A 72,089-nucleotide genomic window follows, 5' to 3' on the forward strand; every position below is an offset into this window, starting at 1 on the left:
GAAGATTCGGAACACACAGTAATTTGTGCATTGATGGTCTGGGTTCAGAGCATCAAAGCTGAATCAATTGAAGCTCAAGATGATCCACCTCATGAGGCAAATCAATGAACTTGGATAGTGAAGCAGAACACAAAATTGTGGAAAAGAGGAAGACACAGGTGAGCTTCAATGTTTCTTATTTTACAGAAAGAAGGTAAAAACATTCCATGGCTGATCCTGGGTCTGATTGAATGGCAATCAGAGCAGGATACATCGAGTGCACGGTGTAAGCATTTGACTGATGAAAATGAATGAAGTAGTCAGATGTCAGTCTTTACGGTGACCACTGAAAGGTTAGGGCCTCACTGAATGACACAGGAATGGCAGCGGGTTGGGTGTTCATTCCAGCAGAGAGTGAACATCATGAGATAAAAAATAAAGTGTCTGAATCAGTCCCACAAACACACACGTTCTCGTTCATCCTGGATTCAGATACCACATTCAGCAATTCGTGGTAACAAATTTATACTGAAATGAAGGGGGAGGAGTTTTCCTGAAACTGGAAAGACATAATTCTCCTTGTAAATGCTGCTGTAATCTCCCCTTTCATGACTGTGACCTGTGTCTGCAGGAAGAAGATAAAAATCACAACACCAAGTTATAGTCCAACAGATTTATTTGGAAGCACCAGCTTTTGAAATGCTGCTCCTTTATCACAACCACCTGATGAAGGAGCTGGGCTTCGAAAGCTAGTACTTCCAAATAAACCTGTTGGATATAAACTGGTGTTGTGTGGTTTTTAATTTTGTCCACTCCAGTCCAATATGGGCACTTCCAAGTCATGTCTGCAGGATGAGTTACAAGAGAGCGTGCGGATTTCCAAATCCACGGTCACCTCCATCCAAGTAAATAACAAATCTCAAGATTGAAAGGAAAGATATTTTTTAAAAGCTAATGAGAAATATTGGGTACTATGGCTCCATGCTGAGAATGGTTAGCATCTCCACAAGTTCTTGAGATTGACACCCTTGGTAATGTTGATGGAATTGAGGACAATGATGATGTGAAGCAGGGCATTATCTCTCCACAATGCCCTCCCCTCTAATCCTCACCATCAGACTCCTCTCCCACCCTAATCTCTCACAGGGAGCTCCACTTCAATCAATTCCTCTCCAACTCAATTTCTGACCCGTCTTTCTCCAAGTGACACGTATTGTCTCTGGGTTCTCCTCAAATTGTTGGCAGACCAGTTCTCTACTGAACAATTTTTACCACCCTTTGCAAAAGGACAAACATAGGTATTGGCCTAGGTCAGAGGAAAAGAGTGACATCTGAGACAGTTTCTGTCCATCATTAAGAATCAGTTCTGTGTATCTCACCGGTTTCAATAAGCCACAATCTTTCTCAGAATAAATCTCTAGAGCATTATTCCCCAATGTGGTTTTTACAAATACATTAAGGACAAAAGGGTTACGAGGGAGAGAATAGGGCCCCTGAAATAATCGCAAGGTGGCCTTTGTGTCGAACCACAGAAAATGGGGGAGATACTAAATGAATATTTTGCATCAGTATGTACTGTGGAAAAGGATATGGAAGATATAGACTATAGGGAAATAGATGGTGGCATTTTGCAAAATGCCCAGATTACAGAGAAGGAAGTGTTGGATGTCTTGAAATGGTCAAAGGTGGATAACTCCCCAGGACCTGATCGGGTGTACCCAAGAACTCTATGGGAAGCTGAAGAAGTGATTGTGGGCCTCTTGTTGAGATATTTGTATCATCGATAGTCACAGGTGAGGGGCCGGAAAGAAGACGGTAAAGACAAGCCAGGGAATGATAGACCAGTGGACATGACCTCAGTGGTGGGCATGTTGTTGGAGGGAATCTTGAGGGACAGGATGTACATGTATTTGGAAAGGCATGGACTGATTAGGGATAGTCAACATGGCTTTGTGCGTGGGAAATCATGTCTCATAAACTGGATTGAGTTTTTTGAAGAAGTAACAAAGAAGATTGATGAGGGCAGAGCAGTAGATGTGATCTATATGGACTTTAGTAAGGCGTTCGACAAGGTTCCCCATGGGAGACTGATTAGCCAGGTTAGATCTCATGGAATAAAGGGAGAACTAGCTATTTGGATACAGAACTGGCTCAAAGGTAGAAGACAGAGGGTGATGGTGGAGGGTTGTTTTTCAGACTGGAGGCCTGCGACCAGTGGAGTGCCACAAGGATCGGTGCTGGGCCCTCTACTTTTTGTCATTTACATAAATGATTTGGATATGAGCATAAGAGGTACAGTTAGTAAGTTTGCAGATGACACCAAAATTGGAGGTGTAGTGGGCAGCGAAGAGGGTTACCTCAGATTACAACAGGATCTTGACCAGCTGGGCCAATGGGCTGAGAAGTGGCAGATGGAGTTTAATTCAGATAAATGCGAGGTGCTGCATTTTGGGAAAGCAAATCCTAGCAAGAAATATACACTTAAGGGTAAGGTCCTCGGGAGTGTTGCTGAATAAAGAGACCCTGGAGTGCAGGTTGATAGCTCCTTGAAAGTGGAGTCGCAGATAGATAGGATAGTGAAGAAGGCATTTGGCATGCTTTCGTTTATTGGTCAGAGTTTTGAATACAGGAGTTGGGGGGGGTCATGTTGTGGCTGTACAGGACATTGGTTAGGCCACTGTTGGAATATTGCGTGCAATTCTGGTCTCCTTCCTATTGGAAAGATGTTGTGAAACTTGAAAGGATTCAGAAAAGATTTACAAGAATGTTGCCAGGGTTGGAGGATCTGAGCTATAGGGAGAGGCTGAACAGGCTGGGGCTGTTTTCCCTGGAGCGTCGGAGGCTGAGGGGTGACATTATAGAGGCTTACAAAATTATGCGGGGCATGGATGAGATAAATAGGCAAAGTCTTTTTCCTGGGATTCGGGAGTTCAGACCTAGAGGGCATAGGTTTAGGGTGAGAGGGGAAAGATATAAAACAGACCTAAGGGGCAACTTTTTCACGCAGAGGGTGGTACATGTATGGAATGAGCTGCCAGAGGATGTGGTGATGGCTGGTACAAATGCAACATTTAAGAGGCATTTGGATGGGTATGTGAATAGGAAGGATTTGGAGGGAAATGGGCCGGGTGCTGGCAGGTGGGACGAGATTGGGTTGGGATATCTGATCAGTGTGGACAGGTTGGACCAAAGGGTCTGTTTCCATGTTGTACATCTCTATAACTCTATGACTCTATAATTACCCCCAAATCCTTAGTCAGTGCAAGATGAAGAATTTTACACTAACCTTTCAAACCTCCCCATTTTCTGCCTGATCAGATTGCTGATGGTGTTTTCAAAGCTTTGTTTTCTCTTTGTAAAGTCCAGCTGTTTTGATCATCTCTCTGATCACATTCACTCCCAAACAGATCAGCCAGAGACACAGTCAGTGCAGTGACCTAGCCTTCCCTGTGTTTACTGACACAGCCTCATGTCTCAGTTGAAGCCAGTTTACAGACCAGTTGTGATGTCTGAACTCTCTGTGATGTATTCAGTGAGGTCACATTGTTCTGTGAGGTCACACTTTGACCTGTTCAGTTCAAGTGGCCTCACTGCGATCAAACAGGGAGTAAGCCGGGGAGGACCGAAACCCTCACCTTCCTCAGGTTACAATGTGTTCATATTCCAGAATATACAAAGCAGTCCCATACATAAACATTAGGGTGTACGGGTGATGCTCAATGACACGGAGTCAGAGACACACAGATACAGATTGAGACTGCCCAGGAGATGTCTCAGAGCTGACTCTGAGACACACATGATCTGTACAACAGCAGCTGGGGATGAATCATTCTTTGTTCCCTACAGTGTACTGGGCATGCTCAGTGAAGAAACCCAAAATAGTTGACTGATGATGGAGCAGTTTGAAGGGAGATGGAGGGGTGAGGCCAGGGAGGGTATGGGTTGGGACCACTCTATGGAGAGGTGTGGGTTTCACTCCTTGTGTGTCATATTCTCTTGCTTCACTGTCTACATCAGTCTGCAGCCTTGTCCACTGTGGCATTTCAAAATATCATTCATATAATTCCAAATTGTCTTCAGGGTTCACACCTCTACCACTCATTTAGGCTGCGCTTTCCAGCTCTTTCTCTTATCTTACAGCCATTTCATTGTTGTCACTCTACTCCTCCCTCAACTGAAGGGTTCAGTTTCCTTCACTTAAATCTATGCCCCTGTCCTTAATCCCTCCATCCATGGGAAATGTTCTCTTCCTGTATACCCTATGCCATCATAGTTTTATACATCTCAGTCATGTCTCCTCTCCATCGCCTCGGCTTTAATGAAAACAATCCCAGTCTGTCCAAACTCTCTTCAGAACTAAAACTCTCCAAGCCCAGGGAACAGCCTGGTCAATCTCCTCTGTTCCCTCTCCAATGCACTCACATCCCTTCTAGAACGTACAGAACTCTGTCAGCCAATATTTCAAGTGAGTTTGAGAACGGTCATGTCGAACCTTAGACATCACTTGTAGCATCATGGACAGTTCTAGAGTGTTCTGTTCTGGATGAAATTCAATTGGTCAGACTGCTAAGCTTTACACAAAACAGACAATTTTTACATCCCAATTAAAATGCAAACAATGAAAATTGGCACAACTTGAACCTGTTGGAGTACATAACAAAATAATATATTACTTAATTCTACCCATCAACTGTTCCAATACAGCTACATCCTATAAACAGACCCTTAGTAAAGGCAAATTCAGCAAAACAGATTTCCCACACTTACTATCTCCTCCAATCCAAAAGATGGGAACACCAAAACAAACAATCTTACAGCAGAGGGAGAGTTCAAGCTTTTTTTCCTACAGCAGAGAGAGGTGACAGCTGTGACTAACAGCTTCAACACCAAATAATGCACCTTCAGTAACTGAAAGCAGTGCTGAGCCCCTGGATCGGTGAGAGCCGGACTCCACTTCCTCATGCTGCTTTGGTCGTAATTTAAGAAAACCCAAAGTTATTTACTCTGCTTTCCATGGAACATACACCTGGGCACCAGGTTGATAACATCCCTCATCAAGAGAAACAGAACACATCCTCCTTAAAGGGGCAAGGTATCAGTCTGCTCTCCTTGGAGTCAGTGATACCGACACAGTGGGGTCAGCCTTCCTTCTCTGGATCAGTGACACAGACACAGTGGAGTGACACAGCGGGGTCAGTGACACAGTAACTATCAGATGAGAAATGCACAGTCCCATCCCAGCAGTTTCAGCAGAGTGAACCCTGTCTTAGATTAGATTCCCCTACAGTGCGGAAATAGGCCCTTTCGCCCAACCAGTCCACACTGACCCTCCAAAAAGTAACCCACTCAGACCCATTTCCCTCTGACTAATGTACCTAATATTATGGGCACTTTAGCATGGCCAATCCACCTGATCCGCACATCTTTGGACTGTGGGAGGAAACTGGAGCACGCAGAGGAAACCCACGCAGATACAGTGAGAACGTGCGAACTCCACACACACAGTCACCTGAGGCTGGAATCGAACCTGGGCCCTGGTGCTGTGAGGCAGCAGTGCTAATCACTGAGCCACTGTGTGCTGCCCTGGGGCACAAGTTTATCCATCCTTATTAATTTACCACCTTCCAATTTTACTGAAGAGCTCTGATAAATTTGTAAGCAAGTTTCACAGGAACAGGAGGAGGTCATTCAGCCCCTAGATCCTGTTCCAATCCCTCAATAAGATCGGGGTTGATCTGTGGCCTCACTCCATTTGTCTGCCTTGACCCCATACACCGATTAATAAAAATCATTGCTTATGTCAAATATAAATTTAACAATTGTGTTGGTATAGACTACAGATTGAGGTACAGAGTCCCAAACCCCTCCAACTCTTCCCATCTCCAAGTTCGCTTTCTTTCCTCGGTTCCCGGGCATCCTCCTGCATCTGGAGCTTGTCCCAGTAGCAAAATAAAACGGTGTGGTCCCCGCCATCGCGGTGGTCAACCACCCCTCTTCCTTCACCAGCATCAGCACCCCACTGTCAGATAATATCCTCCCGTGTAAATAAAAACCCTTGGAGCTAGGTGAGGGAAGTGGGGGGGGGAGCGAGGGTGGAATATAAAATAAAATTGGTAACAGTCACCCGGCCCCGCTTAACAGCAAGATGTCTCACTGTGGGGAGGGGACCAGGCTCAATCCTCTCCCCCTCAGCCCCCAATGTCCACCATCATTACCTTGGGAACAGGGACTTTACTGACACAGTCCGCTCTCCCTCCATCCCCCAATAACCACCATTGTTACCTATATTCATGGGAATGGCCAGGTATAACCACCATCATTACCTTCAGGAACAGGACTTTACTGACACAGTCCACTCTCCCTCCATTCCCCAATGTCCACCATCAACCTTAGCTCAGTTACACATCAAATGTGCCAGTCTGTTCTGTAGGATCTGTACTTGTAATGATGTTGGTCACAGGTAAAGGGCATTCATTTGCCAGCAGGTAGTTTTGAGTATTACCTAAAATCGAATGGCATTCAGCATGTAGTGACAGGGGTATCTATTATCTGATTGTCTGGTGGAAAGAACAGTCCAAATATTGAGGGCAAAGTTAAGGAAACAGCTGACAACGTCGCTGGATACCAAACTGTCCCACTTTCTCATTGATTATAGAAACACCGCTCACACAACTGCAGTGACAACTCCACTAGATTTGCTGATGCGAAGAAGACTTCAAGGTAAATTTGATCTTTTTGGATGCTGTGGGGAGAGTGAAACGCCATCAGGAAGGCCAATGCTGGCCACAAAACCCCTCTTTGTGGGTGAGGCAGTTTACTTCATGGGACAAAATGTGCTGTTGAAACTGTGGGAATGGCCCCGAATAGGTACAGGATATGTTCAAACTGAGGACAGGTCGCAAGATGTACAATGCTTAGGTCACACAAGAGGTCCTGAACAATTGTGAGGATCACATGATTGCTGCAACCTCAGGACGTGGTCAGGAGCAAAACATACCCAGCTCCACACAACATTCAGCAAGGCTGTCCGAACCTGTCCTTCACCCAGTGTGGAAGAATCCTCTGAGGGTGAGATGGACATGGCAGATGTTACAGCACTGGCACCATTGCCACCTACAAAAGAAGATAATTTCTTTCTGAGACGCAAGAGGAAGGCCACAGTCCAGCACGTGGCGGCAGATTGCAGCGCGGAGTCCGAGGAAGTGGACCGAGTGGGAAAGTGACTCAAGAGATGGTGCAAGAAAGAGGAATTAGATGGGGACGGAATTGATGATTGGAACGCAGTCAGCAAGTGAACCTCATTGAATATAATTTTCCAGGTTGAGGCTGTTCACCTCAGCCTATCAGAGAGATCTGACTGACAGATTCGAGGAGCAGTCTCTATGAAGGCTAGGTCAGTGTCGCGTAGTTTGCACGTGGAAAATTTTGGAGTGCATGCCACAGCATATTACATGCACTGAGTTTAGGAATACTTAAGCCTTGGTTGACACAGAGGAGGCGGTCCTTCAGCTGAAGAACAAGGCTGCAGTTGCAAATGGTAGTCCCCCTCAAGCATTGAACTGCAGAGGCACTATGCTTCCAGTGCAGCTGAATATCCTTGTCTGCCTTCTCTGGAAGGAGGAGAGCATCCCAGAAGAGCTGCCATATACCAAAGTCAGGAAAATTTTCAAACAATGGAACGTGTCAAACTGTGGTACGTACAGAAGAGTGTCCCTGATGTTGACCCCTGGACAATTCATCACCAAGGTCCTTTTCAACTGTCTCCTCCTTATGGCTGATGAACTATGTACAGAGTTTGAGTGTGACCTTCAGCCGCAGAGATGCATATTATGCATGTTTTTCACGATTGTAAATGGCCTACTTGTGTCTTACAAAGGCCTTTGGTACCATCAATCAGAAAGCACTTGGGCAGCATTCTTCACTGCTTTTGATGCAGCATGAACTTTGTCAACCGTCCGTCACCTGATCCACAGCAAGATGCAAATCATCGTAATAACAAACGGCCTCAACACCTGTCCATTCCCTCTTTTACCTGGCGTCGAGCATGGCTGTGTCATCACCACAATACTTCTCTGAATCTATCTTGCTACAGGACCTCACCACTGATGAGGTGCCCACTGTTAGGCCAAGGGGGCTTGTATTGAAGTCCTGCCATGTCGCTGTCCCAGAAACTCTTGATGGGGGTCAGTGTGAGTGGTAATTTATTTTCAGTTGAAATGAGCATTTGTCTTTTCTCTGGATTTCAAACCATTGTTGTTCCTTTCCAGAAGTGTTCAATCATGACAGAGCAGAGAGGATTTATTCACCTAGTTAAATGCTGGAGATCACAGCGGGTCAGAGAGAGCAAGCTAAGGTTTTGCATTGAGATGACGCCGCATCTGAGCTGTTCATTTGTTGTTTGTTTTCTTTGACTGCCTTGAGTTTATTTTTATTTTGGCACTGTCTGGAACAAGTCCATGAGTGGTTGGTGGGCACTGAGTCCAGGAGTGCCAATGTTTGATTGTTTATTTCCTTCTGTCTTTCCCTGGAAGAACAGAATAGAGAAACAAAAACAGTCTTTTTTGCTTTACAAATTGAAAACGGCATTTGTTTCTGTTTTGGAAGAGCAGAGTGTATGTCCTGGTACTATGCCTATTCGGGGAGTGTCTGTTGGGTGTTGTTTTTCAGACGGGAGGATTGTGACAAATATAGGAATTGGTGGTATGTCCATGCCATTTGTCATTTCTGTAAATAATTTGGATGAGAATATACGGTGCATGGTTTGTGAGGAGTGGCCAGTCGAGTATAATCTTGATACATGCCAAACGTTGCATTTTGGTCCACTTTTGGTAGGGCCTGTGGAGTGTTGTCAAATAGTGAGGCCTAGGAGTTGACAGAACCTCTACAGTGCCATTTGAAGCAACAGGCCCAACAGTATCAGTCCCATTTCCCTTACGTGCAAAAGTAGAGGCACGAATCAAGAGCCTGGAAAGCTAAGCAATGACCAAACCACTACAATGTTCCCTACTTGCAGCTCAATTCTAATCCATTATGAGTCACTTTGCCGATGTGGACATTTTAAAGAATTGATGAGCTAGCTTTTGAAGCCAGGTATGTCACTCATCCATCACATTGAGGCCATATCTGCAAAACTGCAGGTGCCCTGTCCTTTATGAAGCTGGATATGGACAATATGAACTTGGTATTGTGCTTCAATGAGGATTCCCATAAATATGCTGCAATCAGTACCCATAAAGGGTGTAACTAGTGTACTTGACAGCCTTTCTTTGGGATATCATCAGCCGGTAAATCGTTCTAGTGAGTGGCAGAGAACAGTTTACAAGATCTACCCATGGTACCTATCTATCTGAAGATTTGCTAATCACTGGTAAGATCAATAAATATTATTTAATGTTTGAACAAGACCTTAGGAAGGAAAACAAATGTGTTCCAAGGCAGCCCAAGTGACCTTCCTGGGCTACAGAGTGGACAAGAGTGGCTTCCACACATTGAAAGATAAAGCAAGGGCAACCAAGGTTCCCTTGGCACCCATGTCTGCATCGGAGCTTCCGTCTTTCCTTGGGTTGTTGAATTATTATGGAAAATTCTGTCATCACCTGGCCTCCATTTGGCAGCTAGGATGTGATATTCAGAAAGGGCCAGCATTGCAAGTAATCATATCGCCAAGAAGAACTCTTATGAGAATTGAAAAAGCATCTATCCGTGTTTAATGTTTTGACACAGAGTGATCTCCAGTGAGATGTGGCACTGACATGGGAAGCCTCATCATTTGGTATCCTGTTACTGCTGGCTAACCGACAGAGAGAATCACCTCATATTATGTGCATCCCAGAGTTTGGCTGACGCCGAATGAAAATGCGTCCAGACGGAGATGGAATGTTTGTCAGTAACCTTTGTGTGACAAAGTTCAACCAATATGTTTTTGATGTAGAAATGGACCACAAAACCCTGCTAGAGCTTCCTGAAGAAGGCAGGGCTATCCCACTTGCAGATTCAGGTTAAATTCAGAAGTGAGCTCTTCTTCTGAGTGCATGGATTTACAAATTGGAACACCATACCTGCAGTCACCTGGTTACTGCCCGAAGTCACCATGGTGCGTTCCACCAAAGGAAGAGTCCATTTTGGTTTTAAACTTTCTGCTTCCCTTCTAGTCATTTCTGACAATATCACACAGTAGATATAAGAATTTCCCGTCCTTGCTTAGCAAAAACCGCTGGTGGTGTTCAAAACGAAAGGGTCATCACAAGCAGGATGGAATTCTTTCTGGAGCTGGCAAGGGCAGATGACCATTGACGGTGGCAGACTAATATGGGGAGCAAACGTGTTTGTCACAAGCAAAGGTCATGATCAGGTAACAGTTAAATGCTACTAGGCTCATCCTATTATTTCTAAAGTGAAGACGTTGGCAATACATTATGTTTCGTGGCCAGAATTGGATGCCGATGCAGCCATGTTGTTTGGGCAGTATCCACAATGCCAAGAAGGACAGAAATTGTCACCAGCAGTGCACTATATTCATGGCTCTGCTAGGTCTAACCTTAGCTCAGTTACGCATCGAATGTGCCAGTCCGTTTTGTGGGATCTGTACATGTAATGATGTTGATCACAGATAAAGTGCATTCATTTGCCAGCAGGTAGTTTTGAGTATTACTTAAAATCAAATGACATTCGGCATGTAGTGACCCATGCATGTGTTGTCCTATTGTATGGCGGAAAGAACAGTCCAAATATTGAGGGCAAAGTTAAGAAAACAGCTGACAACTTCACTGGATACCAAACTGTCCCACTTTCTCTTTGATTGTAGAAAGGTAACCATTTTCTGAGTTGCAAGAGGTGCATCGCCATCCCTCACCAGGTCTGAAACGATGTGTAGGTCATCTTAATGACAAACAGCTTGAATACTGACCCATTCTGCCTCTGAACCCGTGTCGAGCGGGGCTATGTCATTACAACAAAATCGCTCTGAATCTACCTCACTGCAGGACCTCACCGCAGATAAGCTGCCAATTTTAGGCCAAGGGGGCTTGTATTGAAGTCCTGCAATGTCACTATCCCAGAAACCCTTGATGGGGATCAGTGTGAGCGGTCAGTTATTTAAGGTTGAAATGAACAGGAATCCTTCTTCTGGATTTTTAACCATTCCCAGATTCCTTTCTCAGGAGTGTTCAATGTCAACAAAGCAGAGCCGATTTTTTAAAAAAAATATCATTGAAATGAATAAATGCTGGAGATCACAGTGGGTCAGACATAATCCATGAGAGAGAGCAAACTAAGATTTTGTGACGAGAAGACCCCGCATCCGAGTTGTTCTTTTGTTGTTTGTTTTATTTGATCGCCTTGACTTTATTTTTATTTTGGTGCTGTATGGCCCATGCCCACGAGTGGTTGGTTGGCACAGCGAGAGCCAATTTTTGGTTGTTTATTTCCTTCTGTCTTTCCCTAGAGGAGCAGTGTCTTTTTTTTTGTTTTACAAAGTGAAAGCAGCTTTTGTTTCTGTTTTGGAAGAGCAGAGTGTATGTGCTGGTACGATGTGTATTTGGACAGAATCTGTTGCACATAATGGGTGTTGTTTTTCAGACTGGAGGCTTGTGATAAATACAGGAATCGGTGATGTGTCCAATGCCGTTTGTCATATATGTGAAGGATTTGCATGAGAATATAGGGTGCACGGTTTGTGAGAAGTGGCAGGTAGAGTATAATTTTGATACATGCAAAATGTTGCATTTTGGTAAGAAGAAGAAGCCAAGGCTACTTTTGGAACGGCCTGTGGAGTGTTGTCGAACAGAGAGTCCTAGGAGTTGACAGAACCTCTACAGTGCAGAAGTGGGCCATTTGGCACGACAGGCGCACACTATCAGTCCCATTTCCCTAACGTGCAAAAGTAGAGCCACAAATCAAGAGCTTGGAAAGCTAAGCGATGATCAAACCACTGCAGTGTACCCTATGTGCAGGGCAATTTGATCCCATTATGTGTCAATTTGCCCATGTGGAGGTTTTAAAGAATCAATGAGTGAATTTTTGAAGCCAGGAATATAACCAATATAACCAATCCAACACATTGAGGACTTGTCTGGAAAACCACAGATGCCCTGTCCTTTACTAGCTGAATATGAGCCATCCTTCAGTGAGGATTCCCATAAATATGCTACAGTTGATACCCATAAGGGGTGTAACCACTGTTCTTGAATGCCTTTGTTTTGGGATATCATTCCAGTGAATTGTTCCAGTGAATGGTGGAGAACAGTTTACAAGATCTACCCATGGTCCCTATTTATCTGAATATTTGCTAATCACTGGGAAGTTCAATAAAGATCATTTAATGTTTATCCAAGACTTTAGGAGGAAAACAAATGTATTCCAAGGCACCCCAAGTGACATAATTAAGCTACAACATGGACAAGTGGGTAGCACACACTGAAAGATAAGCAAGAGCAACCAAGGGGTCATCAGCTCCCACGTCTGCATCGGAGCTTCTAGTCTTTCCTTGGGTTGGTGAAATATGACAGAAAATTGTGTAATTACCTGGCCTCCATTTTGGCAGCTGAGATTTGGTATTCAGAAAGGGCCAACTTTGCAAATACTCACGTCACCAAGAAGAACCCTTACAAGAATTGAAAAAGCAGCTATCATCATTTAATGTCTTGGCACAGAATGATCTCCAGTGAGATGTGCCGCTGCCGTGCGAAGCCTCACCATATGGTATCCGGTTACTGCTGCTCACTGACAGAGAGGACTGCCTGATAGTATGTGCTTCCCAGAGTTTGTCTGAAACTGAATGGGTCAGCTTTGCAAATAGTCACATTGCCCAGAAGTAGCCTTTTGGGAATTGAACAAGCAGCTCTCGTCATTTAATGTTTCAGCACAGAATAATCCCCAGTGAGCTGTGGTGCTGACATGCAAAGCTTCCACATATGGTATCAAGTTCCTGTCCACTCCAGTGAATCTCATTGAATATAATTTCTCAAGATGTGCCTGGTAACCTGATCCAGTCAGGGAGTCCTGTCTGGCAGGTGTGTCAGGGGTTCTGCTCTCTTGAGGAGCCATCTTTATGAAAGCTAGGTCAGAATCATGTACTGTGCACATGGAAATTCTTTGAATTGCATCCCACAGCAAATTATACTCAAGGAGATCAGCAATACCTAATCTTGGATGAAATAGATAAGTCTGTCCTCCAACTTAAGAAACAGGCTGCAGGTTCAAATGGCATTCCCACTGAGGCATTGAAGTGTAGAGGTACTGAGATCCCAATGTAGCTGCATGCCCTTGTCTGCCTTATCTGGAAGGAGGAGAGCTTCCCAGAAGAGCTCCAAGATGCTGAAGTTGTAAGTATTCTATGAAAAGATGAACATGTCAGACTGTGGTAACTACAGAGGAATATCCCTGATGTCAATCATTGGAAATGTATTACCAAAGTCCTTTTCAACTTTCTCCTCCCCGTGACTGAGGAAGTCCTTTCAGGATCTCAGTGTGGCTTTCAGCCAGAGAGTGATCCATTGAACATGATTTTCACTGCTGTATATGGCCCTCTGGGAACGTTAAAAAGGCCTTTAACATCATCAATCCGGAAGTATTTCTAGAGCGTTCTTCTTTGCTTTACTTGTACCATGATCAGCCTGCTCCACAATGATATGTAATTCATCAAAATGACAAACAGCCTCAACACCTACCCATTCACCCTCTCAAACGGTGTCGAACAGGGCTATGTCATCACTGCAACACTTCCGAATCTACCTCACTGTCAGACTTCATTGCCGGCAAGCTGCCCACTTTTGATCCAAGGGGGCTTTAATTGTAGTCCTGAACCATTGCTGTCCCAGATGTTTTTGGTAGGGATCGTTGTGAGTGATATGTTATTTTTAGTTGAAATGTACAGGTATGCTTTCTCTGAATTTAAACCATAATTGTTCATATCCCAGGAGTTTTCAATTGCAACAGAGCAGAGATTTCTTTTATTGAAAATAGCATTTAGTTGTTTAGTTTTTTATTTGGTTGAAAGGAACAAATGCTGGAGATCACAGCAGGTCAGAGAGTATCCACGAGAGAGGGCAGCTAGTATTTCAAGACCAAATGAGTCCTCATCAGAGCTGTTTGTGTGTTGTCTAATTTGCTTGAGTATATATTTATTTTGGCCCCCAGTAGCTCCTGCTCACAAGTGGTCGGTGGGGCAGGGAAAGCCAGTTTGAGCCTGTTAAACAAAAAAGACACAATTGCTCTGGGGAAAGCTAGAAAGAAGTAAGCAAAGTGAAAGCAGTTTAATTTCAGTTTTGAATGAGTGCACCATTTTTCCTGGTGATGTGTCTGATTCAGGAATGTCTGATGCAGGCAGTATCAGGACATCTTGGTTTTATTTTTCCATTTACATCTTTGGTTTTAAAAGAGTGGAGGCCTGTGACAAATGCAGGGACTGGTACTGGGTGTAATGCCAGTTTTCATTTCTGTCATGGATTGGAATGTGAATGTGAATGTGAATGTTAAATGGCATCAGGAACTTCAATGCTGGCCACAAAACTCCATTTTGCTCTTGAGGCACTTTACTACATTGGACAAAATGTGCTGTTTAAACCATTGGAATGGCATGCATGGGGAAAAGGCATGGTCGAAGTAAAGGACATGACGTCGGAGAAGTGTTCCTGAACAATTGTGAGGATCACATGATAGCTGTAACCCGCAAGTGACCAAGAGCACGGCATAACTAGCTCCTCAGATGGCAAGGATGTCCACACCTGTGGGTTCTCCTCATTCTCCCAGTGTAGAAGAAACCTCAAGGCAGGTGTGACAGCCTTGATGCCATTACGAACTGCAGAAGAAGATAAATTTCTGCTGGTTGACAGTCCAGCACATGGTGTCAGTAACCAAGCCAGAATCTGAGGAAGTTGACCTAGTGGGAAAATGGTTATGGCTGGTCACCTTGTCCAATTAGGGAGTCCTGATTGGCAGATATGTCAGGGGTCCTGCTCACTCGATGGGCCGTCTCTATTGAAAGCCAGGTCAGTGCTGAGCATGTGGAAATTCTTGAATTGCATCCAGCGGCATATTACACTCAGGGAATTCAGTTATCGCCTAGCCTTGGTGAAAAGGCAGACCTCCAGCTCAAGAACAAGGCTGCAGGTGCAAATGGTATTCCCCCTGAAGCATTGAAGTGTGGAGGCACTGAGCTCCCAGTATAGCTGAATGTCTTTGTGTGCCCTATCTAAAAGGTGGAGAGCATCCCGGGAGGGCTCCCACATGCCAAAGTTAGCATTGTCAACAAAGGGAACATGTCAAACTGTGGTAACTGCAAGGTAAAATCCCTGATGTCGACCATTGGAAAACTCATCGCCAAGGTCCTTTTCAAATGGCTCCTCCCTACGGTTGAGGAACTCCTTCCAGAGTCTCAGTGTGGCTTTGGCCCCAGAAAGTTACAATGGACATGGTTTTCACTGATGTCTTGGACCCTCATGGACCTTACAAAGGCCTTTGACACAATCAATTGAGAAGCATTTGTGAAGTGTTCTTCTCTAATTTAGTTGCAACATGAAGTTAGTCGTGGTCTTTGGCCTGATCCGCAACAAAGTGTAAATCATTATAATGGCAAACAGGGTCAACACCTGCCCATTTCCCCCTCTGAACCAGTATCGAGCAGGGCCAAGTCATCATCTGAACACTGTTCTGAATCTGTGTTGCTGCAGATCTCAATGCCTACAAGCTGACAACTTTTGCCCCAATAGGACTTTAATTGTAGCCCTGCATTGTTGCTGTCCCAGAAGCTCTTGATGGGGATCAGTGTGAGCTGTTAGTTACGTACAACTGTACTTCCTCTTGATTTTATGCATCATTGTTCCTTTCCATGGAGTGTTCAATCATGACAGCGCAGAGAGGATTCATTTATTCAGTTGAAAAGAACAAATGCTGGAGGTCACAACAGGCCAGACAGCATCCATGAGAGAGAGAGCAAGCTAAGACTTTGAGTCTAGCTGACTCCTCATCAGAGCTGTTCATTTATCGTTTGTTTTCTTATATTTGCTTGAGTTTATTTTTATTTTGGCCCCCTTTGGCCACTACCTAAAACTGGTTATTGCAGACATTGTCAAGGGTGATTCTGGATTAGTGGTGCTGGAAGAGCACAGCAGTTCAGGCAGCATCCAAAGTGCAGCGAAATTGACGTTTCGGGCAAAAGCCCTTCATCAGGACTAAAGGCAGTGAGCTTGAAGTGTGGAGAGAAGGGTGAGCCAATGTTTGTGTATATATTTTTATTTTGCCGTTCCCCAGAGTCATAGTGTCTTCATTTTTGGTTGATACACTGATAGTTGCTTTAATTCTTGTTTTGAAATAGCAGAGTTTAAAAAAATCACCAAGTTCATCCAAATGTTTGTTTGGAAATTCTATATTTTGGAACACTGCTGGTAGTTCTTCTAAATGAAGATGATGAGTGATTTTTAACTTTGTCGATCCCACTCCAACACTGGGCCCCACCTAGTCTTGAAAGAGCAGAGTGTTTCACCCGGTGCTGTGCCTGTCTTGGGATTATCTGATGCAGGAAATGTAAGGTGTTCTTGGTTTCTTTCCTTTTACATCTTTGGTTTTAGAAGAATGGAGGATTGTTGATCAAACTGGAGACCTGTGATGAATAAAAGAATTGGTGCTGGGTCCATTGCCATTTGTCATTCATGTAAATGGATTAGTATTGAGAATATAGGAAACATAAGTTGCATGTATGAAACGAGCTGCCAAAGAATGTGGTGGAGGCTGGACAACTCCAATATTTAAAAGGCATCTGGATGGAAATACGAATAGCAAGAGTTTTGATGGATATGAGCCAAGTGCTGGCGAATGGGACTGGATAAATTTAGAATATGTGGTTGGCATATTGAGTTGGACTGAAGAGTCTGTTTGCATATTATACATCTCTGCAACTCTATGCTTAGTGATTTTGCAGATGTCACCAAGCTTGCCGTATAATGGACAGTGAAGTAGGTGATCAAAGATTCCAAATGTATCCTGATCAAGTGGGCCAATGGCTGAGGAGTGGCAGATGGAGTTTAGTTTTGATAAATGTGACATGTTCCATTTTGCTTAGATGGACAAAGCAAGACTTTCACAGTTAATGGTAAGGCCTCTGGAGAATTGCCAAAGAGAAACCTAAGGTTTGGTAGAACCTCTAAAATGCGGAAGCCGGCCATTTGGCCTGTCGAGTCCACATGACCAGTACCACTTGATGTGCGTGCAAATGTAGAGGCAGCATTCATGAGGCTGGAAAGTGAAGCAATATTAAAACCACTATATTTACTGTATCCACTGTAATGGTCGTCGCCATTGTGGGTCAGTTTGCCTTTGTGGAGATTTTGATGAAACAGTGATCTGTATTTTGAAGCCAGATAAATAACCGATCCACCACATTGAGGACTTACATGCAAAACTTTATAGGCTTTGTCCTTCATGAAGCTGGATATGAGCCGTGCAAACCTGCCATTGTGATTTGATGAAGATTCCCATAAATATGCTACAATTACCAATATCCGATACTGCTTTTTGTGTTGGGATATCATCAGCCTGTGAAATTGTCCAGTGAACAATGGAGAACATTTCACAAAGTGTACCCCAGGATGAATGATGTACAAATAACCGGGAAGAGGATTTTGAGAGATTGTGCACAGCAATTAAATGGTTCTCCAGGGTCTTAGAAGGAAAAATGTGTATTCCAAGGCATTCCAAGTGACCTCCTTGAGCTATAGCATCATCAAGACCAGGTTAAACACATTGGAAAATTAAGTGAGGTCAATCAAGGGTGCCCTGGCATCCAGCAGGGCTTCGATCTTACCTTGGTTTGGTGAAATATTATGGATGCTTCTGTAATGTCCTGGCCTCCATCTTGGCAGCTTGGATTTGCTATTCAGAAATGATCAGCATTGCAAATGATCTCATCGCCCAGAAGTAATCTTTAGGGAAGTGAAAAAGCAGGTATTGTAGATGGTGTTGGCACACAATAGTTCCCAGTGAGCTGTAGTGCTGACATGTGATGCCTCCCAATACAGTTTGAGGTAACTGCTGGCTCATTGATGGCTTGGCAGACATGGTATATGTTTCTCAAACTTTGACTAATGTCAAATGAAGACATGTCCAGATAGAAAAGGAAGGTTTGGTGGTAATCCTTTGTGTGAGAAAGTTCCACCAATACCTTTTAGGACATCAATTTGAAATATCAATGGACCACAATACGCTGCCAGGGAGACCTGATGATGTCAGGGCCATCACACCTCAAGCTTCAGGTCAAATTCAGTGGGCTGTCATGCTGAGTGCATAAACCCTCAGAAAACTGTGTGGGCAATTAGGTGTTCAATGCAGTTGTGTGAAGCCTACTCCCTCTGGTAGATACACCATGGTGGGTGCCAGTGGTGAAAAAGTCTGTTCTGTTTTTAAACATTGCGGGCATGTTTCCCATCATCTCTGACCATATCAGAATGTGGGTACAAAAAGATCCCTTCCTGGTGAATCACATACAGCTGGTGGTGTTGGAAATGAAAGGGGCATTACAACCAGAATTGAATCCTTTCAGGACTTGGCAAGACTAGATGTCCATTGAGGATGGCATAGTAATACGGGGAGCAAGTGTGTTTTTCCCAAGATACTGGCTGAACTCCACCAGGATCATCCTGTGATTTCCAAAATGAAGGTGTTGACAAGATGTTTTGTCTGGTGGCCGGGATCAGATGCCGGTGCAGCCATGTTTGTGGGTCAATGGCTAGAGTACCAACAAAGACAAAGATTGCCACCAGCAGCTGCACCACATCCATAGAACTGGTCAGGTAACACCTGGACTCAGTTACACGTCAACTGTGCCAGTGCTTTCATTGTGGTTATCCATTTAATCATTGTGTACACACAATGTGGTTGGATGTGCATGTTTTGCATTTGTCAAATGTGGGGATGACAATTGAAAAGTTGTGAGGATCTTTTACAATACACAGAAACTGGACATGCTGGGCACAAGTAGCAGGCCATCATTTAGCAGGAGGGAGCCTTTTGTCTTTCCTAAAGTGGAATGATATTCAGCATGTAAGGACAGCTGCATCTGTTGTCTGATAGTCTGGGGGAAAGAGCAGTCCCAACATTGAAACAAAGTTTAAAGATACAGCCTGCAACTTTAGTCAATACCCAAGTGTCCCAATTTGTGATTGATTATAGAACCAGCACTCACACAAATACATGAACAGAAGCACTGGTAATGCAGAGAAGACTCCACTCCAGATTAAATCTGATGTTCTTCCACCTTGTGCAGTGTGTGAAAAAGTGTCATGAACGCCAATGCTGGCCGGAAGACATTTCTATACGAAAGAGGCAGGTTAGTCCAGGAGACAAAATTTGCTGTTACAACAATTGGAATTACCATGCATGCGTAAGAGGCATGGTCCAATGATGTACATTTCTCAAGGCAGAGAGGTGATCCTGATTCAGTATTTGTGTCAACTAATAGCTATAACATCAAAAGTGGGGCAGGAAGAAAACATACCCAGCCACTCGGAACATCCAACAGGCTGCCAGAAACTGTGGGTTCTCCCTGTCCTCCCAGTGTCCAAGAAACCTCTGAGAGCAAGATGGACATGGCAGATGTCGCAGCCTTGATGCCATTACCACCAGCAGAAAAAGATGAATTCCTGCTGAGATGCTCAATGGGCAAGAGGTAGGCCGCAGTCCAGTACATGCCAGCAGTAGCTGAGCCAGACTCCGTGGAATCAAATCAGTTCCCATATACTTTACACACACACACACACACACATTTTACATCGGGTCTTTTGTAGCATCTCCTAGTTGAGGTGACCTGCAAATGCATCCAAGCTGTCACTGATGCCTCTTTCTCCAGATTACACTTGTTTTACATCATTCACCCATAACAAGGAGAGCCAAGCAACCTGGGCAGTGGGATTCTCTGCCATCACTTCCTTCCCCCAGCTGTAGGGTGCCATAGCCTGTACCCATATTGCTTTCAGACTGCCCTATCACAAACCTGCAGAGTGGAAAGGTTTTGTCACTTCCACAATGTTTAACTTATCGATGTTTAACCATCGATGCCAGAGTTTGGAGGATTGTTTCAGACTGTCTTGGAGCTGCCATGATGTTGATGAAGACAAGTCCCGAGATCCTGCCTCCTTCCAAAGACCTTGGGCCACAGAAGAAGAACTGCAGGGAATTAAATGAAAAATTCTCTAAATTTGGTTCATAACATGTTTTTCTTTTCTTGTTATTCTTTCCTGAGATGTGGCTTTTTTGGTAAGGCTGCCAGTTGTTTTCCATCTATTATTACCTTTGAACTGAGTGTCTTACTTGACTATTTCAGATGTCAGTTAAGAGCCAACGTAATTGCCATGGTTCTGGAGTTTCACTAATAAACCTGTAATCTGAGAATCAACAATGGTTATATGGTCATCATAGGCTAGTGTTTAAATCCAGATTTTATTGAATTCATATTTCACCATCAATTGTGGTAGTATTCAACACCATGATTTCCAGAACAGTAGGTTAGTGCTCAGGATGACCACATGACAATAATGCCATAAGAAACAGGAACAGGAGTAGGTCCTTAAGCTCTTGATCCTGCTCCACCATTCAATAGATCGTGACTGATCCAACATTCCTCACTTTCACCTTCCTATGCTTTTGTTGGAAGCCTTGATTCCCAGACTGATCAAGAATCTATCCATCTCAGCCTTAAATATACCAAGGACTCTGCCCCCACAGGGGGCACTGTGACAAGGACTTCCAAAGACTCAGAGAAGAAATTCTTCCTCATTTCAGTCTTAAACTGGCACCCCTTGATTCTGAGACCATGCTTTCTGGTCCTAGACTCCCCTATGACGAGAAACCGCCTCTCAGCATTTTCCCTGTAAAATCCCTTAATAATCCCATATTTTTCAGTTAGATCATTCTTCTAAGTTCCAGTGAGTAGAGTCCCAACCTGTTTAGCATTTGCTATTTAGACAATCCCTGCTCACTGGGGATTAGCCTAGTATTCTCTCAACTGCCTCCAATGAAACTTCCCCAAACAAAGGAACCAAAACTGCCCACATTACTCAAGACTGATAGAAGTTTATAAAAGAATGATGGGTATGGATAGAGTTAATGCTAGTTGTCTTTTCCCAAGGGTGGGCATTTCAAGACTAGGGGGCACATTTTTAAACAGAGAGAAAAGAGATTTTAAAAAGATGAGGAACTTTCTTTGTGCATAGGGTGGTTTGCATGTGGAATGAACTTCCTGAGAAAAGGGAGGATGTGGGTACAATTATAAGGTTTAAAAGGCATTTGGATAAGTACATGAGTGGGAAAGGCTTGGAGGGCTATGGGCCAGGAGCGGGCAGGTGGAACTAGTTTAGTTTGGGATAATATTCGGCAAGGCTTTGTTGGACCGGAGGGTCTGTTTCCGTGTTGTATGACTCTATGTGGTCTCACCAGTAAGTCTTCCCCACTCTTACACTCCAATCTCCTTGAAATAAGGGTCTATGAATGTTATCAAGATGCTAGTGCCTCCCTGAGGCAATGGCAAAATGAAGATATAACACTGCCCATGCTTCCACCAGGGCCATAGTTGAACAATCATAACTCAACCACTTCAAGATGAGTTGGAAGCTCCAGTGGGGCATTGGAGTATACATCAGAAATGGGGCACGATGCCTTTCTCAAGTGCAGTTGACAAACAGGGTGTGGACTGTCAGCAGAGGAAATAGGGGACCAGCAGTAATCTTCTGAGAGTGAAGATAAAGACAAGGACATTGAACAGGGTGAACATAGATGAGAGCAGACATACCTACATTAGAGGGTAATGCACTGTCAAAGACAAGAAAACAGAAAGAACTGAATTGCAACACGTGTCTAGGATGAATAAACTGGGTTTAGACTTCCTCATGTATAATTGTTTTTGGTTATATGGTAGCAACCATGGTTCGGGCAAAATATATGTTGACCAAGTTATTTTTGTAATCATCATCCAACATTCCTGTTGTTGAGTAAATGTGTTTTTAATCATATTAATGTATGCTTGGTGAAGGTAAAGGTAAAGTCCACATAGTCTGAGTAGACCGTGGGTTGTTCTCATCACAGAGAGATGTGTATGCTCAGTTTGTACTGTCTAGTATCTCCACGTCATAGACCCTTCAAACTGTTGAGGAGATAGCAGCAGTCAGTGAAAAAGGGACACTAACATAGCTTGCTGCTAAAGTTCGGTGGTTTTATAGCCTGCAGTCAAAATATGTAATTCAGTGTAATGTCATCTCTCACACTAGTAAGTTAAGAGCATTCCTGAGGCATTTTATAAGAATGATCCCAGGAATGAAAGGCTTGTCACTTGTGGAGCGGTTGAGGACTCTGTGTCTGGACGCAATGGAGTTCAGAAGAGTGAGGGAGATCTGATTGAAACTTACAGAATACTGAGACCCCGTGGTAGACTGGATATGGAAAGGTGTTTCCACAAGCAGGAGAGATGAGAACCAGAGGACATAGCCCCAGAATGAAAAGGTGATGTTTTAAAGCTGAGAGAAGCTACAGACCAGTAAGCCTGACATTGGTGGCAGGCAAGTTGTTAGAGGGAATCCTGACGGACAGGATTTACATGTATTTGGAAAGGTGAGGACTGAGTAGGAATAGTCAACATGGCTTTGTGTGTGGGAAATCATGTCTCACTAACTTGACTGTGTTGGTTCAGAGAAGTAACAAAGAGGATTGATGAGGGCAGAGCGGTAGACGCATTCCATGTGGACTTCAGTGTGGCGTTCGACAAGGATCCCCATGGTAGACTGGTTAGCAAGATTAGATCTCATGGAGCACAAGCAGAACTAGCCACTTGGATGCAGAACTGACTTTTAAGGTAAAAGACAGAGGGCGGTGGCGGAGAGTTGCTTTTCAGACTCGAGGCCTGTGACAGTGGTGTGCCACAGGGATCGGTGCTGGGTGCACTGCTTTTCATCATTTATATAATGATTTGGATGTGAACATAGGGGATAAGTTAGTAACTTTACAGATGACACCAAAACTGGAGGTGCAGTGGATGGCAAAGAAGGTTATCTCAGAGTACAACAGGATCTTGATGAGATGGGCCAATGGGCTGAGGAGTGGTGCATGTATGGAATGAGCTGCCAGAGGAAGTGGTGGAGGCTGGTAGAATTATAGCATTCAAAGGGCATTTGGATTGGCATATGACGAGGAAAGGTGCAGAGGGATATGGGTCAAGTGAGGGCAATTGAGTCAAGATGAGGTTAGGAGAACTGGTCAGCACAGTTGGATTGATGGGACTGTTTCTGCATTGTACATCTCTATGACTCTGTAACCCCCTCCACCCAGTACATTCCTCCCTATCTCTGTAACTTCATCCAGCCCTGACACCTTCCCTATTTCCAGAACCTCCTCCACCCCCTACACCCCAACCTATCTCTGAAACCTCCTCCAGTCCCAATAACCCTCTCTTAGCTGTAACATCAATGCTCATTCTCACTCCATGATGTCAGCCCTCCTACGATCCCAGCCTCTTGACCATCCCCTAATTCCATCACTCCACCGGCCTTCAGCTGCTTGGGCCCTCCATGTTATCATCTCATAAGACTTTGAGCAGTTTGCATTTCCCTTCTCTGATGAATCCTGTCCATTTTTTCCTGGAAACAATGTTATACCTGTTGTGGATTTACTAGAGCAATTCAGGAAGGGTCCCTCAACAGCACCTTGTAATCCCAACATCAATTTCACCTTGAAGACAAGGCCAGCAATATGATGCAACACTACTCCTTCTGCAGTTACTCTCCACTTCACCCTTAATCCCAACTTTGAAATTAATCATCCTTCCTTCAGTTTTTCTGGGACAGAATCCTGGGACTCTCTCCCATGTGACTTTGCATTTGTGGTTAGGGTTGTTAAAACACAGTGGGGTTAAAGAGGAGAGTTCCTTATCATTTATGCCGGAGAGATTAGGGGGATGGGTAACAAGGCTGTCCCAGTCAGTGATGCCCACTTCATGTGAATCCACAAACAAGTCTGTCATTGTGATGTTGCCATGGGAATGCACATTACATTCCTATTCTGAGGGATACACAGGAACAGTAGGAAATGAGACTTGGTCGAATCAGTCAAAGAGCCAAGATGTTTCCCATCAGTGTCCCAGCGAGATGTGGACAGTTACAAGGGGAGTCAGGGTGAAACAATACCTGCTGGAGTGTGATGACCTTCATTGTTCAGCTCTCTGAATATTGGAGTTGGGATGGCGTGCTGAGGTTGGTCAGGAAGTTGGTAAGGCCAGTTCTGGAAGACTGTGTCCTGTTCTGCTTACGCTGCTGTAGGAAGGATATTATTAAATTGGAGATGGTTCAGAAAAGATTTACCAGGACGTTGCCAGGAGTGCAGGGTTTGAGATATATAAAAATAGACTGGAGAGGCTGGGGACATTTTACAAAGAACATTACAGCACAGGAACAGGCTCTTCAACACTCCAAGCCTGCACTGACACATTTTGCCTTCCATATTAAAACTGTCTTCACTTACAGGATCCGTATTCCCCTGTTCCCTTCCTATTCATGCCTGCTGCTGGATGCTTCTTGAAAATTACAATTGTATCTGCTTCCATTGTCTGTTCTGGCAGCGTGTTCCATGAACTCGCCACCCTTTCCATGATAAACATGCTTCACTTATCTCTTTTAAACACCCCCTGACCCCTGCACCTTGAACCTGTGTCCCCGAGTAACTGACTCTTCCACCCTGAGAAAAGGCCTCATACTTTCCACCCTATCCATGCCATTCACAATCTTATAAACTTCTATAAGGTCACCCCTCAACCTCCTGCATTCTAGTGAAAACAAACCCAGTCTATCCAATCTTTCTTCACAGGTAAAATCCCCCATTCCAGGCAACGTCCTGGTAAACATTTTCTGTCCCCTCTCTAAAGGATCCATATCAGAACTGTACGTGTTTTTCACTGCAGCATAGGAAATTGAGGGGTGACCTTGTTGAGGTTTATAAAATCATGACAGTGATTGATAAGGTGAATGACAAGGGTCTTTTCCCTAGTGTGAGGGAGTTCAGACTCAGGGCCATGTTTGTAAGGTCAGAGGAAAAAGATTTAAAGATTGAGGAGCAACTCTTTTCCCCAGAGTGGTTTGTGATGGAATGACCTTCCAGATGAAGTAATGTATGTGAGCACAGTTACAATGTTTAAAAGATGCCAGCTCTTGATGCCAGTCGTTTTTTTTTCTTGATTCTGTGCTACTGAATGTCCAAATTTCTGTGACATGCATTTCCAGAGGACTAACATGGCAAGGGAGTACATGTTAAATAGGAGGACCCTGGCAAGCACAGAAGATTAGACGGATCCTGGTTTGTGTGTCCAGCCATCCGTGAAGGCAGTAGGATAGGCAGGTAAGGGAATTAAGAAGGATCAAAGCCACTGAATACATGAGCAGGGAGGTGTCATGTTGGAGTTTTACAGGATTTTGATGAGACCACAGCTGGAGTACTGTGTGCGGTTCTGGTCAGCGCATTATAGGAAGGATGTAATTGTACTGGGGGGGGGCAAAGGAGATCCACCAGGATGTTGCATTACATTGAGCATTGCCTAAACCTGCAGGAGTGTTCTGCTGTCTGCGTGTGTGTGTGGCTATGGTAACCCACCCAGCCTGCACATCCCTGGACATTATGGGCAATTCAGCATGGCCAATCCACCTAACTTGAACATCTTTAAAATCAGAGCACCCGAAGGGTACCCAAGCAGACAACATGCAAAACTACACACAGCCACCCAAGGCTGGAATCAAACTCTGGTCCCTGGCACGATGCTCTATCAATGCTAACCTCTGAGCCACTCTCAGCCAGGGGAATTGTTTTTTTGGATTCATATCAACTTGCTGTGCTCAGATTCACAGCTTTATTATGAATGGTCAAATCACCATCATTCCAATTTCGCATGAGAGAGAGAGAGAGCGAGAGAGAGAGAGAGATGGTGGTGAAGTTTGATTTACTATTGTCACTTTTTTTCAAATAAATTCATGGGATGGGGGCATCGTTGGCTAGGCCAGTATTTATTGGCCATCCCTAATTGCCCAGAGGGCAGTTAAGAGTCACAGGACAAACAGGTAACCACCTTCCAGTCTCCTGACCCTCTCTTCATCCAAGGGATACCCCTCCCACATTGTTGTGGGCTCAATGGAAGGTTCCTTCCTGAAAGAGCATCTCAGTCCAGGCTGGGGCGTGGTTTATTGGGCTTGGCTGGCTCTGTGTTCTCTCTGGTGGTAGGTTCTCCGATCCAGACTGCTCACCATTGCGATCCTCTCGTTTACTTCACCCGGGCAACACCGGTCCAGGAATGGCCGGAGAGAAGCGGAGACCAGGGAAGGAAATGCCTGTAGCCAAGCAAGCAGGCAACGAGAGGAGCCTGGACTCCGACAGAGAAACAACGGAACATTGGCTGGGTTTCATCCAGAGGAGGGCAGGAGGAGTTACCGAGAGAGAGTTACAGAGGGAGAGGGAGAAGTTACAGAGAGAGGCAGAGAGGAGTTACCCAGAGAAAGAGAGAGTTATCGAGAGAGGGAGGAGAGGAGTTACTGAGGGAGAGGGATGAGTTAGTGGAGGAGAGGGATTACAAAGGGAGAGGGGTTATAGAGGGGGAGGGGTTACAAAGAGGTAACGGAAAGAGGGAGAGGTGTTAAAGTGGGAGAGGAATTCCAGAGGGAGAGCAGTTCTGGGGGGAGAGGGAGTGAAAGTCGGAGCCATTCGTTGAATCTTGGGGAAAAGGGAAGACAAGAGTCTCACAAGGAGAGAGGACTGGCTGGGGCGACCTCTCCAGCAAATTGCAATCACTCCTTCCCCAAGGCCTGGTGGAGGCAATGCTGCCCAGCACAGAAGGCATCCATTCTGCATTTACCTATTGCCTATAGGCTGGGGACACTGCTCTCTGGAAAGTGCCATGCCCAAGCTGAGCCAGCATTGTGCCCACTGTTCATGCCTCAGATCAGTGCTGTGTGTGTTCAGGGTGGTCTTGTTGTGCCAATGGCTGCTGGTCCAAAGAGGAGGGGGCAGGCTGACTCTCAGGCTGGTGAAACCAGGCACCAGTCCAATGCAGGAACACCTCCTGTTGGTCGAGGAGAACTCCACCTGTTGGCACATCATCCAGGGGGACAGGCAGGAGTTGGAAAGGGCCCTCTTCAACTCTGTCTCCCTCAAGCACCAAGCCTGAACATGACCCGAAATTGCAGATCGTTTGTGAGGGCCCGCAAGTATATCACTGTCCCCCTGAGCCCTGAGGAGGAACACTTCCCCTTGGCTTACTCCATGGTCATCCACCAGAGCATTGAGATGTTCAAGAGGCTTCTACGGAACATTTACGCCCCACAGAATGTCTACTTTATCCATGTGGACCGCAAATCCCCGAGTCCATTTCATGCGGCCGTTCAGGCCATCGCTTCGTGTTTCCACAATGTCTTTGTCGAGGCCAAGCTGGAGTGGGTCACCTATGCTGGCTGGAGCAGAGTTCAGGCGGATCTCAACTGCATGAAGGAGCTGCTGGAGAGCCCTGTCCCCTGGAGGAACTTCATCAATGTATGTGGCCAAGACGTCCCCCTGAAGACCAACTGGGAGATAGTCCGCGGCCTCAGAGCTCTGAACGGCTCCAATGTGATTGAGTCAGATCCTGCGCCAGGGTTCAAAAAGGTAACCGCCTTCCTGTCTGCTGGGCCTCTCTTCATCCAAGTGTTTTCCATCCTCCCTCTCTCCATCATTTCTCTCTCCCCTCCAGTCCTTCACTCCTGTCTGTACAAAGAGAGACAGGGTTGTTAAAACTGTTCAGTTGCATGGAGGGAGGTTCAGAATGTACAAAGGAATATAGAAGAGTTGGAGAGTTGAGCTGCAAACAGAGCAGAAGGGCAATTGACGTTTCAGGCCCCTATGCGCCTTCTGGCTCTTGACTGCTTTGAGACACCTTCCGACCACCTCTAGGACAGCACATCCAGATTACCCTTTCTCAGGACGACAGCGTTCAGAATGGCCTACCCACCTACTAGCTCTAGGAGCAACTGGCATCAAGGTGGCCTACCCACCCTCTGGTTCTTGGGGTGACAGCTTTCAGGACGATCCATGAACGTCCCAGCTCACAGTAAAGCCTGCCAGACCAAGGGACACACATGACACACAAGACAGGTTTACCCACCATCTAGCTCTCGGGGAGACTGTCATCAGGGTGGTCTACCCGCCTACCCGGGACAGCCTACCAACCTTCAGGTTCACAGGATGGCCTACCTGCCCTCCAGCTCTCGAGGTGACAGCTTTCAGGATGACCTATAAGCCTCCCAGCTCACAGTAAGACCTACCAGACCCAGAGACATGCAAGACAGTGCAGGTGATAAGCCCAACAAACCATATGACAGTTAATTACCAACAAACAGAGTCCTTTCTAGTCCAGAGTCCATTAGTACAGGCATTTCTCTTCAAAATGTAGAGTCCATTTCCAGGCCTGAGGGGTGGAGAAAGTGCCATACAAGGCCTTGAAGAGACCACATCAGAATCAGTCTGTACATTTTTCTCTCATTTAAAACATAAAATAATTATATTGACAGCAAGTTTCACCTGCCTTTTTCATGGGATGAAGGCTTTATCTTATGAAGGAAGGTTGAACAAATTGGCCTTAACACATTTAAGTTTGAAAATCTGAGAAATCTTTTTGAAATGTATAAATTTCTCTGAGGGAACATAAGGTGGTTGATGGGACATTGCTTTCTCTTGTAGGTTTGACAAGATGTTTTGTAGAATAAGATATTGTCAGACTCCTACAGCACTGAAAAATACCCTTTCATCCAACTCATCCATGTCAACCAGGTATCCTAATTGAAACTAGTCCCATTATCCTGTGTTTGGTCCATGTCCCTCTACACTTGTCCAATTTATGTTGTCTGTGAAATCTTGTAATTGTACCCACTACAACAATTCCTTTTGGCAACTTGCTCCGTATTTGCACTACCCTCAGGTCTCACCTTAATCCTATGCCCTCTGAGTTTGGACTCCCCCATCCTGGGGCTATTCACTTTTATTGATTTCCCACACAATTTTATAAACATCCAATACTCCAGTGAGAAAAGTCCTAGCCTATCTAGCCTCTCCTTATAACTAAAACCCTGCAGTCCTGGCAACATCTTTGTAAATTTATTCTGCATCCTTTGTAGTTTAACAACATCCTTCCAATAGCAGGGCGATCACAAATTTACCCAGTACTCCAAAAGTGACCTCACCAAATGCCTTGCAGAATTATTTTCCCCTGAGAGGGCTGTGGCACTGTGTAAATCTCTTCTGTACAAAGTTGCGAAGGCTGAGTTGATGAAGTTGTGAAAGGGTGAGCAAGCTGACCGTTTTTTAAAAAAAGATAAGGACCCCGGGGCAACCGATAGAAATGTGGTATTGAAATTGTAACCAGATGAGCAGTGATCTTCTTGAATGGAGGAGCAGACTTGAAGGGACGAATGGCTGACTTTTGCTATGACATTGGTGGAGACAGGTTATGCCTTAGTTCAAGTAAAGAGTAGGGAGTTTTCTGACCACTCAGCTGAGGAAAGGGCTTTGGTGTCCCTCCTGATAACATGAACCTTGAAGTTAATCTCCCTCTGCACCAGTCACAGAATTAAAGAATTCTTGCCGAAGGATGCCATTCAGCCAATCGTGTCTGTAATTATTCCACATCTAGTACCAATCTCCTGCATTTCCACACACAACTCTGGCAACATTGTTGTAAATCTTTTCTGAACCTTTTCAAGTTTCACAACATCCTTCCCATAGCAGGGAGACTAGAATTCCATGCTGTATTCTAGCAGTTGCCAAATCCAATGTCTTGTTCAGCCACAGCATGACCTCCCAACTCCTACACACAATGCACTGACCAAGAATGGCAAGCGTAGCAAACACCTTCTTCAATACGCTGTCTATCTGCGACTCCCTTTTCAAGAAACTATGAAACTGCATTCCAAGATCTCTTGTTTCATCATCACTCCCCAGACTTCACCATGAAGTGTATTATTCCTGCCCTGATTTGCCTTTCCAAAATGGAACACCTCACATTTATCGACATTAAACTCCATCTGGCATTCCTCAGCTTATTAGCCCATCTGATCAAGACCCCGTTGTACTCTGAGGTTGACTTGAAATATTACTCTGGATGTAGGTTTGCTGGAAGGTTCATTTTAGATGTTTCGTCGCCATACTAGGCAACATCTTCAGTGAACCTTCCAACTCAGCAAACAAACCTACATCGAGAATCTCAACCTGAACTACAAATTATCTCAAACTTTGTTGATATATTACTGTCATGTATCTCAAGTTACAGTAAAAAATGTTGTCTTATGTGCTTTACAGACAGATATCGATAGGTTAAGTTGGCAAAAATGTTGGCAAATGGAGTGCAATGTTGGGAAAATGTGAAGTTGTTCATTTGGAAGGGAAATCAAAAGAATAGAATATTATTTAAATGGAGAAAGCTTCAGAAAGCTGCAACACAAAGGGATTTGGGGGAACTAGTGAATGAAACATGGAAAGCTTGCACATGGGGGGCAGCAGGTAATTGGGAAGACTAATGGAATATTGGATGAAAACAAATTTCTGGAGAGACTCAGCAGGTTGGGTAGCATTCGTGGAGAGAAAACAGAGTCAATGTTTTGAGTCTGGTGATCTTTCTTCAGAACTGAAGTGGAATGTTTGCCCTTATTTGAAGGGGGTTGGAGTATAAAAGTCAGGAAATCTTACTACAACTGTGCAAGGTGCTTGTGAGAGCACATCCGGAGTACTGTCAGCACTTCTGGTCACCTTATTTAAGAAAACATGTTGTTTCATGGGAGGAAGTTAAGAAAATGTTCAGTGGGATGGCCCCCATTATGGATGGATTGTCTTAAAAACAAAAGGCTAAACAGGATTCTACTCACTGGAGTTTAGAAGAACGAGAGGTGACCTCATTGAAATGGACAGGATTAAGAGGCTTGACAGGACAAATGCTGAAAGGATGTTTCTCCTCATGGGAGTGTCCAGGACCAGGGGGTGTATTGTCTCAGAATAAAGGGGCACCAGTTTAAGACTGAGATGAGGTGGAATTTCCTCTCTCAGAAGTCTGTGAATCTTTGGAATTCCTTGCCACAGAGAGCTGTCCTTGTATATATTTAAGGCTCAGATGGATAGATTCTTGGTCAGTGGGGAATTAAGGGTTATGGGGGATAGGGCAAGAACATGGTTGTGAGGAATGTTGAATCAGCCATGATCCTAGTGAAGCTGGCTTGAGGGACCAAATGGCCGACTCCTGTCCCGACTTGTTAATGGTCTTACATTTACTGATGAAACTGTTCAAAGATGTTATCGCACAACTCTGGAGCAGAAGCGACTTGAACCTGGGTCTCCGAGGCTCACACCGCATGGATCCTAGTTTACTTTATATCATGCACTTGACATTGATGCTGGTAGTTATGGCTGCAATTCGCACCAACCTGCCTTAGATCAAATTAATGAAGCAAAGCCACTGCAGGTTTGCAAAAGGTAAGTCTCCAACCTCGCATCATGCATTGATGAAGCAGCTGATAATTTGAATGCAGAGAATGTTGTCTGAACTGGATTCAATGAAGTGTTTCACTAGGCACTAGATAAAAATGGCTGGACAACAAAATTGACAACACAAGCCCTGATTCATGGATGTTGTTTTAGACGAGAGGTTGGTCGGTTGGTAGGTGGGAATAATCCACACAGCTGGGACATATAAACATCAAGACCCGGCGCAGGAGAAGATGATTTGGCCCTACATGACACCCACCATACTGTATGATCATGGCTAATCCTCTATCTCAATGCATCTATCTCCTCTACCACTTTCTCCCCATGCCTTTGATGCTTTTGAAACCTAAATATTTGTTAATCGCATTCTTGGATATATTGGATATATTCAATGACACAGCTTTCTGTGGTACAGAATTCCATAACTTCACTATCCTGTAAGTTAAGAAATGTTTCCGCATCTCAGCCCTAAATAGACGACTGCTTTTATTCAATATGTCAGTGATATCAATCTTGGAGTATGTGGCAAAATGCCCATATTCAGGGCAATGATAAACCTGGAGGATTGGCAAATGGTGAGGATGATGTAAATTGTCCAGAGTCATCACAATGAACAGACAGCATCCAGTCAGAGGTGAATACAGAAGAGTGTAAGGTGATATGTTTTGGGAGAAGGATGTGGAGAGGTAATAGAAATGTAATGGCACAATCGTAAAGAGTGCACAGGGTTAGAGGGATCTGGCAATAAACATTCATCAACATTAGAAGGTGGAGGAGGCCGTAAGAGGGTAGAAAAGCAGAAGTCTTCATAAATAGAGGCATTGATGCCAATAAATGGTTGAGTTATGCTGCATGTCGAATTGATTTAGCCCCAGTTGGATTGTTGTGGTCATTTCCAGTGACTTTAAAACGATGTGAGGGCCCTCAGGACAGGGAGAAGAGGAGATTTCGCAGAATGGTGCCAGGGTTTAAGTTGGATGGCTCAGTTGGAAAGGTCAACGATGCTCCCATTGGAACAAAGGAGATTGGGGTGAGGTTTATTCAATGGGTATAGGGTGAGCACTCGGTAATGAAGTCAAGGAAATATACTTCACTGCTCACCGATTGTACAAATGCAATGGAATGCAGATGTAAGATTTTGGGTTAGAGGCATGGTGAGGATAACTGAGGAATTGAAACGCAAATGAAACCTAAACTACATTTGTATGAGATGATGGCCAGTTCCGATGTAAGTTGGATTTAAAAAAAAAGTTACTTGTATGTATGCTCCCATACATACAAGGAACAAGAGTAGGCCATTGGCCCTTTTGATCCTGTTCCACCATCCACATTCCTGCATACCATCGATAATCTATCCTCCCCTTGGTAACCAAGGATCCATATCTCCCATGCATGATGCCACAAGGACCGAGGATAAAAGATATCTTTTGACACAATGTGAATAAAGTGTCTTGTGTCTTGTGGAAGGGGTGGCATGGTGTCTCAGTGATTAGCACTGTTGCCTCACAGTGCCAGGGACCTGGGTTCGATTCCAGCCTTGGGCGCCTGTCTGTGTTGAGTTTGCACATTCTCCCCACGTATGCATGGCTTTCCTCTGGGTGCTCTGGTTTCCTGCCACAATCCACAAAGATGTGCAGGCCAGGTAGATTTGTCGTGCTAAATTGTTCATCGTGTTTGGGTGCATTAATCAGGGGTAAATATCAGGTCGGGTAATGGGTGTGGATGGTTTGCTATTCAGAAGATTGGTGTGGACTTGTTGGGCCAAATGGCCTGTTTCCATTTTTGTTTTCTTCTTTAACCCCGCATTACCACCTAACTGCGGTAGTCTTATTTTTTTCCCCAGCACCCATGGTGTGTGTGTGCAGGTGTGAGACACAGTGAAAGACACAAAGTGCACAAATCTTTATTTAAATTTCCACCACCAGGAAGAAAGGAAACACCCGTGTGGCCTGTGACAAGCAGTGCCCTTCACATCAAAGGGCAATGCTGTGTGATCAAACCAGTGGAGGGGAGGGCAGGGACTAAATCAAAATAAAGGTGGAGGGGGAGATGCACTCCACTCCCTGCGGTGCCCACCTCTCCCTGAACAACTCCAGGGTGTTGGTGGACACCGCGTGCTCCTTCCCCAAGGACACCCGGGCTCTACCGTAACCGCAGAAGAGGGGCAGGCAGTCGGCCCTAACGACCCCCTCCACGGCCCGCTGCCTGGACCTGTTTATGGCCAGTTTGGCCAGGCCCAGGAGCAGACCCATGAGGAGGTCTTCAGACCTGCCCTCCCTCCTCCGTACCGGCTGCCCGAAGATCAGGAGCGTGGGACTGAAGTGCAACCAAAAGCAGAGGAGGAAGTTTTTGAGGAAATCAAAGAGGGAGTGCGAATGCCCACACCCAGTTTGCACATGGTCCACGGACTGCACAGCACCACAGAACAAGCAGTTGGGCTGGGAGTCCGTGAACCGCTGCATGCAGCACCCTCCACCCCAGATCCCCGAGAGAAAGGGGGAGGACTCCCGCATAGAGAGCCCTCCACTGGGGATCCCCACCGCCCGGTGGCAAATGGACACGCCAAGGCGTGTCCGGACGGTGGATGAGAGAGAAGAGGTGGACGGTGTGCAGCAGCAGTCTAAACAGGGCCTGCCTTTTTACGTCCCTGAAAGGAACAAAATTAAAATTCCGGAGGCGGCTCAGGTTGTGGGGCACAGGCTCCCGCGGGAAGTACGGGACCTTGGGGCCAATGTGAAATTCTGTCCGGGCTGGGGTGAGTGTGGATGGGATCCCACCATACACCTCAGCGTCCTCCAACTCGAGCACTACGTCGGGTCCGAGCACCGCCATTTTAAGGCGTCGGATGGCGGTGGTCACGTACCGGACGTCTACCGCTGCCCTGCTCGCTATGTCTTGCAGCAACGTCCAGCCCAGGCCCCCGGCACCCAGCATGTCCCCGACCCTGTTCGCCCTCACCACCATGGCCTTCCCCTCCAATAGCCACTCGAACCTGCGAGCACGGAGGTGCGGATTCCTGAGCAACGGCTCCCTGACGACAGCCGCTACTCCTGCAGGAGGGTAGGCGCGGTGCGATTCGACCATGTTCCAGACAGTGATCAGGTCCTGGTAAAAGACAGGCAGCACCTTGAGGGCGACCTCCAAACCGTCACGGTCGACGAACAGGAGCTGCATATCGTAGTTGAGGTTACGCACATGGCTGAAAAAAGTTGATAGGGCAGACATTTGAATGAGTCGTCGCTGTCACAAGGACGTGCAAGCTGTCCGAGGTTATCTAGAGTCACCAAAGCTGCCGGGCAAGCCCGGATTGGTTTTGGTCTGATAAATACACGCATCCCCGCTTGGGTCAGCGCTCGTTTGCATGTATTAGCTCTAGAATTACCACAGTTATCCAAGTAACAGTTGGAGCGATCAAAGGAACCATAACTGATTTAATGAGCCATTCGCAGTTTCACTGTACCGTCCTTGAGTACTTAGACATGCATGGCTTAATCTTTGAGACAAGCATATGCTACTGGCAGGATCAACCAGGTAAATGGCCTGTTTCCATACTGTAGAGAACATATTGTGTGGTGTCCTGCACACTGAGGGAGGAGCTTTGGCTTCAAGTCCTACTCCAGGAGCTGAAGGTGTCTTCATTGCTATTGTGAGACACCCAAGGGTATGGGCCAAGTGCTGCAAAATGGGATGAGAATAGCTCGGAGCTTGTCTTTTTGACCAGTGCAGACGCAATGGGCTGAAGGGCAACTTATTATTTTGGTGCTCTAAACCTCAATAACCAGAGAGCATGGAGTCATAGCATCATACAGTATGGAACCGACCCTTCAGTTCAACCTGTCTGCACTGACCAGTCATCCCAATCTGACCTAGTCCCATTTGCCAGCCTTTGGCACATATCTCTCTAACCTATTCCTATTCATGTCCACATCTAGATGCCTTTTAAATATTGTCATTGTACCAGCCGCCTCCACCACCTCTTGGTAGCTCATTCCAGGCACACATCATCCACTGCGTGAAAAAGTAACCTCTCAGGTCTTTCCCCTCTCACCTTAAACCTATGCTTCTAGGTTTGGACTCACCCACCCTTGGGAAAAGACCTTTGGCTATACAGCCGACGTGGAAGGAATCAAAATGGGGCAAGAACAGAAAAGGAGGTCAGCTAAACAATTCTGAGCAGCAACAGAAAAGTGTAGCCAAGCACGTATGCAAGCTAGCTAGCTTACTGAAACTGGCTCCAGTTAAGTGAGAAGACAGGAAGACCAAAACAACACTCAACAGGTTATGTAGAAGTTTAAGGTCAATGATCTAATGCTAAACATCATGTACCTAGATCAGGATCTGATTGATCAGTTGCGTTGCTAAGGCTTGAAATCAAAATGTAATGCATGAAAAGGGAACGCTGATTCGTGTGTAAAAGTGTGATTGCAACTGCCTGTTTCAAACTCTCCAGGCAAGGGTGGGCTTTGACCCGGCTGGTTGAGTCTTCTTGCATGTATGTGGTAAAGAAAGCTGTGTGAGGTGTACTATCATCCGGCTGATCATTTCAACATCTATCCATGCCCCTCCTGATTTTATGAATTTCTGTAAGGATACCCCTCAGTATCCGACACTCCAGGGAAAATAGCCCCAGCCTATTCGACCTCTTACTGGAGCTCAACCGCTCCAATCTCGGCAACATCCTGGTAAATCTTTTCTGCACCCTCTCAAGTTTAACAACATCCTTTCTTTCGAAGGGCAACCAGAATTGTATGCAGTATTTTAAAAGTGGCCTCACCAATGTCCTCTACAGACAGTAGATCACACTTGGTAATGGCAAAGGCATATCAGAGATAGTCAAAGATACTCCTACTTATAGACAATAGGTGCTGGAGTAGGCCATTCGGCCCTTCGAGCCAGCACCACCATTCATTATAATCATGGCTGATCATCCACAATCAGTATCCTGTTCCTGCCTTATCCCCATAACCCTTGATTCCACTATCTTTCAGAGCTCTATTCATCTCTGTTACAGTTGCAACATTACATCCCAACTCCTATACTTATTGCACTGACCAATGAAGGTAAAGGTATCAAACACATACTTCACCACCCTGTCTATTTGCAATGCAACTTTCAAAGAACTATATCCCTGCACACCATGTCCTTCTCTCTAAGGCAAAAGCACTGTGTTCAAGTCCCACTCCAGGAGTTGATGACCACAGGAAAGTGTCTCCATTGCACTGGTGAGACATGAAAGGCGATGTTCCCAGTGCTGGAAAATGAGACTGGAGTAGCAAGGAGCCTGTTTTGCCAGCGCAGACACAATGGGCTGAAGGATCTATTTTTCTGGTGCTCTCAACCTTTATGACCAGAGGGCACAGCTTGAAGTGTATTTTTGGAGCCAGATCCACTGGGAGAGTTTGAGGATGAGTTTTATGTTGGCTCAGCGAATGAGCATTGGGAGATGGTTTGGGAGGCAGGGATATGGGGAAATAGGCAGGTGACTGGCACTAGGCAATATGAGTGCGAAAGGCCTGAGGGGCTGAATGGCCTTGTTCTCCACTGTAAGGTGAGTAACTGAGAGAAGGAGTGTGCATGGATCTTGCTGGAGCTGGAGGCAAGGAGAGTGCAGAGGAATTGGGGAGGGAAAAATCCATAGGCGAAGTTGAAAAGCTATCATTTCTACTTTCTCGTTTTCTCACTCTCTCTTGCGCTTGTCTTTTAGAAACGTTGGCAATACCACCACGATACCCTCGAGCAATTCGTCTTGACGGCGCAACTGAAAGACTAGCCGAACATCAGCACCTCCATTTTGGTGGGCAGTGCCTACTTCATGGCCACCAGAGAGTTTGTCGGCATGTGTTTGCCAGTGCTGAGATCCAGGCCTTCCTCAAGTGGTCGGAGGACACCTACAGCCCGGATGAATGATGTGTGGGATACCCTGCACAGAATGCCCAATGTACCCGGTTCAATCCCGTACACCAAAGGGGCCACCAGAACACTTGGCCGGGCAGTAAAGTGGTCCTTTGAGGCTGGTGACGTTGCGAGGGGTGCCCTGTACCCTCCCTGCACGGGAAGGTATCGCCACTTGGTTTGTGTGTATGGGGCAGGAGATCTACAGTGGGTGGTCCATCAGAGATATTTCCTTGCAAATAAGTTTGACCCCAACATGGACAACACAGCAGTACAGTGCATGGAGAAATATCTCCGAAACAGGACACTTGGTAAAACGTGGGCTGGGTTGGAGGTTGGGACAGAGTAAACCTCGGTGATGGTGGTAGGCGCGGTGGGTGAGACATCGGAAACACTGAGAGACTGAGCACTGTGAGACTGTATACTATACCCCTGGCTGTTGTGGAGGCCAGGCACTGTGAAACTGCATGCTGCAACATTGCCACTGTAGCACTAGGCAGTGTGAGGCTGGGCACTATAGTGTTGGGCACTGTGGAGATTGGATACCTTAATACTATCCACTGTAACACTGGGCACTGTGAGACTTAGCACTGTAACATTAGTTACTGTGAAAGTCAAAATGTGCAGTGCTGGAAAAGCACGGCAGGTCAGGCAGCATCCAAGGAACAGGAGAATCAATGTTTCAGGTATAAGCCCTTCATCAGGAATGTGGGGGAATAAGGGGGTTGAGAGATAGAGCGAGGGTGGGGCTTTTGGGGGAAGGTAGCTGGGAAGGTACTCAGTTATTCCAGCTGTGGAGGGGGGGTGTGTGATTGCGATTAGCCAGTGGGGAAGATTGAACATATAGTTAGGAAGGAAGATGGACAGTTCAAGAGGAGAGAGCCGACTTGGAGGGGTGGATCTGGGATGAGGTGGGTGGAGAAGAGAGATTAGGAAACTAGTGACGTCAATGTTGATGCCCTGTGGTTGAGGGTCCCAAGGCAGAAGATGAGGTGCTCTTCCTCCAGTCGATGGATAGCTTGGATTTGGTGGTGTAGGAAGTGTCATTGTGGAGTGGGAGGGGGAGTTGAAGTAGTTGGCCGCAGGTCGATGGGGTTATTTATGCCCAGTCTCTCAGGGACACATCCACCAATAATACTCAACACTGCCTGCGTGGGCACTGCATTACTGGAACACTGCCCGCGTGGGCACTGCATTACTGGAACAGTGCACAAGTGAGCACAGTACAGCTGGACACTGCAAGACCACTTTGTGACCATCACTTTTTTTTTTATTTTTCTCATTTTGGTTTGGAACTGTGAACTGAACTCTGAACAGTGGCTAGTTCTTCTTTTAAAAAAAAACTGGAGAGACAAAAGACTGGTGTTTGCTGTTAGGATCTGGCCAGGAAAGATAATGCAGGTGAATTACAGCTCTCTGAACACAGCAGACAATTCAGCACTGAGATGTAGTTCTGCTCAGGGACTGACAGCTGGATGGATATTGAATGGGTCAGTCAGTAAGAGGAATGCTGCCTGGCAAGTAACCACAGAGAATGGGGAGAGAGAACGCAAAAACCATGAGTGATCTCGCTCTGACTGGATTTTGGGCTTGGAGGAAGTGCTTCTTTGGAAGTTGCTGGACTGGTCTGGTCTTCTTTTTTGGTTTGACTTCGTCTAGTTATTTCCCCAGTTGTTAACTTGTTAAAAGGTCTGAGATGAGAACGAGAGTCTTCAGGAATGAGTATTAGTCTCCACAGGTCTTCAGAATTTGTTCGCATTGACTGGTGATTTTAAGTTCAAACATGGTGTACAGTTCTTATGCCTGTAATACAACCCAGCATCAAAGGATTTCATGATGGCCTACTATTTATCATTGAAACTGTTATCAACTGGCAAATTAAAATTTTAAACAAGTTTATCTCTTAACTGTCTGCTGGTGTGCGAATTGGGGGGGGGGGTACATGGGTTTATGATCATGGTTAGGAACAATTGAACGATTTTGAGGGTCATTGAATGGTTGAACGTCACTGTGTTGCAAATCCAGTGATTGAGAGGCAGGTTTTGGTTGAGCTTCATTCTCCTGTGGCACTCTGGACACTGTACCTCCAGGTGCAATAACTCTGGACGTTGTCACTCCGGACACCGTACCTCTGGGCACAATAACTCTGGATATTATCACTCCTTGTATGGCACTGTCAGTCCAGACACTCCAACGCTTGACACTGTCACTCCGGTTACAACACTGTCCCTCTGGACACTATCACTAGATACTGTGAGATCAGACTGTGACACTGGACAGTGTAATGCTGGACATTGCGATGTCAGATGTTTTAACTATAGACACTAACACCGGAAATAGTGACACTGGATATCATTTGGATGCAGATAGAAATGAAAACAGTCAAAAAGAAAACAAATGAGATAGAATCTACTTGTAGAAATGGGAACTAAATGGGACTGAGTGAGAATGATTATGGCTGTCTAATGAACAGAAATCAGAACACTGCAATGATGTCCACATCTAATTGAGGATCTCGGGGTGGTTTGTATAAAGAATACCAGATATGCGGGAGTGAGTTTCAGACTGGAATCTAATCGAGGGGTTCAGGGTGGTTTCTGTACAAATGATGGAAGCTGACCTATGTGTGTGAATGGCCCGTGTTAGTCTAACATCCAGGGATTGTTTAATGGACCTTGCTTCATACTTCAAGGACTCAGACATCTCCATTTTATCTGTCTCCCGCCAAAATTGAAGCTATACAAAGAGAAATGTTGCCTCTGTAATGCCATATGTAATGCCATCTGTATACATCCAGGGCAGGTACAATCCTGGGATTGATAAGAGTAAATCTCCCTCCACTTCATCCTCATCAAACACTCCCAGGACAGAGACAGAATGGTGTTAGGTACAGAGGAAGAACTCACCTCGACATTGTTCCCATCATTGTTCCTTTGGCCATGGGTTTGAAATGCCATCCCCACATTGTCATTGACTTTAGATCTGTCTCTGAATTTTGTTTCATCATTTAGGGATGTATTCAGCCCAGTGAGCCCTCACAGCTCGCTCTCCCTCATTGTCAATGCCTATGTGTCTGTCTCTCCTCTTCTGTCTCCCTATTTCTCTCCCTGTGTGTGTCTCTCTCTCTCTCTCTCTCGCTGCCTCTCACTTTTCTGCCACCTTCCTTCATCTCTGCTTTCTGTGGGTTTCTGTGGGTTCGTGACACCATTGCGATGTTAAGAGAGAGTGTACCATGAATGTGGGCAGTAAACAAAGTCATTTCCAGCTTGGTGAGCTAGTACCACCCCAGCCTCAAATTTACCTGGACCATCTCAGACTCCTCCTTCCACTTCCTAGACCTCTCCATTTCTATCTCGGGTGACCAATGCAACACAGACAATTACTACAAACCGACCGACTCCCACAGCTACCTAGATTACACCTCCTCCCACCCTGCCCCCTGTAAAAATGCCATCCCATATTCCCAATTCCTTTGCCTCTGCCGCATCTGCTCCCAGGAGGACCAATTCCACTATCGAACTGCCCAAATGGCCTCCTTCAAAGACCGCAATTTCCCCTCCGACATGGTCGACGATGCTCTCCACCGCATCTCCTCCACTTCCTGCACCTCCATCCTTGAAACCTGCCCCTCCAATTGCCACTAGGACAGAACCCCGCTGGTCCTCACCTTCCACCCTACCAACCTCCGGATACATCGTATCATCCTGCGTCATTTCCCCACCTCCAAACAGACCCCACCACCAGGGATATATTTCCCTCCCCACTCCCTCCGCGACTCCCTCGTCAGGTCCACACCCCCCACCAGCCAAACCTCCACTCCCGGCACCTTCCCCTGCAACCAAAAGAAGTGCAAAACTTGTGCCCACACCTCCCCCCTCACCTCCCTCCCAGGCCACAATGGATCCTTCCATATCCGTTGCAAATTCACCTGCACCTCCACACACATCATTTACTGTATCCACTGCACCCGATGTGGTCTTCTCTACATGGGGGAGACAGGCCGCCTACTTGCGGGATGTTTCATGGAACACCCGCACCAACCAACCTAACCACCCCATGACTGAATGCTTTAACTCCCCCTCCCACATCCAGGTCCTTGGCCTCCTCCATCGCCAGAATTGGCCACATGACTTCTGGAGGAAGAGCGTCTCATCTTCCACCTAGGAACCCTACAACCACAAGGGATGAATGTAGATTTCTCCAGCTTCCTCATTTCCCTCCCTGCACCTTATCTCAGTCGCAACCCCCAGATTCAGCACTGCCCTCTTGACCTACAATCTTCTTCCCGACCTCTCCGCCCCCACCCCCTCTCTGGCCTATCACCCTCACCCTCACCTTCCACCTATCATATTCCCAGCGCCCCTCCCCCAAATTCCCCCCCACCTTTTATCTAAGCCCGCTTGGCACACCAGCCTCATTTTTGAACAAGGGCTTATGCCCGAAACGTCGATTTTTTTTGCTCCTCAGATGTTGCCTGGCCTGCTGCGCTTCCCCATTAAGACATTGTTGTGAAAACCCATCTGATACCTAAAGCTCACTAGTGTAAGGAAATTTGCCATTTGACCTGGTCTGGCTTACATGTGACTCCAGACCCACAGCAATGTGCTTGACCTTTAACTACCCTCTAGACAGTTGGGGATGGACAATAATGCCGGCCCAACCAATGATGCTCCCATTTGTGACCAAATTTAAATAAAGTTCTCCAGCTCTGGAACCCTCCTGGTAATCTTCCTGTGCCAATTATCCAAGATTGATGAATTCTTTGGCAATGCAGTTCAGTTCAGCTCCCAGTTCAATGTTTAGCTCAATTAACAGGGTTTGTGTAGCTCTAATTTTTAATGTTTGCTTTAATGATTAATTGCATTAGGTACTTATCTGTGATCATCATCTCAACTTGTCAAAGATCATAGAATCCCTAATTGCAGAAAGAGACCATTTGGCCCATAAAGTTTGCATCGACCCTCCACAACCCAGGCCCTGGTCATGACACGGGCTGCTTCAGGCACAGCCAACTCCATTTTCACCTGAAGCTCCATGATCAGCTTGTCTTTCTCCCTGCCTCACAATTATTCACCCCTTTGTCTGCCAGACTGCTCTTCTCTCTCTCTTTCTGGGCACCATCTATTGGAGGAGTGGGACACAAGTAAGTTGTTCTCTCTCACTGGTTCCCTTCATGCGAGTTTCAGGTCTAGTCTGGTTGACCATCTCCTCATGAAGTGACGAATTTGGTCCCTCATGTTGCTACTGCGAATCTGATGCTCCCCAGTCAGAATCTGTTCTCAGTCCTTGCCATTTGAAGCACGTCTTTGAGATGGTGTTTAAAGGGCAATCAACATTTAGGAGTGAAGTGATGTAACAATCAGCAAAAACAACCTTGACCATGTCTGTCCTGCTACCAGTTGTTAGCAAGAAGTACTTTACTGTGTTCATTGTGTGTGTTGCCAATTTCAATTTCGAAGCTGAAACCGATTAGCATTCCTGTTTTCGTTCCTCACTCATGTCTGAAACATACTTCTTTAACCATGCATTATATATCAGTCAGAACTATTTCATGTCTTCAGAAAATACTTCTGGGCCAGACCAAGTAAGATTCCCAGATTCCCTTTGGTGAAGGACATGAGTGAAGCAGATGTGAATTTACAGCAATTGGTGTTAGTTTCATAGTTCCATTGCAGGACCTAACTTTCAATTCCAGATGGATTAATTATTTGAGATTAAATTCTGCCAATTGCTGGTATTTGTATCCTGGGTGACTGCATTACAAGTCCAGTGAGGTTCCCCCAGTCCAACTACATCACAAGTTACATTATTCCCCAACGATCAACACCTTAGTTTCCAACAGCACTGTCTGTGTGTGCAGCAGCTCATTTGATTCTCTCTCCCCCACCACTTACACACATTTGTTACTGTGTAGCTGTTACAGTTTGATTTCAAAATGTGTGCATTTCAGTTGGAAAACTACAAATGATTCTGTAATTTTAACTTTATTAATTGGTTGGTTATTAATCATTTATTTCATTCTTAGATTATGGAGTAATCAGTTCATTTCAGATGGAAAGAGGGAGCTCTGATCACTGAGATAATGCAGGGCTGGTGTCTGAGCATTTGTGTGATCAAAGGATCAAGAAATTGCCAACTATTTGGACTCGATATTACAGTGTGGTGTATTTCTCTCACCTTTATAAAAGGATAAAGCAAAACACATGAGACATTACATTGACTCAAGAAAAGCAATTCCTGGAATTCTGAAATAAAAATGGGAGTGATGTAGAGTTTTCATTGTTTCAACAAGATTCAGTGGAAAATTTCAGTAGCAGCTGGTGAGCGTTGGGGTGTGGGTGATAGTCACTGTCAAGCAGAGGGAGATGGAGCTGTGATTTTGAAGGTTTTATAGAGTCCTAGAGGTCTACAGCATGGAAACAGGCTTTTCGGCCCAATTTGACAATGCCACTCAGTTTTCACTGTTAAATAGTCCCATTTGCCTGTGTTTGGCCCATATACCCCCCAGTTGTCCCTCACTCCCAGAGAATATGGATAAAGGGGACTCAGTAATAGCAGTGCAACTGAATTTCATGTTAAAATGGTGAAACTTAACAATAAGTCTCGAAACAGAAAGTAATCCTTGATGTCGAGGAAACAGCAGTAATGAGGTGAGGTGAAGTAATGCACATGGGCAGGACAAACAAGACAAGGAAATACACGATGAACAACAGGACCCTGGGAAGCATTGACAATTAGAGAGATTTGGGTGAATGTATACCAGTCTCTGAAGGTAGATAAAGAATGGAGATAATATACTTGCTTTTATTAGCCTGACATCTTGTTTCTGTCCTTGGGATTTTCACTTGCGATCTCTTCCTCCCTTGAACTCTCTTTCTCTCATTCCCTCCCTCTGACTGTCACTATCTCATTCTCTGTCTGTTTGCTCTTCTCTTTTTCTCTCAATGCATTTTCTCTCCCTTTTTCTTCCTGGCCCCTCTGCTCTGTCCCAGTGGCAGAGAAAGGGGTTTGGGAAGATTTGGACTTAGTGCCACAAGTTGCTGTACAGTTAATGCAGTAGGATACACATTTCCCCGTCTCTCCTGGGTTTTAACCTCACTGTTGTCTAAACCGGGCCAGGGAGTGGAGGGATGAGTGGAAGGGGCATAAAGTACCTTTCTCATTGAGTGTGTGATTGGTTGGCTGCAGACTGAAATCTTGCTGTGCATTATGGCAGTCAGTTAAAAGACCAGTTAGTCTCTGAACATACTCACCATGTCCTTCAGCCCAGGGGTTGAGAGTCTGAGAGAGGAGCCGGAGTAGCCATGCCCCTGAGTTCTTGAGTGGAGGAATGGGAAGCAAGGAGTTGGTGAGAGATAGCCAGGGAGAGGGGGAGTGTTTCATGTGGCTTGAGGGGGGAAGGGACTGTTGTAGGAGAGAGAGAGAGATGGAGGAGTGAGAGAACAAAGAGGCAGAGTATGAGACAGGGCGGAAGAGCGGTCTCCCCAGATTGGGGAGTAACAATGCCATTCAGGGCAAGGTCTGAGGAGCTGGACAGCACCAGGATCATTTGATGGGGAGTGTGGGGGGAGGATGGGGGATTGTTGGTGGTTGTGGTGGTAGGGAGGCATGATGGGCTGAAAGGATTATCTGTGTGATGTGAAGCTTCCATAATTCTGGGACTGGGATCTTGCTGTGCATGAAAGCAGTCAGTTACAGGCCAGTTAGTCCAGACAAACTCATTAATCTCTGCGCCAGGGAGTGGGGCTCAGCATGATATGGGGGACAGCAAAATATTTGTGAGGGTACACATTGGGTGAGGAGTATAGTTGGGTGGGTAAAATAATTGGGGAAGGGCAAACATTTGGGAGGGGAGTAAAATGGGTACAGAATAGGGGGATGCAATATTGTGGGCATTTTCAGATCTAAGAGAAAAAGACAGGGTGAACGAGAATGAATGAGAGACAGGGGGAGTAAGTGACGGAGAGAAGAGAGGAAGAGTGGGGATGAAGAAACAGGAACAGAGAGATCGAGGAGGAGGAGAGCAAGCAAAGAACAGAGACAGAGACAGCTAGAGAGAGAGAGAGAGAGAGAGAGAGAGAGAGAGAGAGAGAGAGAGAGAGAAGGATAGTGAGAGGGTGATAGAAAGAGGGAGGCAGACAAAAGGACACAGAGAGAGAGAAGAGGAAAAGTCAGACAGGGACAAACAGAAGTTAAGACATGGACAGACTGAATATTCCAGTTAGTCCCAGCTCTCGATGGTTTCTCATATTCCCTCTCTCCCATGAGGTTTGCTTCAGCCTGGGAATGTATCAGTGTGTTGTATATTTGTGAGTAATCTCTGTGTCTGTGTCTCTGTCCAATGAAGTCTCTTTGGTTTTGGGGGTTAATTCCCTCTTTCTCTCTCTTGTGTTTAAAATGATACCCTCTGCTGAACACCCCATGCCACTGCACAAGCATCAACAGCATTTCCTTTGAGTGAACCTTTTTGGAATTGAAGTAACAGGTTGTTCTTCCATCAAAAAGTCTGATCCACTGCATTACTTCCTTGATGTAAAACATGCTGTGCCAGCAGCAGCCCTGACATATACAATGTACTGAGGGAATGTTCAGCTCAGTGTTGTTTTTACTGCAAACATTCATAAACTTTCAATTGTTTGCTGGCAACAACAAGTCCCATCAATATTACCTGACGCCCTCCCTGATGTACTTTCCAACCATCAATAACCACAAAGCAACTGGGGTTATTCAGCACCTAAATGTGATCTTCAATAAATCACCTCACTTTCACACAGTGATTCAAACAACATGAAAAATGACAAATAAAAACTGAAAGAACTGCAGATGTTGTAAATCAAAAAACAAAAACAAAAAGTTGCTGGAAAAGCTCAGCAGGTCTGGCAGCATTGGTGGAGAGAAATCAGAGGTAATATTTCAATTTAAGTGGCCCCACTTCAGAACTGTCATCCAAACAGGAGCTGAACATACGAAACTGCCCTATGTGAGGTCAGTTCCCTGAATAGCCATCCCCAACCAGCAAAGGGTCTAGTCATGAACAACTACCCATAAAGTGAACACAGGCGAGCAGTCATTCCCACTCACCTCCTTTCCAATCATCCAGAACGCAAGGAAGATGCAATAAAAATTCTAAGAAGTAGATTGGCTAAAATTGCCCAGCAAGATCTTGAACTGACTTGTACTACAGCAATTATAACAGTTGGAATTCATATGTCTATATAAATCTGCCTCTGTGCTGTGAATCACCATCACTGCTTGGACAGACATCCCGTGTGACAATCGGTGCAATGATGTCCCACACCATGAAGCAAAGAGCATCTTGTAAATCACGGTTGACAGATGATTCATATTCTTTTAGAATTGTGCTGCTGATGGACTATGAATCAATTAACAATCCATTTACAGTTTCCAACTCACAAGTCTCTCAATGTAGAATTTCAGTTCAACTGGAAGGCACAACAGAGAGAAAGCACTGCAGATGCTGGAGATTAAAATCAAAGAGTGTGGTGCTGGAAAAGCACAGCAGGTCAGGCAGCATCCGAGGAGCAGGAGAATCGACATTTTGAGCATAAGCTCTTCATCAGGAATACACAATACCAGCACTGACTTTCACTCTGTCGGGCCAAATGTTCTTGATCCTGATTGGAGCCTTGCAGCAGCACAAAAATGTCAAATCACACGTCAGTCACCATAAACCAACTTGGCTTTCATCTGTGAAAATTCCTTTTGGACCAACCAATTTCCACAGCTGTCATGTTGGATTCCACCACCCCGTGGCTCAACACTTCAACTCCCCCTCCCGAACCACCAAGGACATGCAGGTCCTTGGACTCCTCCATCGCCAGACCATAGCAACATGACGGCTGGAGGAAGAGCGCCTCATCTTCCGCCTAGGAACCCTCCAACCACAACGGATGAACCTAGATTTCTCCAGTTTCCTCATTTCCCCTCCCCCCACCTTGTCTCAGTCAAATCCCTCGCCTTCCTAACCTGCAAACTTCTTCCTGACCTCTCCGCCCCCCCACCCCCACTCTTGCCTATCACCCTCACCTTGACCTCCTTCCACCTATCGCATTTCCAACCCCCTCCCCCAATCCCTCCTCCCTACCTTTTATCTTAGCCTGCTGGACACACTTTCCTCATTCCTGAAGAAGGGCTCATGCCCGAAACGTCGACTCTCCTGCTCCTTGGATGCTGCCTGACCTGCTGCGCTTTTCCAGCAACACATTTTCAGTGAAAATTATACCACCCTGTTATAGGCCCTTTGACTAAGGGGAACAACTGCTTTCTATTCACCCTGTCTATGGTCTTCATAGATATTCCGATCTCTGTTCTTAGTGAAGCAACCTGAGCTGATCCAGCCTCCCTCTTCACAGCTAAATTGCTACAGCCTAAGCAACATTCTGCTGAACCTCCTTTGCACTCCCTCCAATGCAAACGCATCCTTCCCATGCTGCAGTGACCAGAACTACACACAATAGTCCAACTATGGCCTAAACAAAGTCCAACAGCACTTCCCTGCTCTTATAACCTACATTTTGACTAGTAAAGGCACATATCCTGTACGCCTTCTTAACTACCCTATTAGCCAGTCCTGCCACCTTCAGAGATCTGTTAACAAGCACCTTAAGATCTATTGATTGCTTTATGCAGCCTGGTGTCCTCCCATTCACGGAGTACTGCCTTGTCTTGCAACTTCTGGCAAAATGTATCACGTCAGGGTTTATCAGGATTAAATTTTATCTGCCGTTGATCTGCCCGTTTGACCAATCTACCTATTTTTGTTTGTAGCCTAAGAATATTTTCCTCACTGCCAACCACCCAGTCAATATTTGTCTCATCACAAACTTACTTAGTGTCCCCAAACACCCCCACCCCCACCAACACACATTCACCCACATACATGAACACTAACACGTACATACACACACACACACACACACACTCTATTATCATTTACGAATATCACAAACAATAGAAGATCCAAAATTGATCCCACTGGATACCATCTCCAATTTCAGCTTTGCCTCGGCTTCCTCTGTCTGAGTCAATTTGCTAATTTATTCTGAATTCCATGTGTTTTTACTTTAGTTGTCAATCTCCTATGTGTGGCTTTGGGACAGTTCAGTGACTCAGTGCTTAGCTCTGCTGCCTCACGGCACCAGGGCCCTGGGTCCAATTCCAGACTTGGGTGACTCTGTGTGAAGTTTACATATTCTCCCTGTGTCAGTGCGGGTCTCCTCTGGGTGCTCGGTTCGTCCTACGTCCAAAGGTGTGCAGGTTAGGTAAATTGGCCATGCTAAATTGCCCATAGAGATAGGTGCATTAGGTAAGGGTAAAGGTAGGGGAATGGGTCTGGGTGGGTTTACCTTTCAAAGGTCAGTGTGGACTTGTTGGCTTGCATGGCCTGTTTCCATACTGTAGGGAATTGAATTTAATCTTGTCAAAGGCTTTGCTAAAATCCATATAAACTACATCAATTGCCCTACTCTCATCCAAAGACCTGGTCACTTCTTCAAAGAATTTCACCACATTTATGATGCATTTTGTCCCTCTGACAAAACCACGCTAACAAAAATGAACAAAGAAAATTACAGCACAGGAACAGGCCCTTCAGCCCTCCAAGCCTCTGCTGATCCGGACCCTCAATTAAAACCCGTCGCCTATTTTCCATGGATATGTATCCCTCTGTCCGCTGGCCATTCATGTAGCTGTCTGGATACATCTTAAACGACGCTATCACGTCCATCTCTACCTTCTCTCTGCATAAAGAACTTTCCACGCATATTTACCTTAACCCTTTCCCATCTCACCGTGAACTTGTAATTAAGTCCCCTACTCTGGGGAAAAAAAAAGCTTCTTGCTATCCACCCTGTCTATACCTCTCATGATTTTGTCGACCCCAGTCAGGATCGCCACCTCAAACTCCATCTTTTCAATGAAAATAATCTTATTCTACTCAACCTCTCTAAATAGCTAGCACCCTCCATACCAGGCAACATCCTGGTGAATCTCCTCTGCAAAGTATCCACATCCTTCTGGTAATGTAGCAACCAAAACTGTATGCTGTATTCCAAATGTGGCCGAACCAAAGTCCTATACAACTATAACATGACCTGGCAAATCATGTACTCAATACCCCGTCCGATGTAGGAAAGCATGCCATATGCCTTCTTGACCACTCTATTGACCTGCATTGCCACCTTCAGGGAAATATGGGGCCTGAACACGCAGATCTCTCTGTATGCCAATTTCCCCAGGGCTTAAGTCCAAAGGTGTGCAGATTAGGTGAATTGACCTTGCTAAATTACCCATTGTGTTCGAGAATATGTAAGCAAGGTGCATTAGATAGGGGAAGTCTAGAGTAATTGGTGTAGGGGACTGGGTTGGTGTGGACTTGTTGGGCCAAATGGCCTGTTTCCACACTGTAGGGATTCTAATTTACTGCATAGTTTGCTTGAGAACTGGGTCTTCCAAAATGCATCACCTTGCATTTGCCTAGACTGAACTCCATCTGCCATTTCTCTGCCCAACTCTCCAATCTATCCATATTTTGCTGCATTCTCTGACAGTCCCCATCACTAACTGCTACTCCACCACTGGTCACAGTTCTTCATTTTGAGAAACTCCCTTCCACTATTACTCACAGTCTCCTGTTGTCCAGCCAATTGTCTTTCCATCTAGCTAGTACACCCTGGATCCCGTTCAACTTCACTTTCTCCATCAGCCTGCCTTGGGGAGCCTTATCAAACGCCTTATTGAAGTCCATGTATATTACATCTACAGCCCTTCTCTCATCAATCAACTTTGTCACTTCCTCAAATAATTCTGTTCAGTTGGTATTATCTCAGAATAGATAAGGAAGATCCAGTGGATGTGGGTACTTGGATTTTCAAAGACCTTTTGACAAAGTCCCACGTAAAATGTTAGTTTGCAACATCAAAGCAAATAGGATCAGGATAATATACTGACTTGAATTGAGAATTCATAGCAAACAGAACGTGCAATGTTTGGAGTGGAAGGTAATGACACTGGATAGTAGAAGGATCAATGCTTGGGTTCCAGTTATTCGCAATAGCCTTCGTGAGTGTTTTTTCATTCATGCGATGTATATACTGGGTTCTCTAGACTACTGTCAGATATTTTGTTTATTTATTAATTGGATAATTAATATGACAGGATACTTCATTTCTTTGATTTGCAGTCTGAACTTGAACTGAGTGTTTATGCAGCAATTTAAATTCACCAGTGAAACACCAACCATTGCAAATATAAATTCTGAACTGTTGTAATGTCTCAGGTATGTTCCCCGAATGTTATAATGAAAGAATTCTATAATTTTTGCACCAACCACAGAATGATGAAAGTGTCGGATAACGACAAAAGTAAAATCAGTCTTTCTTCTGCTTTCCATCCCTGGGTCACTGGGATTCTCTCCTTTGCTATGGCCCTTCAGTCTCTGATGGGCCCAACTTGTCATACAAACATATCTCACTGTCAGTACTGAACGACAGAATGAAAGTGTATGGAACCAAGGGCATTAAAACCCAATCAAAACAGTCAAATCCCACCCAACCGGCACAGAAAAATAATTCTGCTTTGGATAACAGAAACAATTGGCAATTACCTCTGTCGGTTCATATCTATAGTAGAAGGGGATGTTATTAAAAATAGACCAGAATGCATGGTATTCAGAGGACAACAGCTGCATTTTTCTTGGTGCAATACTGTGTATCCACGTTCTGGAAATAGATGACAATTACATCGATCAAAGGAGGAGGTAACTGTCAACCAGACAGAACAGTTTTTGGCTGAATGAATCAGAACATTGTGAACACTATACATAGTGGTGAGATCCAGGAAAGGCATGGTAAATTAATAACATTTAATCTGCCACAGAATAACCTCTGTGATTATAATAAATAGGTCTGCTGTCACCACAGCCATGAGGTAACGACTGGTGCAGGTTGAGAGGCTGCACTTTGCTTCGGCCAGTATCATAATTCCGAGTAAACAGGTCCTTCTCCTGTTTAAGATACCATGTAAAATTCATGTCTTTGAATACGTTATTGTCATCTGACATAATATAAACAATAGACAATAGGTGCAGGAATAGGCCATTCTGCCCTTCGAGCCAGCACCACCATTCATTATGATCATGGCTGATTATCCTCAATCAGCATCCTGATCCTGCCTTATCCCCATATCCCTTGATTCCACTATCCTTAAGAGCTCTATCCAACTCTTTCTTGAAAGTTTCCAGAGACTTGGCTCACACAGTCTTCTGGGGCAGAGCATTCCACACACCCACCAATCTCTGGGTGAAGACGTTTCTCCTCAACTCTCTGTTCTAAATGGCCTACCCCTTATTTTTAAACTGTGTCCTCTGGTTCGGGACTCACCCATCAATGGAAATATGCTTCCTGCCTCCAGAGTGTCCAATCCTTTAATAATCTATATGTCTCAATCAGATCCCCTCTCAGCCTTCTAAACTCAAGGGGATGCAAGCCCAGTCGCTCCAACCTTTTAACATAAGATAGTCCCGCCATTCCAAGAATTGACCTCGTGAATCTACGCTGCATTCCCTCAATAGCCAGAATATCCTTCCTCAAATTTGGAGACCAAAACTGCACACAATATTCCAGGTGCGGTCTCACCAGGGCCCTGTACAGCTGAAAAACCTCTTTGCTTCTATACTCAATTCCTCTTGTTATGAAGGCCAGCAAGCTATTAGCTTTCTTCTCTGCCTGCTGTATCTGCATGCTTGAGGGGTCAAAATTAACTTCATTTAATTTGTCATGATAAAAGTGGATACATCAGCATCAGGCCAGGATGAACTGAATGGAAACAGACCAAGTATTGCTGAAAATACATTTGCAGTCAAAAGACACAAAGATTTTTAAAAAGTATGTGATTTAATCTTTATAATGGAGCATGTTGTCCTCTAAATTCTCGAATTTACATTCTCACCTGTTTACCTGTATTCAAAATGTTCCATGTTCATCATTAATTCATTTGCTTTCTTGGACAGGTGTGAATCACATTTTGTAAAATATCTATGAAAGTGTCAGCTGTTCTGTTGCGATATAAATGTTACCAGCTGGTGTGATCGTGAAAGAAATGACCGATTTCATTGAATTTAGTGAAATGAGGTGCAGGTATGAATGCCAGAAACAACAGTAAGTTTGACAATTGGGAACAATCCTGTGTCACTGCGCTGTCTAAACCTCTGGATTCCTTCTCAAAGTCCTTCTGATTGTCCAACTCCGTCTCCTAAACCCTCTAGTTTTGCACTCCTCTCACCTTGGAAAAAGACCTTGGCAATTCACCCTATCCATGCCCCTCATGATTTTGTTAACCTCTATAAAGGTCACCCCCTCAGCCTCCAGTACTCCTGGAAAAATAGCCTCAGCCTATTCAACTTCCCCCTACAGCTCAAAACTTCCAACCCTGGCAACAACCTCGTATATCTTTCCTGAAACCTTTCAAGTTTAACAACATCTTTCCTACAACAGGGAGACCAGAATTGCGCACAGCATTCCAAAAGGTCTAACCAAAGTCCTGTATAGCTGCAACATGACTTTCTAACTCTCATACTCAACACACCAAATTCCAGTTCTTTGGTTCTTCACCCATGCTCAGTGTTGAAGAAAACTCTCGAGACTCGGACCTTGCAAACTGATTAGTTTATTACATGATAGATCATGGGAGTTCACCATCCTAACTGTGGCTTGGTGTTATTGCGAAGTACCTTAGGATACCATAGGATTATAAAGAGAAAGGAGCTGACCGTTAATTACACAGTTTGGCATGCTTACAAATTGGTACTAAATTAGAGGTTCATCATTAAGTTCAAAACTAAAGCACTATTATGCATTCTACAAGTGGACAAATGAAATGGTATCACTACCTGCTCCAGTTAACACTAAGCAGAGATACCCCAAATTGGCTGAATGACCATGAAGAGGCAATATCTAGAGAAGGAAGAGGGACGAATTGGAAAGTCTATGTCAACTTGACTGGTTTTACAGCCTGTCCTGATCATTCAGCAAAGGGAGGAGACACTATCTTGAGAAGGAAGACAAGGCCAACCTTTCACATTACCTCATAGTAAGGAATGCATAGCCAGCAAAGTTCTGGCTGGGGACACAAATGGAACCCTCAGCCGAATCAGGGAAATGGCTTCTGGGCAAATAATGTTAACCCTTCCCCAACATATAGATAAACAAATATTTCTACTAGGTGCCCCACAATTTTCTACCCAACTTCCCACAACATCCTGGGTCACATATAATCAGGTACTGGAGGGTTATCTATCTTTATGTTTTCTAAGACCTCCAGTTCTTCCTCTTCTGTAATGTGAACTGTTTTTAAATTTTCAATATTTATTTCCCTGAGTTCTCTAGCCCTCGTTTCTTTTTCCAACAGTAATAATTGATGTGAAATATTCAGTTACCATCTCTCCCACCTCCTGAGGTTCAACACAAAGTCAACTTTGTTGATCTTTAAAGGGTCTTTTTCTCTCTCTCTCTCGAAGTGTTTATAGAGTCTTTTTTGGGTTATCTTAAATCTTACTTGCCAATGTTATCTAATTTTCCATTTTTGCCTTTCTGATTTCCTTTTTAAGCATGTTCCTACCTACTTTATACCCTTCAACCAACAGGACCATATGCTTCTGAACTCATTATCACACTTTTAAAGACTCCCACTTGTCAGTCATACTTTTAGCTGTAAACGGTCTGCTCTAATCAACTTTTGAAAGTTATTGCATCATTCCCTTAAATTTTACCTTATTCCAATTAAGAGCTTTAACATTTTTGGAAGATTTATCCTTTTCCATAGCTTTTTAAAACTAACAGCATTACAATCACCAGTTCCAGTCACTTGCACTGCCTTGTTTTGCAAAAGATATTCAAGTTTTGCTCATTCTCTACAGGAACATTTATATATTGATAAAGAAAATTTTCTTGAACACATTTAACAAATTCTTCACCAACAGCGCCAGAGACCCGGTTTCAATTCCCGCCTCAGGTGACTGACTGTGTGGAGTTTGCACGTTCTCCCCGTGTCTGCGTGGGTTTCCTCCGGGTGCTCCGGTTTCCTCCCACAGTCCAAAAATGTGCAGGTCAGGTGAATTGGCCATGCTAAATTGCCCATAGTGTTAGGTAAGGGGCAAATGTAAGGGTAGGGGTATGGGTGGGTTTCGCTTCGGCGGGTCGGTGTGGACTTGTTGGGCCGAAGGGCCTGTTTCCACACTGTAAGTAATCTAATCTAATCAAAACTTTAACACTATGACAGTCCCTCAGAAATATCTATTCTAATTGCAGTAGTAATGTATTCCTTAATTAAATATGCCATTCCCTCTCCTCTCTTACTATCCCTCCTATAACAGCTAAAGCCTGAGCTGCCTCTCTTTTCAATTCCTCAGCCAAGCTTCTGTAGTAGCTTTGACATCCCAAACCCACATTCCCATACATGTGCTGAGCTTATCTGAGAGTTAAATCATTCTCTGACCGCTCATGTCTGTCTTAACTTGCTCTTTTCTGATTCAGAAACATCCTCATATTTCTGTCTATACGCTGTTACTTAGAAGCTCCCACCTCACTACTCTAAAAATGCTGGCAGGATCCAAAACTAGAACTAGCAAATCTCCCCAGTCGGATATTGGTCCCTTTCCAGTTCAGGTGAAACCCATCCTTTTTGAACAGATCTTTTACGTCCCAGAAGAGATCCCAACGATCCAAGAAACTGAATCCCTGCACATTGCACCACCTTTTCAGCCACTGATTTATCAATCCTATCCTTCCCTCAAGAGAAACCCCAAAAACGCAGAAATGCTGTGCCGTCCACATTTCGGAAATAAGCCCTTCATCAGGAATGGGACTTGTTTACAATAGTTTCCAGTATCTGCAGTAATCTGCTGCTACATTTTCCCCTGTATCAGCTTTTATTTCTCCCTGCCTCACAATTATCCATCCCCTTTATCTGTGTCTCTTCTCTCTCTTTCTGGGCTCCATCTCCACCTATTGCAGGAGTGAGAGCCACTAGCTGCACTTTTTTCCGAGCTACTTTCAGTACTGATGAAGGGTCACTGAATCTGAAACGTTACCTTGGTTTTAACTCCACAGAAGCTGCCAAACCTGCCGAGTTTCTCCATCGACTTCTCTTTTCATCCACATTCACTTCCAGATGACGTTCCCAACGCGGGACCGCACTTCTATTGGCTATAAGCACGGGATTGACAGATTTTCTGACCAATCAGAGCTGGAGGAGAGTAAAGGCCCGCCCTGAGTTGTCACGCGGGATCTCGAGACCGTTTAACCGACTCTGCGCGAGGTCGCGGAGTGGGGCCTCGTGCTGGAGAGAAATAAGAGTTTATTTTTAAGTCTTTCCAGTGAAGGTGAGAAAACAGCTATGATACTAATCACTAAAGTGTTAATGTGCGGGTACGCTGAGGAGGAAACTTTTCCTATTCAATTCCCTGTCCAAATGATGTTGGCACTCGGGGTTAACAGGACACCAGATCAGGATGAGATACATCCAAGGATTCTGGTTGAAGTGAGAGGGGCACTGGCCATAACATTACAGTCTCCTCTGGACTGAGAGGAGGTGTCAGGAGACTGGAGGGTTATCAACATTATGACCTTGTTCTGTGAAGACTTGTAAATTAATGCTGGAATTGACAGCCTTGTCAGTTTAACACTGGTGTTGGGAGAGCTTCTGGAAACAATTATTGTGATAAAACTGATAATCACATGGATAAAGGTGGGTTGGTTAAAAAATATCAAGGGGAAATTGTGCATAACTAACTTGCTGAAGTGTTCTGATGACTGACCAGAAAGGGTCAATGAGGGCAATGTTACTGATGTGATTAACATGGATTTCCAGAAGATAGCATACAACAAATTGTGTGGAAGATTACAAGTCGTGGTACAAGAGGCACGGGCAACATGGATACGACATTAACTGAGTGATAGGAAAGAGAGAGTCAATGGTCAGTGGATATATTTCTGGCTGGAGGAAGATTTGGAGTGGAGTTCCCAATGGGTCAATATTGGGACTGGCATGTTCCAGTAAGGAGAAAGGATAAGGATAGCAAGGTAAGGGCACCTTGGATAAAGAGGGAGGTTGTGAATTTACTCAAAAAGGAAAAAAGCAAATGGAAGGTTTAGGAAGTTAAAATTGGGCAAGGACTGTGAAAAATATAAAGAAAGCAGGAAAGAATTCGAGCAGGGAATTAGTAGAGCAAGAAGGGACCATGAAATTGACAAATAGGTTTAAAGAGAATTCCAAGGCATTCTAGGCATACATTAAAAAATAAAAACAAGAGGATAATGAGGGAGAAGGTAGGACCATTTGAGAGTAAAGGAGGAACTTGTGTTTGGAGGCTTGCAAAATCCTAAATGAGTACGTTGTGTCAGTATTGATCCGGAAGAAGGATTTGGAGGATTGAGAGATTAGTGTGCAGCATGCTAATATGCAAGGGCATTTTGAGATCAAGAAAGAAGTGATATTGGGTTTTTTGAAGAGCACTAAGGTTGATAAGTCGCAAGGGCTTGATGCTATCTACGCCAGGTTTTTGAGTGAGGCAGGGGAGGAGATTACTGGGACCTTGACCACGACATTTGTATCTTCACTAGCCACTGGAGAGATACCGGAAGATTGGCAAGCAGCTAATGTTGTTCCTCTGTTCAAGACTGCAAGAAGGGATAATCCAGAAAGTTATAAACTGGTGAGTCCTTCATCAGTTGTTGGGAAGCTATTGACAGAATTCTCCAGGATCATATTTAAGCACATTTGGAAAAGCACTGCCTAATTAGGGGCCGTGAGCGTAGCTTTGTGTAGGGCAGGTCATGTCGTACTAACTTGATTGAATTGTTTGAGGAGGTGATCGATGAGGGTAGAGCAGGTGGATATTGTCTCTATGGATTTTAGTAAGGCTTTTGACAATGTCCGTCATGGTCGGCTCATCCAGAAGAGTATACTGCATGGGATCCATGGTAACTTTTCCGCATGGATTCTGAATTGGTTTGCCCATAGAAGGCAGAGAGTAGTTGTGGAAGGGTGTTTTTCTGGCTGGAGAATGGTGACTAGTGGTGTTCTGCAGGGAATCATACTGGGACCTCTACTGTTTGTAACAGATATAAATGATTTGAATGAAGTTGCAGATGGGTGGGTTAGTAAGTTTGAAGATGATGCAAAGATCAGTAGAGTTGTGGATATTGTAGAAGGTTGTGAGAGGATGCAGCGGCATATAGATCAGTTGCAGATATGGGCGGAGAAATGGCAGATGGCATTTAATCCGTCTAAGTGTGAGGTGCTACTCTTTAGGAAATCAAATGTTAAGGAAAAGTATACAGTTAAGGGCAAAACCCTGAACATGTCGATGTACAGCGGGATATTAGGGTTCAAGTTTGTAACTCCCTGTAAGTGGCCACACATGGAGGTAGGGTGTTAAGAAGGTGTGTGTCATACTTCCAGTATTGGTCAGGACATTGAGACCAAGAGTCAGGATGTCACGTTGCAGCTTTATATTATGTTGGTTAAGCCATACTTAGAATATTGCATTCGGTTCGAAGTTAAAAATCACACAACACCAGGTTATAGTCCAACAGGTTTATTCAGAAGCACTAGCCTTCGCAGCGCTTTCAATGGTCGTGGAATATAAGATTCAAAGTTTGTGCCAAGATTTGTAGCTCGGGTGCTTGTTGTAGTGGTTCTGTTCGCCGAGCTGGAAGTTTTTGTTGCAAACGTTTCGTCCCCTGGCTAAGAGACATCATCAGTTCTCTGGAGCCTCCTGCGAAGCGCTTCTTTGATGTTTCTTCCGGTATTTATAGTGGTCTGTCCTTGCCGCTTCTGGGTGTCAGTTTCAGCTGTCCGCTGTAGTGGTTGGTATATTGGGTCCAGGTCGATGTGTTTGTTGATGGAGTTTGTGGATGAATGCCATGCCTCTAGGAATTCCCTGGCTGTTCTCTGTCTGGCTTGCCCTATGATAGTAGTGTTTTCCCAGTCGAATTCATGTTGCTTGTTGTCTGAGTGCGTGGCTACTAGGGATAGCTGGTCGTGTCGTTTCGTGGCTAGTTGGTGTTCATGTATGCGGATTGTTCGCTGTCTTCCTGTTTGTCCTATATAGTGTTTTGTGCAGTCCTTGCATGGTATTTTATAAACTACGTTAGTTTTGCTCATGTTGGGTATTGGCTCCTTTGTTCTAGTAAGTTGTTGTCTGAGCGTGGCTGTTGGTTTGTGTGCCGTTATGAGTCCTAAGGGTCGCAGTAGTCTGGCTGTCAGTTCTGAAACGCTGCTGATGTATGGTAGTGTGGCTAGTCCTTTTGGTTGTGGCATGTCCTCGTTCCGTGGTCTATCTCTTAGGCATCTGTTGATAAAGTTGCGTGGGTATCCGTTTTTGGCGAATACCTTGTATAGATGTTCCTCTTCCTCTTTTCGCAGTTCTGGTGTACTGCAGTGTGTTGTAGCTCTTTTGAATAGTGTCCTGATGCAGCTTCGTTTGTGTGTGTTGGGGTGGTTACTTTCATAGTTTAGGACTTGGTCTGTGTGTGTTGTTTTCCTGTGTACCCTTGTGGTGAATTCTCCGTTCGGTGTTCTCTATACTATCACGTCTAGGAATGGGAGTTGGCTATCCTTTTCTACTTCTCTCGTGAATCGGATTCCTGTGAGTGTGGCGTTGATGATCCGGTGTGGTTTTTCTATTTCCGTGTTTTTGATGATTACGAAAGTGTCATCGACATATTTGACCCAGAGTTTGGGTTGAATTTGTGGTAGGGCTGTTTGTTCTAACCTTTGCATAACTGCCTCTGCTATGAGTCCCGAGATTGGTGATCCCATGGGTGTTCCGTTGATTTGTTCGTATATCTGATTGTTGAATGTAAAGTGTGTAGTGAGGCACAATTCCAGTAGTTTCAGTATGCCGTCTTTGTTGATAGGTTCCGCCTCCTGTGTTCTGTTATGTATGTCCAGTAGGTTGGCTATTGTTTCTCTGGCTAGGGTTTTGTCAATCGAAGTGAACAGTGCCGTCACGTCGAATGAGATCATGGTTTCTTCTTTGTCTATGTGTGTATTCCTGATGGCGTCCAAGAATTCCTGTATTGATTGTATGCAGTGTTTGGATCCGCTGACCAGGTGTTTCAGTTTCTGTTGTAGTTCTTTGGCCAGTTTGTATGCTGGTGTCCCTGGTAGTGAGACTATGGGTCTGAGTGGGATGTCTGGTTTGTGTACTTTGGGTAGTCCATAGAATCTGGGGGTGTTGTTGCTTTCCGGTTTCATTCTTCGTAGGTCCGCTTTGGTTATCTGTCCGTTTTTTTGTAGATTCCTTAGTGTGTTATTTATTCTATACAAGATCATAAGACACAGAATTTAGAGCAAAAGTTTACAGTGTGATGTAACTGAAATGATATATCGAAAAAGACCGATGTCTTATAGCCTTATACTCCACAACCACCTGATGAAGGAGCAGTGCTCCGAAAGCTAGTGCTTCCAAATAAACCTCTTCGAATATAACCTGGTGTTGTCTGATTTTTAACTTTCTCTTCCATCATTGTATAATTTGCTCTAGAAATAGACTTGCCTTACCTCTGAGATCGTATGCTTTCTCGCATGACTCATGAACTGCCTTGTCTGGAGACTGTCTCTAATCAGCATGTGAATACAGAGTATTGACACAAGCCCTGAGAACAACGCGCCATTAATACCCACTCTTGGCAAGGTCTCAACTCTGCTGCATGCAAGTGTAAGTCAGCCATCTAGTGGCGAATTTGTGGTACTGAGTCTAGTTAAGTAAATTGTCGTTGGGCCATTTATAAATCCCCACTGAATTGGAGCTTTTCGATGTAGTCGCGATCCATCTGTTTTATGGACTGGCTGCTACTCATGACATATTATGAGATGTAATAAGCTTGGTCAATTCCCAAGGTTGGATCTGAGATTTTCTTCAACAACGTCCGATGAAGGAAAGCATGCCGTACGCCTTCTTGATCACTCGGTCGACCTGCATTGCCACCTTCAGGGCTTGAACACTCTGTACGTCAATTTTTCCAAGGGCATTTCCATTTGCCGTGTAGTTCACTCTTGAATTGGATCTTCCAAAATGCATCATCTCACATTTGCCCGGATTGAACTACATCTGCCATTTCTCTGCCCAACTCTTCAGTCTGTTTATATTCTGCTGCATTTTCTGACAGTCCCCTTCATCATCTGCTAACCCACCAATCTCCGTGTCATCTGGAAATCAGACCACCTTTACATCACTCCAGATCATTGATGTATATAACAAACAACAGTGGTCTCAACACGGATTCCTGTGGAACATCACTGGTCACAGTTCTCCATTTTGAGAAACTCCCTTCAGTGCTACTCTCTGTCTCCTGTTGCCCAGCCAGATCTCATACACTCAGGAGCTCCAGCAACTTTACTTTCTCCATCAGCCTACCATGGGGAACCTTATCAAATGCCTTACTGAAGTCCATGAGTATGACATCTATAGCCCTTCCCTCCTCAATCAACTTTGTCACTTTTAGATTAGATTAGATTTCTCAAAGAATTGTCTTCAGTTTAAAAAAAAAAGCCAAGCATTAAAATCCCTGTTACTCTTTCTTTCGTTAAAGCTTCCAATGGAAGTATTTCAAAATACAAACTATATTGCACCACTGTTACTTTAACTTGAAGTAGTTAAAACTCTTTGCTCAAAGTTTTTTGAAAAGGAACGAGCATTTGGAAAGGCCTTGGACATAAAGATGCAGGTTAGATGGAGATCTAAATGAAGACAGAATATACTCAAAGTGAATTTCACTTCTGGTGAGAATCCAGAAGTCACTCAGGAAGGGCACTGTTAAAACATCTTTTTTTTTTCCCCAATGTCTGCATAGTCAGTTGCCCAAAACAGAAGAGACCTTTGAGATGATATTGTAAAATCAGGCAGTCAGTGGAAATGCTGCTGACATTGTGTCTGGAAAATTCTAAACTAAAAGCAGCAAAACCATTAATCAATTTAAAAAGTTTTTAATACATGAATTTTAAATTGTCTAGGAGAAAGTGAGGACTGCAGATGCTGGAGATCAGAGCTGAAAATGTGTTGCTGGAAAAGCGCAGCAGGTCAGGCAGCATCCAAGGAGCAGGAGAATCGACGTTTCGGGCATGAGCCCTTCTTCAGGAATGAAGTAGGTCTCATGCCCGAAATGTCGATTCTCCTGCTCCTTGGATGCTGCCTGACCTGCGCTTTTCCAGCAACACATATTCAGCATTTTTACATCATCCTCAGCTGCAAAATGCAGTCCAATTACTGAGCATGGGGAGAAGGCAGAAAGGTTTCATATTTAGTATGATTTTTATTGCTTTCGTAGGATGTTTCAGACAAGCTGACCAACCAATTTAGTTTTAAAACCTGTTGTGTTCTGTGAAAAGTTGTCAGAGCTGTAAGATGTTTACCTGTTTTAAGGATGTTCCCAGAACCGCTCCAATTATCATGCTCTGCTTCCAAGGCAAAAGATTTACTTCCCTCTACAGGAGCTAAATAGCACATCTACAGACCGAGTTATAACATAGATTAGACAATTAGTCCAAAATTGCACCTGATAAATCCATAATTTGAAGGTCTCTTATGGTAAAGTCCATGTGTCTTGTCAAGGAGGCCTGGGATCAAATCCCACTTGTTCCAGAGATGTATAATGATTTTGAACATAGAACATATCTACAAACAATGCCCCTGAAATGGAGCTCCATTTGTGTTGAGAGATTATGGATACATGATTTTCCAGCAATCTTGTTTTTAACTTGCAGTTTAGCAACATGGCCAACACTAGCAAGGCTTGTCATTCACTTCCATTGAGACAGTGCTGGTGAGTTGCCGACTTGAACAACTGGTCTATCCGGTGAAAATGCATCTATACTGATGTTAGGCAGGGAATTCCAGACTTTGGTATTCCTGCATTGTCACTGAATCAATCTAGTTCTAAATTAAGGTAGGACACGAATGTGAATGCACCTGTCAAGTTAGTCTTTTTCAATGATGGAGATTCCAAAATTGGAAGCAACAGCTTGACAAGTGGCTCCAGGATACAGTAAGGACAGGAGCTGCACATGGTGCTAACATTGCACGGTTATCAGCAAATATTCTCACCTCTGACATTATGAAGGAGCAGATAGATGCAAAGATAAAGCAAAAGATTTTCTCCTGATTTTTGAAAAATCATTGGTTAAGTCCCAGTCAGAAAACTCTGCTGAACAATGGGTAACATAATATAGGACGAATGGCAACGCACAAAAAGGGGAGTCACTGAAATGGTATTGAGGATAAAGGATGATAGCAAGAATAGTTGGAACCAAGAGAAGCTAGGAATATTCTTCTTACAGCAGAGTAGGTGAAGGGAACTATTTATAGAACAAGAAACAGGCTCCACTGACAGCAGGATGAGTGGTCAGTGTATGTACTTGATGGAGGAATGATAGTTGGTATAAGGTAGTTTGGTTCCACATGGGACTTCCCTCCAAGTGTCCCTCTTCTCCATCTCCATTTACCTTTTCCCCAGGCAGAATTCAGCCCCATTCCCTATTCTCCCCCATTCACCAATCCTTCCATTTCCCCTGCTTCCTATAGTTCCTTGACCTCCACATCTCCCCCAGTCTCCCTCAAGCCCTCCAACTTCCTCTTTGCTCCACTCTCAGTGAATAGAAGTTGGTTTCTCTTGCTCTGTGACTGCATGGATAGAACGTGCAAAAGCAGATAAGTTAGGAATACCATACAAGCAAGAAGAGGAATTGCTTACCTATGCAGGGGCTATCACCAATCCGGCTGACCAAGGTGTTAGTTAGGCCTACAGTGGAAGTGGCACAGGCCACATTCCCAAAACTGTCTAATGCAATAGCACATGGTCATTATGTTAGCCAAAAATGAAGCTTAAGAAATTGGAAATCATATATAAAGTATCAGTGTACAGCCCTTCAGTATTAAACTACTTTAATCAATTAAGCACAGTAACTAGGTTAAAATGACATCTGCTTAACCACTTGAACTGAAGCAAGTGTTAATGCTCCAATAATGACATAATATTGTTCGCAGATAGTCAAACTTCGGGACATGAAGTTAGTGCATGGTGTACTGAAAGTATGCTCACGTTCCTGCATAGCCTTAGTCGCAAAGATAAAATCTTTTATGAGTGATGGCAGAAATTGAACTCCCCTCCCACTCTGATAAGGTCATGCAGGTCCTTGGCCTCCTCCACCGCCACTCCCTCACCCCCCGATGCCTGGAGGAAGAATGCCTCATCTTCTGTCTCAGAACACTTCAATCCCAGGGCATCAATGTGGGCTTCACCATTTCCTCATTTCCCCTCCCCCCACCTTACCCCAGTTCCAACCTTCCAGTTCAGCACCTTCCTCATGACCTGTCCCACCTGCCAATCTTCCTTCCCTCCTATCCACTCCACCCTAAAGTCTGTCCTATTGCACACTTAGCTACCTTCCCCCCCCATCTCCACACCCCCCCCCCCCCACCCCCCCATTTATCTCTCCACCCCGGAGGCTCCCAGCCTCAATCCTGATGAAGGGCTCCTACCTGAAACATCGATTTTCCTGCTCCTCAGATGCTGCATGACCTGCTGTGCTTTTCCAGCACCACTCTAACCTTGACTCTGATCTCCAGCATCTGCAGTTCTCACTTTCACCTAAAACTTTAACATAGCAGAAGGAAACTGCTGGTTACTGCAAGTATAAGTGATTAACTCTGATATCACATGCCCGGTGACTGTGTTCTGAGGATCTGTGTACAATGTGATAAACACTATTGCAACTGTGATTATTTTAGGCAAATGGCAGGTGAATGAATAACATCCAAGTGTAAAAGTAGCTCTGGCCATAACACTGGCTCGTGCTTCTTTCTACATTTTGGCTCAGATTCTGCAGATATGGGAATTCAGAAAATCCTGCTCAACTCCAGCTGCACATCTAACACTACAGTAAAACAGGGAAGGTAACAGGCAACTTGATTCAAACAAGTACCATATTGTAAGGAATGCTAATTATATCAAATGAGCCCACACTAAAACCCCATAACCATAATGATACTGAGGTCAATAAAAATCATTGTACAGGATTCTGTAAGAGGTATAGTTTAATGAACAAAATAAGATAGAATTAAATACACTTCCATTTGCGAATCTACTGGGGTGGAAGCTGCTTGGAGGTTTCACTGCCATGGATCCCCTAAACGTTCTGTAATCAAAGCCTCCATTGGGACTTCGGGAAACCCCAGTGTTTCAGCAAATCGCAATGCCCCTCGGTCACTCAGCATCACATGATTGGTCTGGAACAGCAGCAGCTTCCAATCAGCATTTAATTAAATAAATCACAACATATCACCAACAAAAACAGAATTTGCTGGAAGACTTTAGCAAGTCTGGGCGGCACGGTGGCACAGTGGTTAGCACTGTTGCCTCACAGTGCCAGAGACCCAGGTTCAATTCCCGCCTCAGGTGACTGTCAATGTGGAGTTTGCACATTCTCCCCGTGTCTGCGTGGGTTTCCTCCGGGTGCTTCGGTTTCCTCCCACAGTCCAAAGATGAGCAGGTTAGGTGAATTGGCCATCCTAAATTTCCTGTAGTGTTAGGTGAAGCGGGGGAATGGGTCTGGGTGGGTTGTGGGTCGGTGTGGACTTGTTCAGCCAAAGGGCCTTTTTCCACACTCTAAGTAATCTGTTCTAATATCACCACCAAAAACAGAATTTGCTGGAAGACTTTAGCAAGTCTGGCAGTGGCTGTGGAGAGAAATCAAGATTTAACATTTTGGGTCCAGTGACTCTTCCACAGAGCTGCTAGTCACTAGGAAAGTGTTTTTTTATGCAGAAGATAGAGTGGGTTGGGGGTGAGGGAGGGAAGGAGTAAAGTGGAGATGAAGCCCAGAGAGAGAGAGAGAGAAACAGTTGGGCAGACGGAGAAGTGGAGCAGCCTGGGAAATCAAATAGCTAATAGGGGGATAAATTACTGGCTAATAATGGGTTGGATGTAATACCAGACCATGCAAGGACAAGGCTTGGGGTTGGGGTAAGGAATGGGAGAAGGTGTTTCAAGTTCTAAAATTGTTGAACTCAGAGTCTAGAAGGCTCTAGAGCTCTCAAATAGAAAATGAGGCACTGTTCTGGAACAATGCAGCAAGCCTGACACAGTGATATAGGTCAGAGAGCAAGATGGGATGCTGAAGTTGTAAGCAACTGGAAGCTCAGGGACATTTTTTTGCACACAGAACATCCATGTTCTGCAAAGCAGTCACCCAATCTATGCTTTATTTCTCCAGTGTAGTAGAGACCACATTTTGAGCAAGGATTGCAGTAAACTAAATCGAGTGAAGTATAGATTAAGCATGATTTCATCTAGAAGGTGTGTTTAGCCGCTGAGGTATTGATGATGGAGAAAGTAAATGGACAGATATTTCACCTTCTGGGGTTGCAGAATGAAGGAAGAGTGCACCAGAGTCTCCCAGAGGGAATAGTCCTTGCAGAAGGCTGACACGGGAGGAGAGGAGATAGGAGGACATATTTGTTGATGACATTTGGAGGTGGCAGAAATGGGGCTTATGGAGACCTAACTCAATTCTGCTTTTCTTCCCTTGTCCACATACCCCACAAAGAGACAACATAACTGGGCTCTATGTGGATATCAATGGCCACCTCTCTGACCTGAAGAAGGTGAGTGCCATTAAGAGAAACTGTTCCGGTGAGGATAAGCTCAGCCAGGTGGAGGAGAGTGGTGGTGGGTAGGGCCCATCAGGCCATTTTTCCAAGAAGAAGCAGAGAGCCCTGAGACCACCCTGATGGGATGGATGGGGAAAGGATTGCTTGTCCACGGTCAAGGGGAGGTGGCTAGAGCCTGCAAACGGGAAATTCTGAAACTGACGTAAAGTATCAGAGAAATTATAGATGTAAGTGGGAAGGGACTGGTCAATGGAAGAAAACCAGAATTGAGTTAGGTATCTATACACTGCATAAGCCCCATTTCTGCCACCTCCAAATGCCATCAACAAACTGGTAACTTTGTGTGGAGTTTGCACGTTCTCCTTGTGTCTGTGTGGGTTTCTTCAGGATGCTCCAGTTTCCTCCCACATTCCAAAGATGAGCAGGTTTAATGAACTGGCCAAGCCTCCCATGAGAGGAAACATCCTCTCTGCATTTTCCCTGTCAAAGCCTATGTTTCAATGAGATCACAACTCATTCTTCTGAATCCCAGTGAGTACAGTCCCAACCTGTTTAATGTTTGTTCATAAGACAATCCATCCATTCTCGGGACCATCCAGAAAATATAGATGATTGGCTTCATTTTCTCCAAGTTTAATTCAGTCGGGTTGTTCGAGGCAGAGTAATGCAGTCAGAAAATGCACGGAATTATTCGCAATGTCAGCAAAATATTTGATTAGATTACTTAGATTAGATTAGATTACTTACAGTGTGGAAACAGGCCCTTCGGCCCACCAAGTCCACACCGACCCACCGAAGTACAACCCACCCATTCCCCTACATTTACCCCTTCACCTAACACTATGGGCAATTTAGCACGGCCAATTCACCTGACCTGCACATCTTTGGACTGTGGGAGGAAACCGGAGCACCCGGAGGAAACCCACGCAGACACGGGGAGATATGACATGATCCTGGCCATCATTGGTATTCCGGGTAAGTGGGTTTGTACAGAAACTGTGTAAATATGCTGGTTTTACTGTGGGACTGATACTGCTGACCGTCTTTCTGCAGATACCAGGTCACTTTTTATCATATATTTTCAAACTGGTCGGTTAGTCTCAATTAACTTTGGAGTTTTGATTTATTGCGTCGGATACAAGTGAGGTTCTGATTGTAGTTGGCATGACTGTTTAGTCCAATGATATCTAAACCAGCGATGCCTGCAAAAGAAAAATTGATATTATCGAATCAGAAACAGAAATTTCTGGAGAAACACTGCAGGTCTGGCAGCATCTGTGGAGAGAAAGCAAAGTCAAAGTTTTGAGCCTGGTGACCCTTCTACAGAATTGAATCTGTTCCAAAAGCTTTGGTTTTGTTTCTATTTGCTTCATCGTCCCAGCTCATCTTGCTGTCCTGCTCCCACCCCTACCCAAATGGGGAATCCAGAGCAAACTGAGGTCCAGCTGCATTTGGTCCACTTTGGGACTGAGGTCACTGCTCATGATATGATTCTTTGGCAACCTGTTCAAACTTTGGTCAGAAGACAACTCTTTCATACAGGGCTTCATCCTCGTATTTGGACCTTCTGTTACTCATCTACAAGAGGCCACTCAACTCATCATCCAGAGGTGTGATGGGAAATGGGGTAACGTGGTGGAATCTGGAGTGGAATTCTGGTCCAGGTAATGTCTAAAATTAGGAATGTCTGACCAAACCTAAATTGACCAAATCCCAGTACGATCTGAAGATACAACCGGAATGGGATCCGATCTTCAACATTGTGCAGCTTTAGCTTCTCGTGACTCTAAAATAGGAGAGCTAAGTCAAAGAAAACCATTCCCATTTGTCCAGCCTGATAAGAAGTGTGCTTACATTTTCACTGAGTCTGGGTTTGCCTCCCTTCAGCTTCCTGATTTCCCACACCAGGCTGGGAAATGCTCAAACTGCAAAGTCAGTTAAATCAAGGTTCAAAAATCTCATTGAAACTTACAAAGATGTCAGTCAGTTTTTGGGAAGTGGACTAAGGTTTATCCCATAAACTCTCTGTGTATTAAACCTTGGAGTAGGCATGTCTGAGATTAAATGAGATCACAGTTATGATGTTTAACCATTTGCTTAATTCAAAGTCTATGTCTTTTTGTATCAAAATACAGATATGATAGCCTGGACTCGGATAGTATGTTTGCTTCAAACTATTTTAGTCTATTTTCTTTTCTCTCCCTAACAACAGTTAATTTAGTGGCACTTAATATTTTGTCTCTGGAAAGTGTGGCCTGTCTTCCTGCACCACTTGCTACCTGGTGGCCATGGCAGCATCTGATATGACGGTTGTTTTCACTGAGGTCATACTGAGGCAGATCAATGTTTATTATTTCCCTTTATCCTTCTTGGATAAAACTCCTGTGTGAAGCATAAACTTCGTCCTGTCAATAACAGCCACTTCTTGCTCTGTTTGGTTCATTGTCACTTTTAGCTTTGATCGTTTTGTCACTATTTGCTTCCAGAAAATGAAAACCTAAATATTGCACAAAGAGAAATGCTGTTGTCGTTCTAACAACAATCCATAACCTCATCACCTCAGGGGATCTCTCATCCACCGCCTCCAACCTCATAGTCCCACAACCCCGCACCGCCCGTTTCTACCTCCTGCCCAAAGTCCACAAACCTGACTGCCCCGGCCGACCCATTGTCTCAGCCTGCTCCTGCCCCACCGAACTCATCTCTGCATACCTCGACACGGTCCTGTCCCCCTTAGTCCAAGAACTCCCCACCTACGTTCGGGATACCACCCATTCCCTCCATCTCCTCCATGATTTTCGCTTCCCTGGTCCCCAACGCCTTATCTTCACCATGGACATCCAGTCCCTGTACACCTCCATCCCCCATCACGAAGGACTCAAAGCCCTCCGCTGCTTCCTTTCCCGCCGTACCAACCAGTACCCTTCCACTGACACCCTCCTTCGACTGACTGAACTGGTCCTCACCCTGAATAACTTCTCTTTCCAATCCTCCCACTTCCTCCAAACCAAAGGAGTTGCCATGGGCACCCGCATGGGCCCCAGCTATGCCTGCCTCTTCGTAGGATATGTGGAACAGTCCATCTTCCGCAACTACACTGGCACCACCTCCCACCTTTTCCTCCGCTACATCGATGACTGTACCGGCGCTGCCTCGTGTTCCCACGAGGAGGTTGAACAGTTCATCCACTTTACCGACACCTTCCACCCCGACCTCAAATTCACCTGGACCGTTTCAGACTCCTCCCTCCCCTTCCTAGACCTTTCCATTTCTATCTCGGGCAACCGAATCAACACGGACATTTACTGTAAATCGACTGACACCCACAGCTACCTAGACTACACCTCCTCCCACCCTGGCCCCTGTAAAAACGCCATCCCATATTCCCAATTCCTTCGTCTCCGCCGCATCTGCTCCCAGGAGGACCAGTTCGAATACCGTACAGCCTAGATGGCCTCCTCCTTCAAGGACCGCAGTTTTCCCCCCAGACGTGATCGACGATGCCCTCCAACGCATCTCCGCCCTTGAGCCCCGCCCCTCCAACCGCCACCAGGACAGAACCCCACTGGTTCTCACCTACCACCCCACCAACCTCCATATATATTGTATCATCCGCCGTCATTTCCGCCACCTCCAAACGGAGCCCACCACCAGGGATATATTTCCCTCCCCTCCTCTATCAGCATTTCAAAAAGACCACTCCCTCTGTGACTCCCTCGTCAGGTCCACACCCACCACCAACCCAACCTCCACTCCTGGCACCTTCCCCTGCAACCGCAAGAAGTGAAAACTTGTGCCCACACCTCCTCCCTTACTTCTCTCCAAGGCCCCAAGGGATCCTTCCATATCCACCACAAATTCACCTGCACCTCCACACACATCATCTATTGCATCCACTGCACCTGATGTGGCCTCCTTTATATTGGGGAGACAGGCCGCTTACTTGAGACACCCGGACCGACCAACCAACCCAACCACCCCGTGGCTCAACACTTTAACTCCCCCTCACACCCCACCAAGGACATGCAGGTCCTTGGACTCCTCCATTGCCAGACCAAAACAACACAACAGTTGGAGGAAGAGCGCCTCATCTTCTGCCGAGGAACCCTCCAACCACAAGGGATGAACTCCGATTTCTCCAGTTTCCTCATTTCCCCTCCCCCCACCTTGTCTCAGTCAAATCCCTCGAACTCAGCACCGCCCTCCTAACCTGCAATCTTCTTCCTGACCTCTAGGCCTCCACCCCACTCCAGCCTATCACTCTCACCTTGACCTCCTTCCACCTAACGCATCTCCAGTACCCCTCCCCCAAGTCCCTCCTCCCTACCTTTTATCTTAGCCTGCTGGACACACTTTCCTCATTCCTGAAGAAGGGCTTATGCCCGAGGTGTTGAATCTCCTGTTCCTTGGATGTTGACTGACCTGCTGCGCTTTTCCAGCAACACATTTTCAGCTAACAACAATCTATCATGGTTTTGTATTTCAAAGTAGTAAAAAGTGAGGTCTGCAGACGCTGGAGATCAGAGCTGGGGATGTGTTGCTGGTTGAAGCGCGACGGGTCGGGCAGCGTCCGGGGAGCGGGGGGTTCGACGTTTCGGGCCAGAGCCCTTCATCAGGAATGGGGGGCTCTGGCCCGGGGCGTCGAGTTTCCTGTTCCTTGGGTGCTGCCTGACCTGCTGTGCTTTGGCCAGCAACACATTTTCAGCTTTTGTATTTCAAAGCCGAGCTATTATAGTAAATCCCAGCTGGGTGGGATTTAAATGGTTCCTTACAGTTCTTAATCCATTGTTGCCATTTGATCTAATTCTGCTGCTCAACGCTCTGACAGTCAGACACATTATAGTAGCAAATGTGTTGCTGGTCAAAGCACAGCAGGTCAGGCAGCATCTCAGGAATAGAGAATTCGACGTTTCGAGCATAAGCCCTTCTCTTATTCCTGATGAAGGGCTTATGCTCGAAACGTCGAATTCTCTATTCCTGAGATGCTGCCTGACCTGCTGTGCTTTGACCAGCAACACATTTGCAGCTGTGATCTCCAGCATCTGCAGACCTCATTTTTTACACATTATAGTAGCCAGTCGAGTCCGTAAGGGTCTAAGGGGTCAGAAGAAGGGAGAGAATCACAGTGATCCAGAGATGGAGAGCAGAAGGGGGTCTACAATTTTACTCTCGAACATTTCTGGCAGCTTTGTTATTTTGTGTTCCACATAGGTGATAAATTTCATTTCCAAAACTATTCCTCGAACTGATCCCATCGATGGAAATCATTCTTTACACACATTTGAACAAGTCGGAGTTATTTTGGTGAATTTGAGTGGTTGCACAAATGCATTTATTTGTGGGGCAACACAGCCCAAATTCAGGCACCAGATCATGAAAGCAGTGAAATGTTCTTTTACATAAATCAGCATTGTGATGAACAAATAGAACAGCATCGAGTGTCCAAATGCAGATCCTAGTGTTTCCAAAGCATGGAAGGTTTATTAATATCTTAACTTGACATTTGCATATCTCTAGTAGCTGATTTTGTGCGTGGATGAATTAGATGTTGCTGGGGAACGGTGTGTAGGGCTTTGCAGATAATGTTGTAGAGGGTAAAATAATTGTGATTCTGAAAAATCTGCACAGAGCTGGTATCCCATTATCAGGTCACCTTTTATCTACATGTGCACAGTACACTGGCTGTTGGTAGCCAGCTCAGAATCAGTCCCTGAAGTGAGGAGACTGAATTTCCTATTTTTTTTCTTTTCTTTTAAATTATTTCAGATGGTGGTAATTCTGTGTGAAATTGTGCCCTGTTATTATCCTTATGCAGCCTGTTTCGGAAGTCAATTGCTCATTCATTCTCTTTGCCCAATCTGTCTAAATCATAGAATCTCTACAATGCAGAAGGTGGTGATTTGGACCATTGGGTCTGCCCTAACCCTTCAAACAGCATCCCCCTACCACTGTGATCCCAGTTTACCATGGTCAATTCACCTAGCATTGCACACCCCTGGACACTACAGCATAGTGAATC

At 45.0% G+C, this 72,089-nt stretch overlaps 1 pseudogene; it reads left to right on the forward strand.

The window, feature by feature from the left end:
- The first annotated feature begins 19,550 nt into the window (after positions 1–19,550).
- On the forward strand, positions 19,551–37,729 carry LOC132806812 (beta-1,3-galactosyl-O-glycosyl-glycoprotein beta-1,6-N-acetylglucosaminyltransferase 3-like; annotated as a pseudogene).
- The last annotated feature ends 34,360 nt before the right edge of the window (positions 37,730–72,089 follow it).

Source organism: Hemiscyllium ocellatum (assembly GCF_020745735.1).
Source record: "Hemiscyllium ocellatum isolate sHemOce1 chromosome 15 unlocalized genomic scaffold, sHemOce1.pat.X.cur. SUPER_15_unloc_3, whole genome shotgun sequence".
NCBI lineage: Eukaryota > Metazoa > Chordata > Chondrichthyes > Orectolobiformes > Hemiscylliidae > Hemiscyllium > Hemiscyllium ocellatum.